Genomic DNA, 72,089 nt, shown 5'->3' with positions numbered 1-72,089 from the left:
CTCAAAAGGGGTTGACAAGTTCTTCCCATTCAGGTCTGGTTCTTCTTCTTCTGAGGAATCATCATCTTCTGAATCTTCAAGCTCATCAGGGACATATGCTGGTTCAGGTGATGCAGCACGTGGGGCAACACCTTCTTCCTGCTGAGAAGAGTCTTCAGAGGATTCACTGTCGGAATCAGAAGAGGACAAGTTTTTGCGAAAAGTAGCTAGTGGAACCTCCCAACTGTCTTCACTTTTCTCTGATTCTTCAGCCTGAGGAGGAATTGTATCTGCTTGAGCTGCTGCTTCTGCCAGGGTTTCCAGAGGATCTCCCTGAGGTGCTGATGGAGTTTCTTCTGTAGTGGTGAACTCCTGAGCATCGACAAATGGAATGTCTACATGCTCTGCTGATGACATTCCAGAGAAATCAGGCATTTCTTCATCCTGATAAGGGGCAGCATCCTCAGTAGCATTCTGAGGAACATTTGCTGAAACAGTAGGTGCAGCAGCATCTTCTGGAGCATGTGCAGCAACACCTTCAGAGACAGGTGCAGCAACACCTTCTGAACTAGGTGCAGCAACACTTTCAGGAACTGAATGTTGAGAGGCTGCTGTTGCCATGCTGGGCTGTGACGTCTCCCCCTGAGTTGATGCTGGGGAAGGTGAGTTGTTGGATGAAGACTCAGAGGAGCTGGAGGACAAGGCTTGAGCCTGTGGTGCAGCAAAGGTAGGATCCCCTGCTTCGTCATCAGTTTCTTCATCTACCAGATGAAGACCTCTTCGTGGGTTTGACTGGACTGGAGTACGGCCACCTCTGCTTCCTCTTCTTCCACCTCTGCTTCCTCTCCGGGGAGAGTTTTCTCCTCTTCGGCGTTGTGGCACCGCAGTGTTCAGATCTGGAAAAGGGTTCGTGCGCTTTGACCGGCGCGTTGGAAATCTTCCGGCGGTGGAAGAGGGACCCACAAAATCAAAGTTGTCTGGGTCAATCGGGTTCAGCTCGTCGCCGGGCTCAATGTAGCTGATAGGAACAGCTTCAAAGTTGATTGGATGAACGATGATGGCCAGATTTGGGTCTGCTGGTACAGGTGCTGCAGCATCGTTGTGGACATCACCATCGACGGCTGGAGGAGGATTTCTAGGTGGGGATGCCATGATACAGTAGATAAAGTAAAATTGCTTCTTTGTGCTTTTGATTTTTGAGTGTGAATTTTGTGAGAAGAAGCACGAAATTTATAAGCCCTAATTTTTGCTGAAGAAGAAAGAAAAAAATTGAAGTGGAGAAGGTGAAGAAGTGGTGTCCGTTTTTCTTGGGGAGAGTGTGATTAAGGAGAATAAAATTTCCTTGGCAGTTTAAAATAAAAACGTGACACATGGCACAATAAGGAGTGGACTTAGTGGAAAATAAGGAATTAACCCATGTACCCATGACCCATATAAATAGGGATAATTAAAATGAAAAGAGAAAAATCAATAAAACCGTAGCACTCAAGAAATATTCACAAATAATAGAAAAATACATTTATTAATGATTAATAGTGAGAAAAATTTGCTGACAGGCATAGATACTATTATATCTGTATATTTATATATTTATTATTATACATATATATATATATATATATATATATATATATATATATATATATATATATTTTATTTTTATTTTTATTTATTTTTATTTTTATTTATTTTTATTTATTTATTTATTTATTTATTTTTTTTTTTTATAATAATATATATATATATATAAACTCTTATTTTCAAGTCAAACAATTCACATGGAACATGATCAAGTGTTCAGTTTGAAGGTTCCTCAGTTACTAAGATATGACTATCAAAATAGAGGAGTTTGACTTATGTGAGTGTAATTATTTGTCTAAATGTTTACATGAAGCATGATCACGTTTCAAGGTGAAAGACTTCCAGTTACTGATTTAGAAAATAATACATCACAGTGAAGTCATTATTTAATGAAGCTAATGCTTCAGTAAATTGTGTTGCAGCTTAAGATATTTGATGAGGTGCTGCAACACGTTTCAGGACATGTTTATTGAGTACACATCCCGAGAGATTTTCTGAGTTTTGAAAACCTCTCATAATCTAATGCCTTTGTAAAGATGTCAGCCAGCTGATCTTCTGTAGGAATGTACTTTAAGCACACTATATTTTTCTCAACTATATCACGAATAAAATGATGTTTAATATCTATGTGTTTAGTTCGTGAGTGTTGAACGGGATTTTTTGAAATGTCAATAGCACTTGAATTATCACAATATATGGTCAGGGTATCACTGGTTAACCCATAATCTCCCAACATTTGTTTCATCCAAATTAGTTGACCACAACACCCTCCAGCAGCTACATATTCTGATTCAGCTGTTGAAAGAGATACACAGTTTTGCTTTCTACTAAACCAAGAAACTAGATTATTCCCCAAAAAGAAACATGCACCTGATGTGCTTTTTCTGTCACTAATATCCCCAGCCCAATCAGAATCACTAAAGCCTATCAAGTTTGTATTTGTGTCTTTGAAAAACTGAATCCCTAAGTCTACTGTACCTGCAACATACCTAATAATCCTCTTCACAGCTTTAAGATGGGTGACCTTGGGATTTGCTTGATATCTGGCACACACACAAACACTAAACATAATGTCAGGCCTGCTTGCTGTTAGATACAGAAGGCTTCCAATCATGCTTCTGTAGAGAGTGTTGTCGACATCTTCTGCAACATCATCCTTAGACAGTTTTTGGCTGGAACCCATTGGAGTTTTCATGTGCTTGGCTGATTCCAACTCAAACCTTTTGACCAGGTTGAGAGCATACTTCTTCTGATTCACAAACATTCCTTCACCTGTCTGTTTGATTTGGAGTCCTAAGAAGTAATTCAACTCCCCTACCATACTCATTTCAAAAGTGTGAGACATTGAATCTACAAAAGACTGTAAAAGGTTAGCACAAGTAGAGCCAAAAACAATGTCATCAACATATATCTGAACAATAATGATATGATTATTAGTTCTTCTAACAAATAGGGTTCTGTCTGCCTCCCCTCTATTGAACTGTATTTCAAGTAAGAAGTCAGTGAGTCTTTGATACCATGCTCTAGGAGCTTGTTTAAGACCATACAGTGCCTTCTTAAGCTTGAAAACATGATTAGGCTTGGCAGAATCTTCAAAACTCTTTGGCTGTTCAACATATGCTTCCTCATTTAAAACCCCATTCAGAAATGCACTTTTGATATCCATCTGATACAGTTTGATTTTAAGAAAGCAGGCTATAGCAAGAAGTAATCTAATAGATTCAATTCTAGCTACTGGAGCAAAAGTCTCATCAAAGTCTATACCCTCAATTTGAGTGTATCCTTGTGCTACTAACCTAGCCTTATTTCTAACAACTGTACCTTTTTCATCAGTTTTGTTTTTGAAGATCCACTTAGTCCCTATCACATTTACATGGCTTGGTCTGGGAACTAAGTACCACACATCATTTCTGATGAATTGATTCAACTCTTCATGCATTGCATTTACCCAGAATTCATCCTTTAGAGCTTCTGCAATATTCCTGGGTTCCACTGAAGACACAAAACAAGTGGTTCCAGTTAGTGCACATTCAGAAGATAAATTAGCAAATCTTACCATATCTCTGTAGTTCACTCTCTCTTTTCTTCTGGTTCTTATTCCACCAAAGATATCACCCACTACTTGAGTTGATGGGTGATTTTTCTGGATTCTGCTTGATGGTTCCTTTCTGCAGACATCTAGGGTTGGTTGCAACTCAGTCTCTGTAGGATGTGTTGAGTCAGATGTGGTGACACTTGGTTCAGCACCTTCTTCTCTTAAGACTGGACTGTTTGTGTCTGGGCTTTCTGTGGCAGAAGTGTCTTCTTCCGTTGTTTCCCTTTCAGCAATCAAGTCATCAACTTCATCTTCAGCTGTTTTACTGCGGAGATCAGCAAAGTCATCAAATACCACATTTACAGATTCAATAATGGTTCGAGTTCTTAGATTGTATACTCTATAAGCATGACTGTTATTAGAGTATCCCATAAACAAGCTCAAATCACTTTTTGAATCAAATTTAGCTAGATGATCTCTATCATTTAGAACATAGCAGACACACCCAAACACATGCATGTATTCTAGATTAGGTTTCTTACCATAAAGAATTTCATATGAAGTCATCATAGATCCTAATCTTAGATACACACGGTTTGAGATGTGACAGGCTGTGTTGACAGCCTCAGCCCAAAACCTTTTAGACAAATTTTTTGCACTCATCATCACCCTAGCCATTTCCTGAATAGTTCTGTTTTTCCTTTCAGCAATGCCATTTTGCTGAGGAGTTTTTGGAGCAGAAAATTCATGCTTTATTCCCTTTTTATTACAAAAAGCAAAAAATAAAGCATTCTCAAATTCTTTTCCATGATCAGATCTTATCCTACGAACAGAAACTTGAAATTGAGTTCTAACTAACCTGTACAAATTTTTGAAAACTTCAAAGGTGTCTGATTTTTCTCTCAAAAAATACACCCAAGTATATCTTGAAAAATCATCAACACATACAAAGACATATTTTTTACCACCTAGACTTTCTACCTCTATAGGACCCATAAGATCCATATGTACAAGTTCAAAACAAATAGTGGTACCAACGTGTTGCAACACTTTGTGTGGTACTCTGGTTTGCTTTCCCTTCTGGCACATTCCACATATAGGAATATCCTTGATCTTGAGATCTGGTACTCCTCTTATGGCATTGTACTTGTTGAGCAGCTTCAGATTCTTGAAGTTTGTATGTCCTAGTTTCTGGTGCCACAGCTCTACTTCACTTACTCTTGAACTCTTGCATGAGATGGTGTCACCTGTTTGATAGCAATTATCCATTGATCTGGAACCTGTAAGTACACAATGATTTTGATTATCAAACACAGAACAACAGTATTTATCAAATTCTACACGTAGATCATCATCACACAATTGACTGATACTAATGAGATTTGACCCCAATCCTTCAACATGTAAAACATTTGAGAGTTTTGGAAGCCCCTCAATACTGAGTGTTCCACGTCCAACCACTTTGCCTTTAGCTCCTCCTCCATAGGTTACACGTCCTCCATTAAGTGTGTGGTAGTTTGATAGAAATTCCTTTGTTCCAGTCATGTGCCTAGAGCATCCACTATCAAAGTACCATGAACCTGAAATGTTAGCATTTAAGGAGGTGTATACTGCTTTGCACAAAAATTTACCTTTGGGAGTCCATATTTTACACTCCTTTTTGGTAGATTCTACCTTTTTCTTTGAAGTGTTCCTTGAAGTGTTGTGGCTTATTTTATACAACATTTTGTCACTGCTGAGTTTTTCACAAAATGGACGAATGTGTCCTGGTGAGAAACAGTAATGACAAACATAACCTCTTATTCTGGAATCTGGAGTGGTGACTGTGGACTTCCTGCAATCCTTTCTGTTTGCACCCTTCTCTTTTACAAAGACAATTTCTTTCTTCTTAACTGGCTTCATTTGTTTTTTGAACCCTAGCCCTTCATGTTTGTAGTGCTTTTCCATTGACACAATCTCTTCGAGCTTAGTTGTGCCAGTGTTCATCCTCTTGATTGCTAGAGTTGCCTTTTTGAGTTCTTCTTTCACTTTTGCCAGTTCAAGATCCTTCTTGGTGATTCCAACCTCCAAATGTGTGATTGTTTCTTTGAGGGAGGAATTTTCCTTGTTGGCTGCATCTAGAGCTTGAGTCTTATTCTCCAAGTTTCTGATCAGCTTTTTATACATTTCTTCATCATCACTGACTGCTTCATTACTGGATTCTGCTGCATTCACAGAAATAGAGTTTAAACATGTATATTGATCAGTATTTAACTCACAAATTGAAAGTGTTTCAGAAAGTGTTGCAGCATCCAGGGAGACTCTTTGGGATTCTGTTTCAGTGGAACTTCCAGTAAGATATCTGACAGAAAGAGCTTGTTTAGAGGATTGCTGTTCCTCTGTCTGTTCAGGTTGTTCTTCCTCCTCATCACTGACAGCACAAATCAAACTCATTCCTCTCCTTCTCAAGGTATTTGCACATTCATTAGCATAATGTCCAAATCCTGAACAAGCCCTGCATTTAATATGATCCAAGTTAGGTGGTTCAGAATTTGAACGAATAAAAGAAGAATTTTTTAAATTGTTTTGAGAAGGTGTTTGAGGAAATGTTCTCTGTGGAATAGATCTGTTCCGGGGCTGAGTTTGTCGATTTTGTGGAGACCCTTCTGAGAATAACTGCCTGGGCTTGATTCCACTTCGTCTGAACGCCCTATTGAATTTCTGAATCTGAAATGCCACATTATTGAGGCATTCTTCTGCATCATCATCATATTCCGGAGCAACATCTTCCTTCTCTAATTCTGCCTGGAGTGCATTTGAGATAGCCTTTCCTTTCTCCTTTCTTTGATCTTCGAAGTTCATCTCTCTGGACTTGAGACTTCCTATTAATTCGTCCAGCCGTAGAGATGATGTATCTTTAGCCTCCTCAATAGCAGTAACCGTCATGCTGAACCTTTCTGGAAGAGTTCTCAATACCTTATTCACTAGTGTCTCGTTGCTCAAAGGACCACCTAAGGATTGAAATTCATTAGCCAAGTCAATCAGCTTCTCATTGTACTGAGAAATTGTTTCAGTTTCCTCCATTCTCAGTCTCTCAAATTTGGAAGAGAGTAATCTGAGCTTGGTTCTTTTGACACTATCTGATCCCTCACAATGTAGCTGAAGAATTTCCCAAGCATCCTTTGCAGAAGTGCATACAGAGATTAATTTAAACATTGTTAAATCTACTGAATTGAAAATTGCATTTAACGCCTTTGAGTTTTGATTAGCATTTGATAGATCGTCTGGTGTCCACCGTAATTCTGGAGTTGGAAAAACATCTCCGTCCACATCTGTGATAGTTGGTGGCTTCCATCCAGTGAGAATAGATCTCCATGCTCTCTCATCAATGGCTTTGATGTACGCCCTCATCTTGACTTTCCAGTAGGTGTAGTTCGTGCCATCAAGTACAGGAGGTCGCATAGAAGCAGTCATCTGAGTATCCATCACGAATTCGTTTCTGTAAAGAAAATAGGAACAAACACTTAGTATACGTCAAGTGTTGGCTCTTGATGCCAATTGAAAGAATTTATGGTCCCGAATTCGTATTATACAGAGATGTTATCTAAAATGTTATGACACTTGAGACAACATGCAGCGGAAATATAAAGATTAAAGGACAATACTCAGAGTTAAAAATGTTCACAAGTAAAGACTTGTGAACTTGTCCTTTACAGGACGGAAAAATATATTAAAATCAGTATTCCAAGAATACAAACAAAAGAGTGCGAAAACTTCTTCCTTATGAGTGAATCTTTTTCAAGATCACTCTTACAACCAAATCTAGATACTAAAAGAAAGATATCAAAAATTCTAGATTTCAAAGAATGTACTTATAAATAGTACGTACAACAGATCCTAGAAAACACACTAAAATTCTCGAGATTAAAACTTCAGCTCTATTTTTTGTTTTCCTCGAAATCTGTCATAATCTTGAGTCTTGAGTTTGGTATTTATAGACTTGCCAAGCTTCCACTCTTCAGCCCATGATCTGCAAGAAAACCAACCACAAGAGCACTCAAGATAATGGGTTAGTGGGTTAGTTAGGAAGTTAAGATAAATCCCATAATTAAATCCACTAAGCACTACTTAACCCTACTAAGCCCACTAACTAAGATTTAGTTTAGAAATTAAGAAAAGTTAAAAACACATTGTGAAATTAATTCACGTGTTTCAGGTGGTAAACATCCTCTAACTTGGTTTTGATATTTGAATTCAATGTTTGTATGTTTTTTGTTCTGACATGAATTTTAGTAATCGATTATTGTATGTAAAAATTTATTTAAGGGCGAATGGCAAAAATGTCCATCACATGGGACTTAAATGCATTTTGGTCAAAAAAAAAAAAAAAAAACAGTCTCTCAGTTAAACCCATCCCCATGTCTTTAGTCTAAAATACCCTCCATAATATAATTCTTATCAATTCCACCCATTATGCTCTAACTTCCTTAATATTACACCTTGACCCCGGATTTAAACAAATATATCACATTAACCCCCAATTTTTTTTTTCAGAAAATAATTTTTTTTCCCGGCCAGATTCCGGCGTTGACTTTTTTTTTTTTTTTGAATTTTTATTTTCTTAGAAAAAAATATTTTAATTAATATTACTATCTTGACTACTAAATTACTGTCTCAGACAGTAATATTACTGTTTGAGACAGTAATATTATGAATATTATTTTCCCGAACAGTAATATTATTAATATTATTGTTAAGACGGTTAAATTACTGTTGGAGACAGTAATTTAGCAGCCAATGCAGTAATATTAATTAAAATATTTTTTTTTAAGAAAAAAAAAAGTCAATTAACAGTTAAATAACTGATGGAGACAGTAATTTAACAACGAATACAGTAATATTAATTAAAAATATTTTTTTAAGAATAAAAAAAGTCAATTAACAGTTAAATTGCTGTATCCGACAGTTAAATAACTGCTGGAGACAGTAATTTAGCAACGAATATAGTAATATTAATTAAAATATTTAAAAACAAATCAATTAATAGTTAAATTACTGCCTCCAACAGTTAAATAACTGCTGGAGACAGTAATTTAGTAGCAAAGACAATAATATTAATTAAAATATTTTTGAAGAAAAAAAAAAGTCAATTTACAGTTAAATTACTGTCTCCGACAGTTAAATAACTGCCGGAGACAGTAATTTAACAGCCATGACAGTAATATTAATTAAAATATTTTTTTAAGAAAAAACAAAATTATTACAAAAAAAAAAACAAACAGCGCCGGAGACCGCGGTCAACGGCAATTGACCGGCCGAAAAAAAAAATTCTGGGGAAAAAAAAAAAGTCAATATCGGTCAACGGCGGCGACCGGCGGTCTCCGGTGGTGGCGGGTCAAAATTGGGGTCAAAACTGAAATTATGGTTAAAATTGGTTAATTGATGAAATTGGGCTAAATTGGGGTGTAAATCATGAAATTGGAGTTAAATTGGGTTTCAATGACTTGGGGGTAATTTTGGTATATATAAATGGATTTTCTTTATTTGCAAATAAGTTTGAATGGACTGGATTTATTTGAAAGACAAAAAAGTTGGATGTCCCTCTTTTAATTAAGTGTCCTTGTCATGGGCATATTTGCCATTTCTCCTTTATTTAATATATTTTAGTCGGTAAATATAATTTTGAATTGTAGGTGGTAAACTTTTGTCAATAATTGTTGGCATTGTTATATTTGCGGTTGGTGGTGGTGGACTTATGGAAGTACTTTTGATTATTTTTTGATGAATTTATGTAAAAAATTGTGTAGATCAACTACTGTTTTCGTATTTTTTTTGTTAAAATAATTGGTTTTGCTTTTTTTGTGATTTTTTGTTTGGTAATGAAAGAACCCGCAACCAACTAGTAATGTTTGCAAATGAGATTTTTTTTTTAGTTTTTTTTGTTACTTATGAGGTTGTTTGCCATTGTTTAGTTCTGGTACATGATCTTGCCGGATGTCTATGACGATCTTACAGTTATTTTTGTTACTTTTGAAATTGATTATATTATTCAACTACTATTTTCGTATTCGATTTCATTATTCTATTGCGATTTTAGTAGGCAAATTCCTCAATCGACTATGTTTCAGCTGATTAATATCATAGTCGATTCATATACCTGGTAGAGAAAAAAAAGTATAACAAAAACGAAAAAATAATAATAAAAAATAACAATAATAATAATAAAATAAATAAATAAATAAACCGAAAATAACGAACGATGAATCAGATTTAAGGATTTAGCACATTCTTGCATACTAGGTAAAGGGCCTCTTTGAAATCTTCTGAACAAATAATGGCACTCGGACAGAGTTGCCGGAGCTCCCCTCTCTTTAGGACAAGGTAGGGGTGGGCATTCGGATCGGGTTATTCGGGTTATGATTCGAACCGGTCGGGTTTTACCCAATCGGATCGGGTAATTTTTTAACTAATCGGGTTCGGGTACCCGGTGCTCACAAATCGAGTCGGGTCCGGGTATTAGAAATTCTATCCGGGTACCAAGTTAGAAAAAAATAAAATAAAAAAAAACCCACAAATTTAGCCCACTTACTGTTGGACCTAAGCCCAGTCAAAGCCCAATTTTATATTTGTCAACAAATATTATATTTATAATTTTATAAGAAAAAAAAGTAAAAAAAAAAAAAAAAAAAAAAAAAAAAAAGAAAGAACACAGAAAACATACGACGAGGAATGGGGCAAATTCTCAAGTGCTCTGAATCCGGTGCTTTGAAGGTCAATGGTGGTCCTCACTTCTCTTAATTTGGTGGGTTCTTATTCTTTAATTTTCCCCAATTTGAGTATTTTTTTTCTTTTTTCGAATTGGTTTTTCACCGTTTGAGTTGAGGTAAGGAAAAACAATATCCAATCCATTTTTTATATGAGATGAATGCCCATAATTTTACTAATCAGATTAGACCAAACTAATCAGATGAATCTCCAAATTAGTTCTTCCCCATTCGAGCGTACTTGTACTGCTGGAATGTTTTTCAAATTATTTTAATGGTTAAAAATGAAGTTTTCCTATTTATACTATTCCACATCCTCAATGGAAGGTTGCGATCATCTTATCTAATTATTAAGAATTGTTCTCTAGAATACTTCAAAAATCCAAATAATTACTACAAAATATCTAGGTTGGGATTATTTTCATTGGGCTAAGTCTTAAAATTTTGCTTGTCGGATCATATTTAATTTCTTGGACCCAAGGAAGGTATGATACCAATTGTTATAGTTTTATTAAATTATTATGCCTAAAGTAAATAACAAGATCTTGAAATCAAACTCATCTTATGACCATAAACACATAAATATGAATTCCTTCACTTGTTGGTGTTTCTCAATAAAAAAAACAAAATATGTTTTAATCGAGCAACTCGGGCATCTCCCACGTACACCTTCATGTCAGGTCGTTTGAGGCGCAAACGGATGTGCTCGAGGACCAATCACATGCCTAGAATGCGTCGGGCTTCGATAATTCCACGCTTTAAATTCCGGTGAAGGAATATTCTGTCTTTGTTCACCGTTTCAATTCACAACTGATATATATATGATTAACCTAAAATGAATGAATAATATGTAAATTGAAAGAATGTTAGTTCAGGATTTCTTGAGAGAAAAAGAATATCACAAACATAAACTGGTAGAAAACTAAAAGAGATTGCTAAAATTGTAAGATGATTTATTTAATAAATATTTTCTCTAAATACCTGTTGGTTTAATTGACACAAAAAATCAGGAGTTTTAGAAAAGGAGAAAAGTTCATTTTAGTTTATTACTTTATTTAAAGGACAAAATGCACTTCAGCCCCTACAAATTTCTCATTTTCGCACTTCCCGCCTCTAAAAATTCAAAAACTGGATAATCTTCATTCAAAATATTATTTTGATTACACTTTGTCCCATAAGCCAATTTTTGGTGTGCATTGTGCAAGAAAAATAAAATTTTAAAGGGACAACGTGCAAAAAGATAATGTTTTTTAAGGGGTAACTTGAGCAATTTGCCCTTATTTAAAATATTTAATCATATATATTCACTTATTTTTTTTATTTATAATTGCAAAAACCACCCTTGCGTCATCTTGAATTGCCGAAGAAGTCACCGTGTTAATTTTTTTTAGCAAAAACACCCCTATATTGTATTTGACAAAGCACACTACCCCTTATATGGTATTTGACAGTCGACTTAGAACGAATGACAAATTTACCCCTAATTAAAAGTAGGGTAAATTACACCTACACCTCTGAGGTATTCTAAGATAACTTTAAGGTCTTTATAGTACCGGTAATTACAATCACCCCCTGAAACATTGTCAGAAACCCTAACGGAATAATGCATTGGATAAGTTATTCCGTTAGGGTTTTAACATACTATTAGTTTCAGGCAATGGTGGAGAAAACATAGAGCTAAGAGGTGACATGACTCTCCTAACATTTCTTACATATTTTATATAAGATTTATAAATCTTCGTCTATGATAGCATTAATGGCCCCGCGAGAAACGTCAAATATAGTGCATATTGTAAAAATCAATACATTTAGTCATTTCCATGAATTTCACGTTAAAAACTAACGGAATCAAGCGTGTGCCCATCACTGCCTTAACTAACGGACTAACGATAGATTGACGGAAAAGACAAAAAATGTTAAATTATAGGAACATGAGGGACCGAATGTATTTTTTGTGAACATGGGGATCAAATGTGAAATCTGTGCAAACTTGAGGGGTCAAAACTATAATTTCCCCTTAAAATGGGCAAATGGCAAAGAGGCCCATGACAAGAGCACTTAATTAAAAAATGGACATCCAACTTTTTTGTCCTTCAAATATTTCCAGCTCATTCAAACTTATTTGCAAATAAGGAAAATCCTTTTATATATACCAAAATTACCCCCAATTTCATGATTTACATCCCAATTTAGCCCAATTTCACCAATTAACCAATTTTGACCCTCCACCACCGGATAATGCCGGTTAGCCGCCGTTGACCGCCGGTTTCCAGCGTTGACTTTTTTTTTTTCGGTAGGTCAACCGCCGTTGACCACCGGGTCTCCGGCGTTGACTTTGTTTTTTCTAATTTTTTTTCTTAAATTTTTTTTTAATTAATATTACTGTCTTGGCTGCTAAATTACTGTCTCCAGCAGTTATTTAACTGTCAGAGACAATAATTTAACTGTTAATTGTTTTTTTTTTTCTTAAAAAAAAATATTTTAATTAATATTATTGTATTGGCTGCAAAATTACTGTGTCGGAGACAATAATTTAACTGTTAATTGACTTTTCTTTTTCTTAATTTTTTTTATAATTAATATTATTGTCGTGGCTGCTAAATTACTGTCTCCGACAATAATTTAACTGTCGAAGACAGTAATTTAACTGTTAATTGAACTTTTTTTTTTAAATTTTGTTTTTGCTGTAAAATAAATTATTTTAATTAATGTGACTGTCTTGACTGCAAAAGTACTGTCTCCAACAGTAATTTAACTGTCTGAGATAGTAATTTTACTGTATTAATTAATTTTATCGTCTTGGCCTGCAATTTTGCTGTTTTCAACTGTAATATTACTGTCTCCGACCGTAATGTTACTGTCTCATGTAATAATATTACTGTTTGTGACAATAATATTAGTAATATTATGTTTGGGAAAATAATATTCATAATATTATTGTTCCAAACAGTAATATTACTGTCTGAGACAGTAATTTAACAGCCAATTCAGTAATATTAATTAAAATATTTTTTTCTAAGATAAAAAAAATTTTAAAAAAAAAATCAACACCGGTGAACGACGGTTAATCGGCCGGAAAAAAAATAAAAAAAAATAAAAAAAATACTTATTAAAATGGGGGTTAATGTGATATATTTGTTTAAATCCGAGGTCAATGTGTAATATTAAGGAAGTTAGAGTATAATTGATGGAATTGATAAAAAATAGGGGTCTTAGGATATAGGTCCCTCGTGACAAAACTTATTTGAACTAAATGACAAGTCTAACTAAACATTTGCTTCACATCCTTTATAAAATTCATTCCAAAAATGCCCTCCACTCACAAATTCGAAATATTCATTAAGTAAATTCCAAATTGCATTTATCATTTTATTTATCGTGCATTTAATATTTTCATATTTTCATCTAATATTTTTTTTCTTCAGAATATTCGTTTGTTTTCATTTTTCTCGTTATTCATTTTAGCATTTTATACACTATTATAAAAATTTCTTTATTTTTTCCTTCTTTTTTTCTACATAATATTCAGAATTACAAAAAAAAAAAAAAATACTATTTTTTTATTTTTTTTTAATTTCAATTTACGTATTTTTTAATTTTTCTGTAGTAGACTATGGTATACTACGACGTATTGTAGTATACTATAGTGTAGTTGTGTACTATGGTATACTACGGTGTAATAGTATACTACACTGTACTATGTTTTACTACCAAACCCTAGCCACGAAAAACTCCTAGCCGTCGCAAACCCTAGAAGCCGCCGCCAACCCTAACAACCCACGCTCGCAGCCGTCGCGGCTATAATCACCTACCAACTTGAGAAAACCTAGATCTGACATTTGAACAACCCAAATCAAGCAAAATCTTTCAAAACACGAGGAAATTAGATCCAATTAATTAGTCAAAAAATACTTTCCATAATATTTATCAGAGCCCTGCCCTCACAACCGCCACCACACCTTCCACCCGCCGACCCCCACCCACCGCCACCGCCTTCACCGGCGGCCACCGACGGGCGCCGCCTCAACTCGCCGATGTGCCTTCACCGGCCGCCGTTGTCTCCACCTGCCATTGCCGCCTCCACCAAACCCTCTCGATCCATCGTCGGAATTTGTAGATCTGTTGTTTTCCGCCACCATAGTCCACCGATCATAGCCGCCGTCACCAGCCCAACCATTATTGAGGAGCGAGATCGATGTTGGGAGATAGAGATTGAGAGAGGGAAAAAAAACGAAAGGGAGAGAACGAGATGGAGAGAACGAGAGAGAAGAGAGAAAAGAAAATAAGAGAAAATAAATCTGATAAGTTGGAGAAACGTGAATATAGATATTATATTTAGGGTATAAGGGCAAACTAGGAATTAAAAAAAATTAAAGGATGTGGCTCATATATTATTTGAAAATAGAGATTTAATTAAAAGATTAAATTTAAGGTTGTCATTTAGTTCAAATTAGGTTTGATTTGAGGGGCTCTTAGCATATTACCTCTAAAAAATATATTATGGAAGTTATTTTAGAGTAAAGACATGAAGATGGGTTTATTTGAAATACTATTTTTTTTCGGACCAGTGTGCATTTAAGTCCATTGTCATATCCTCTTTGCCATTTGCTCCAAAAAATACCCAACTCAGCAAATAATATAAGTGAAAACAAATACCAGAAAAAGATATAAGAAAAGAAAATATATAGAATACTAGAGTAGTACTATCTTCGTCTTCCCCGTCACACCCCTCTCCCCCACCACCCCCAACCCAAACTCCTCTGTCAGGGATTGGAAGGAGATGCTGGCGGCGGAGGAGGAGGAGGCAATGGAAATTGCGGGTCTGAATGTATTGCGAGTGGCGTTGGTCGTTGGGTAGGAGAGGTTGATGTTTTCCGACGAGGAAGAAGCCAGAGATGGTGTGTAGGAGAGTGTTGAAGATATTTGGGGTTTTTTTTGAAAATTTAAAAAATTGAATTGTGTTGTAAATAATATGGAAAAGTGGGTTTTCCTATCCTAACACATGAGAGGTTGTAACCTCCATATTCCACTATAGATTCTCAACTTCCCACTACCCCGTTATCCCCACACATTGTAGTGGTTGTAACTCCTATATAACTCCTTTGTAACTTTCGGTGGATTACACCTATATAAATGAGAATCTCCCCTCCCCTAAATACCCACAATTTTCTCTCTACGGATCTTGTTTACTTGCATGTATTCTCTCATTCTCTCTTCATTATTGTTATTTACATTCTTATGTATTTCCACAAACACAAACCAAAGAGCTAGATAAATAGGCCATTTTACAACACGTTATCAGCACGAAATGCTCGTCGTGATCGTGGAAAGAAAATCGTTCGTGGGACTAGGATACTTGAAGAATTTGTGATTCAGGTGCTCGTGAAAAATGAACCATTTTTGGCACGCGGATGCTTGAAGAACTTGTGATTCGAGTTCGTTCGTGAAATGGTAATCTTGTTCAAAGAATACAATAAATTCTTCAACATTTGGGTTTAAGCGTTTCAAGTATGCCGTAATCCCTTGCAATTTCGATTTCGTAAGAGATGCACTAGATCTATTTAATGGCATGAAATGCATGAAATACATATTTATCTTCAAGTTATTACTTCATTTATATCGTGGATAATTTCAAAATATGATGTAAATCGTAATTATTGGAAGCATGCTTAATATGTTATAGTATGGTATAAATATCACAATGATTGTTTTTTGGTATGTGGTGTAGCAAATTATTTTATGGTTAGCGACGATAAATGTGTGATTGTATATTGTCAAAGGATTATAATATCTTGCTGGTTTATTCCATGTTTCGAGGATTTGATATGAAATTGTATTATGAATGTTTTATCATAATATTTAGAATACAGTGGCACTAAGAAGTTTATGAATAAATATGCACTGTAGAATGAGGGGTGAATATATTTGATGATGAATGTGAAATTGTTTATGTTTCTTACTGAACGTGATTGTAACCATATTAATAGAATTTGTTTTTCTTGGTTGAATTTATATTGCATGAATTGTTAGAAAATTTTGCTACAATAACTTGGTCATTTGATTTTAAGATGATCTAATGCACTGCTGATACTTGATAGTATTATGGATCTATTTAGTTAATTCATGAGTATCTACCGGAATAATTTCAGAAGTAGTTCGTGGAATTTATATGAGATTGTACATGCTATATATATTGTTTATATTATTTAGCATGTTATATTTTATATATTTGACAATTTACAAAGTCTTAGTTGCATGAATATTTTGGTCCATCTCTAATGAGAATTCTATTTAATTGATCCATCTGCCATATGTAATTTTGTGATATGAAAATGGTAAAAAAATATTTCGTTCGTCGTTATGGTTTATCGTATGTAATCCATAAATGTGTATGAACATGTGGTATATGAATTATTAGACCAGAAGTTCTAATATGTGCAAAATATTCATGAAATTGTTTATGGAGGGTACATTCCCATAAAACAATAATACTCCTTATTGTATTTGATTTGAGATAAAACACATGAGCAAACTCAAGTTTACCCAACTTAATTTATTTGATGAAAGTTATATTAGTTGGAGAATGGATGTTAAGATCCATACGCTTAGTGAGCAATTGAGAATGGTTGTTTTCGAGGATAATTTATTAGGTAAAGCCTAGAAGGCTGAGATTATGTTTCTGATTACGAGATAATTAGATGAAGTCCTTCGTCTGGACTATTCATCAAACGAGGGTCCGCATAAAGAATGGGATACCCTGGCTAGTCGTTTTGATTACTAAAAGACAATACACTTGCCTGAAGCAAGGAACAAGTCAATTCATAAACGATTTGTATATGAATTTTAAAATCCCAATAGAGCTCAAAAATCAGAACATACACATATGTTTTATATATGGTGGATCTAAGCATTGGTCGCGCACCTGAAGTGCGAAGAACGTTGGGGCTGGAGATACAAATAATAATACACCAGCATATACTGAGTTGGTAGAGGTAAATGTTTTCAATGTATAGCGCATCACTCAGCTTCCATACTTGGGCACATCTGACCAAATAACCCATATTGGGATATGATTGAACTGTTGATTTCATGCATTATGTTTAGTTTATTACTCGGCTTTATTAGTTTATTGAATTTCAATCATCTTACTTCATATGCTCATGTTATGAACTATATTCATATTTTGATTATGTTTAGTTTATACTCTAGATCATATATTTATGTCACTGTATGTTCTAAGTTAATTATTATGTTATTCATTGGTGTTTGCTTGATGAATTTATCTAGTACCTGAAGTACTGAATATATGTGATTAAATTTATATAACTCTCTAGACATGACATGTGTGGGTAAATGTCTGGTAGATAGTGCGGCAACACATACTATCCTGAGAGATAAGTCGTACTTTATTAATTACATGTCTATTTGTTGCAAGACCTCTTTGATAACTAAATGAGGCACATGTAGTTTTGATAGATGGTTATGATAATGTCCAAATTATGTATCTCATGGCACAATTTTGCCCATTAAACTAGCTCATTTTTCTCCACGTTCCAGTAGAACGTTGTTAAAACTTTAAAGATATTTGAGCTAATGGTTATTATGTTGAAACCATTAAAGACAAGAAATCGAATATATGTGCATCATCTCTAACATGTACGGCCAAAAGCGTACATTGGGAAAATTAGAGGAATTGTCGACACGGTTATGCCAGAAGCATAAGTTGTCGATTGCTCGAAATTAAGTAATTTGATTATATGTCAGCATACGCACATACATATAATGATTCAATTCATTTCTTGGAGGTAATCCAAGGAGATATATGTGGACTATGTATCACCATCTTCAACTAAAATTTACAACCTTAGACATGTAATCTCTTACCCGCTCTAATTGCGGACTATCACTTTGATGAGACTGTCTTCCCGCCATTAGGGGGAGGAAAGAACGTTCACACTACCGTTCCTGAAGAACGGCGTGAAGTCGTGTGAGACGACCCCACAATGTCTCATCAAGATCCCCTACATCAGAGAATTGATACATAGATTAATAGATCATCCATACTAATGTTCCTGAAGAACGACGTGAAGTCGTGTGGGATGAAAATATAGATTTGCAAGTAATGTGCATCGTAACGTTCCCGAAGAACGGCGTCAAGTCGTATGGGACGACTTAGAAATCTGAAAAGAACGTCCATACTAATGTTCCTACAGAAAAATATGAAGTCGTGTAGAACGAATAATGCTAGACCCATTCTCTGATTTGAAAAAGTGACGAGATCTCAAATAAGCCTGCAATGATAGATGTTCTAGAAGGAAAATTACGGGTAGGCCATCAATCCATGCTAACTAGTCTTGCCTCCCTTCCTAGGAGAGGGGGAGCGCAATGTGACCAAAGGATTCTTACCCCCGGAAGTGGATGAATGCCCAACAATCGAATCCGGTTAGCACTAGTACAAATGTGATCCCACCTAATCCATCTCATAAAATAATCTCGGACTATGGATTCGTCCTGCAGACGAAGTCGGGGGACGCCTCGACATTAATATCCATTCCCGTGAATTGAAAAAACTCGGTTAGTTATTCATGCATGAATGAGATGTGGTATTGGGATGAAATGATCATCGATGATAAACTTCTCAACACAGTAGCTACTGAACTTTTTATCGAGTGATGATATAAAACCTCGATCAATTGACAAGCGTAAACAAATGGATGATGGCCGAAATGAAAACAAAAACAATCCAAGATGAATTTGATTCCTTGATAAAATTAAGAGTGTAGAGACCAGTAGTTCCTACACCTCCTTGAATTTCACCCATGGGAAATAAGTGAGTACTCACAAAGAAAAAAAATGAGATTGGGAACCAGAAGATTCATCTCATAGCTCAAACGAGATTGGGAGCCAGAAGACTCATCTCATAGCTCAAGGAATAAAATGAGATTGGGAACCAGAAGATTCATCTCGTAGCTCAAACGAGATTGGGAGCCAGAAGACTCATCTCATAGCTCAAACAAGATTTGGAGCCAGAAGACTCATCTCACACTAGGCCAAAACTGCACTCTGGCGACGATTTTATTTGCGACGATTCAAGTTTCGTCGCAGTATTGCGACGTTATTGTACCAAAAACGTCGCAATGAGTTTAAGATCCAATTTAACTTCAAACATATGCGACGATTCTCAGTAATCGTCGCAACTGAACGACGAAAATTAAAAATCGTCGCAACAGTTAATAATAAAAAAATTACATACATCAGTTGCGACGATAATAATCAAAACGACGCTATAAAAAATATTTCAACATTTATAAAATTAAATAATTGCGACGAAATTAGAAATACGCCGCAAGTTGCTCCGTAAAATTAAATTTTGACACGATTGCGACGAAACTAGATAATCGTCGCAGAGAGAAGATTAAAATTTTATTTTATTAAGCATAAGTTTGCGACGATTTCGACAGTAACGTCGCATATCTTCCAAATTCAGAAATTCTTGTGTCGAAAATGAATACGTCACATATTAAAATCAAAATTTTAGATAAATAAAAAATACAATTGCGACGAAACATAGAATCGTCGCACGAATATAATCTAAAAGTTGCAATTAAATTTGGAAAATTAAAATTTCGCGCTTTTTTTTGTAGGCAAAAATCAAATTTCTGAAAAAATTCCGCCTTTTTGTGCGACGATTGAGAAAACGTCGCAATAATTTATTGTTTTTCTAATTAAATGCGACGATGTTTAGGTTAACGTGGCAATTTTTTTAATTTTCAACCCTAAATTGCCGATTCTCCTCCAAATTCTTTTTCTTCGTCTTTGTCCTGTCTTTCCCTCTCAATTTATCTCCTTGACTGCTGCACAAATCCGGTGGCCCCTCCGGCGACCGCTACCCATTCTCCCGTCGAGCTTCAACGGCCCCTATCACGCAGCCGATTCCGGCAGCGTCACACTCTGCCTCCCTCTCCGTCGTCGAGCTTCAGTTGCAGCCCACTCAGGCAGCGTCACACTCCACAGCCCACACCACCGTCGAGTTTCATAAGCCCTTATCCCGCAGCCCACTCCGGCAGCGTGATACTCTGCCGCCCACTCCGCCGTCGAGCTCCAGCCGCAGCCCACTGAGGCGGCGTCACACTCCGCCGCCCACTCTGTCGTCTCACTTCAGCAGCCCCTACCCCGCAGCCCAATACGGCGGTGTCTCTTCGTCGCCACACTCCGATGCCCACTCCGATGCCCACTTCGTCGCCACACTCCGCCGCCCACATATATCTCTCCACAATATATACGTTAGTGCTTTTCTCCATTCTTTTTCCAATAAATATCTCCATTAAGTGAATTGGGTTTGTTGTTGTTTGATTGAAGATGATTGTATCAGTATATGGTTGTGAATGTGATGTGAGTCTAATATTAAAAAAAAAACAATATTTTGAACAATCTGGAAGGCATAATCGCTTATACCTTGGCATGTGTCTTTAATTTTCATTGATTTCAATCTCCAACAGTACATGGATTTTGACTTTCCTATTAGTTATCTAAGAAATTGCATCAATATTTTTGCCGAGTTATTAGCTTAATATAGAATTTTGTAAATATGTTAGTTGATTAGTTTTCATCAAGGATCAGTGGTGATATGTGGGCAGGAATTATGTGAGCAATTTCATTATATGTCTAATCTTGGAGGTAAATGGAAGGTAAATTGTACTTTTAATATTAACTGAGGATATTCGTATGTATTGTAGTCTATTAATGTGCTCTATGTTCAGAGTCCAGTTTAGTAAACGTAAGGATTCACGAAAGGCAGCTGCAACAGACCATCATTGGGGTCGAACTAGTATCAATATTTGGTCCTATAAACATGTAAGTGATTGTTACTATGAGTTTTATTTCTTTAAGATTTAAAATGTCTAATTACTTTGTAATTTATTATTACAATTTAACAAATTTAGTAAAATTCCTACAGTGGTTGATTATAAGAAAGCCTATATGGGCATTGATTCATTACAAGCAATGGGGTCATCCACTAGTGAAGAGATGATATGGAACAACCGTTTACAGGGACAGCTACTCCCGACCAACTTGCTATTTCTGTAAGCACAATATTTTTAATACTTCAATTTTAGTATCCCAATTATCCATGTTTGCTCTTTTTTGTTGAATGTTAAGTTGGGATTTATTTTAAAATTTATGTATATATGGCGTAGTTCCAATCTATTACTTGATTGTCCATTGATATGTTGATATGCAAGCACAGTGTTGATATGTTGAATTAGTAGTTGATATATATGGATTTATGTATTTTTTGGATATGTTGGTTATTGTATATTGATAAGGGTATTTTTTTTGTATGTTTGTATTTTAGTCGTTATGCCGCCGAAATTTGGGTTTAACTTGTGCACTTAAGTTGTTTAGGCTGAATTGAAGAAAGTTTAAGAAGAGTGTAGACTTGGTGGAAGTGACGAAAGTACGGCCAACTCATTAGTTTATGAAAGAGTGTTGAGGAAGTGCAAAGGAGTTGGGATTAAACGTGTGGGCGCAAAACAAGGATTAATTCTCGTTTATGTCTTACTTGGATTCATGTTTGTGTGCGACTTAATTTTTTTTCTTTTTCTTATGTACGACTTTATTTTGAGTTTATGTATTTTTTGAATTCATATTTGTGTGTTACTTTAATATTTACTTTTAATGTAAGACTTATATTTTAATGTGTTTTGGTATTTGATGTAATAGCTAATTTTATTTATTGCAATTGATGTACATATTTAATTTTTTATTAGAAAAAAAAAATCTGATTTAAGAAAAAAAAAAAAATAGCAGTAGCAGTTGCGACTAAAAATTGAAATCGTCGCAAAAGAAAAAATATTTATTTTGGGACCAAATATATTTCGACGCAATAGCTACAGATATGCGACGAATTATGGATCCACTATCGTCGCAAATTGACTTTAGTGTATCTACGAAATCAAATATTTTGTCGCAAAAAATCTAAATTATTTGCGACGATTATGACTTTAAAGTCGCAATATATTGCGACGAAAAGAGTATGTATCGTCGCAATAGAAAATAAAATGAATATTCTAGGAAAATCTAAATATTGCGACGATTTAACCGTTTCGTTGCATACGGAGCGACGAAAAACAATTTCGTCGCAGTATTTGCGACGAGACACAGAGCAACGATTTTGGACCATCATTGCGACGAATATTTTGCGTCGCAAACATGCAATTTTCGTCGCAAATGAGTCATTTTCGTCGCAAATTTCCGTCGCCAGTGTCGTGTTTTGGCCTAGTGTCATAGTACAATGATTTATCGGCAAATGAGATTGGGAGCTCGAAGACTCATCTCATAGTTCAAGGATTTCCTCAGCAACCTGAGATTGATTTTAAAGAGGTATACTCTTTCATAGTGAATGTTATTAAATTCGTGGTCACAAAGTATCTTACGGGGATCTAGATACAAATATTTATATGAAAGTCCCTAAAGGACTATGTTTCCCCGAAACAATTAGTTCCAGACCACGGAACATAAACTTAGTTGGGCTGAGACATTTACTTAAATTAAGGCTTGAAATATTCCGGAAGAATATGATAATATCCTAAGTGAGTAATTGCTCCGGAAGAGAATATGTGAAAAATAATTGATTTTGATTATTCCCATTACTACAATTTATGTTTAAGGACATGAACTTGATTTGAACTCCTGAAGAAATCAAGTAAGAGAAACTCAATTGTTGAAATTTGAGTTCAAGATCAAAGATCTACATGAGACTAATTTGTTGTCTCTGCCAACTTAAAATTATCATGTCAATTATATTTTTATGTCCATCAATCGAATTACATCGAGAAGATGTTATGGATAAAGAGAAATTATCGCGTAACACCTATGGGAGTTGGAAAGTGGAAAAAGGTCCAATGATTCATTCCGTCCCATGGAGCAGGACGAAGAAGTGTTAGCACCAGAAGTGCCATATGTAAATGCAATATATGCATTATTATACTTAACTCCATGTACTCGATATGATTTAGCTTTTTCGGTAAATTTATAAGATAGACTTATCTCACCTTACCGACACGCCCTATGCATCAATGAATGAGGCGAAACTTGTGGTTTATATTGGCATTGACTAGAAGTCATATCCACAAAAAGCTCGTTCCCAATCCATGGTTTAGTATTGGGAAAATAGCTATGTCTTGGGGTTCTATGAAATGTACCTCAGTTGTCACTAGATCAAATCATGCATGATGTTTGTTTCACGAGATAGTGAGTGAATGCACATGGCCTGAAGCCATGATTATGCATGTTCGAGATTCCTGTGAATTGACTAACACAGAAGATCCTACGAGATTGTATTTTGCTGTAATACAGTATGTATTGAGCAAATGAAGACGGGCTTCATTAAAGTGACAACTCAATGTACATAGCTTTGAAGTTTTCTTCAATCAGCAACGACAATAGCCTAAACAAATAATGATCCCGCAGATCAAAATTTGAGATAACTGCTCCAACTTTAAGAATAAGTTTTGCCTAAAGTCAACTTTTGAAAACATGTTAAGGCTATTGACTTGAGTAGATTATCCGAGTTCACTCCCTTGTACATATTAGGGGGAGTTAACTTGAGGGGGAGTACCATGTAGGTACTCAGTATCCAGAAGATACCCGGGTGCCCTGTTGTACTCTTTTTCCTGTGTGCGAGGTTTATTTTTCCTACGCGGTTTTCGTTACTCGCCAAGGTTTTAACGAGGCAACACATGCTGATTGGAAAGATTGTGCGTTGTACTCTTTTTCCTAACCGAGATTGTTTTTTTTCCCACTGGGTTTTTATTACTCGGAAGGTTTTAACGAGGCAACATGAAAAGCACAGTAGTGTTTTGATAGGAATCCCCAAGGGGGAGTGTTGTAAATAATATGGAAAAGTGGGTTTTCCTATCCTAACACATGAGAGGTTGTAACCTCCATATTCCACTATAGATTCTCAACTTCCCACTACCCCGTTATCCCCACACATTGTAGTGGTTGTAACTCCTATATAACTCCTTTGTAACTTTCGGTGGATTACACCTATATAAATGAGAATCTCCCCTCCCCTAAATACCCACAATTTTCTCTCTACGGATCTTGTTTACTTGCATGTATTCTCTCATTCTCTCTTCATTATTGTTATTTACATTCTTATGTATTTCCACAAACACAAACCAAAGAGCTAGATAAATAGGCCATTTTACAACAAATTGAACATTCTGAAAATTTCATTTTAGGCCTATATAAGTTCGAGGTTAGTATGTAATTTTTGAAATCTATAATTTAAGGGTATTTTGTGTCAAAAATACACTCCGAGTTGCACAATTGGCGAGTGTAGCACACGATAAGCTCTCAGAGACCTTACCGGTGGCTTTAACTAAATTTCGTAGGGGGTATTTGCTATCTTTTTTAATAGGAGGATTTTTTCGACAATTCAAGATTACACAAGGGTAATTTTTGCAACAAAAAAAAAAAAACCTTAATTTTATGGACAAAACCCGAAAGCGGAAGCCGGAAAGTAAAGGATCCTGTAGACTGTTATTTCGTCGACTGTATATTAAACATGGATTGACGTATTCATTAGAATTAGCTAAAAAAATTACATGCTCATAAATATGAATTACTTGGTCTAATTCTTGCATATTATGAAATTAATTAATCTCTTATCTTAGAGAATCCAATTTTAGTTCACGAACTACTTTAACATATCCTTCCATCTTTTAGCAAATTTTTTTACCATCTCTTTACATTATAAATTTCATGACACACATTAACACAAAGACACAAACGAGAAATGGCCGTAACTCGTATTCATCAATTTTTGCTAGTAATTTTTATGATAATTGGGCTTACAACAATGAAGATCGACACGACATTGGGCCAGCATCCTAATTCCTCTAGAATTTTGTCACATTGTTGGAGCATAACCAATTTCATCGTATATTGTTCATTTTACATATCTAATAGGCATCCTATGTTCGATGCACCAAATGAAAGATGTTGTAAGTATGCCCGAAAGACGAACATAAAACTCTTTTGCGAAAAACTTGTGACTGACAAGGATATAATATATAGTTCCTATAAAGTGGTAGATCTTGCCAGATACTGCGATAATCCACTTCCCGTTGGTACTAAATGCGGAAGTAAGTCTCAATTTCTAAACTTTTATGTTCACGTTGAAATCATTCACATAACTACAATAAATTTTATACAATGTAAATGTTAAATTTTAGTTAAATAAGTTGAAAAAATATTATAGTGTAAAAAAGTCAATCAATTTTAGCATATTTTAGAATGCATTTAAAATCTACCAAGATAACTTGATCTCATTTCTGCATATTATGAAATTAACGTGCTTCTTATCTTACAAAATTCAATTTTATTTCGAGAAAACCTCTTCTAATAAATCCTTCAAATTTATCAAAATCTTTAGCATTGCGTTTACAACAATAAAGACCGACATGGCCTTGGCCAACCAGTTTCATCGTAAAATTTTCATTTTACATATCTACTATGATTCTTTATCCTATATTTATGCCCGAAAAGACAGACATAAAATTCCTTTGTAAATGTTTTGTGAGCGGCAACGATATAATACTATAAAGTGATACTTTTTGCAAGACATTGTGGTAATCGACTTTCAGTCGGTACAAAATGTGGAAGTAAGTCTCAATTTCTTAACTTTACAGTTCGTATTGAAAACACTTTCGTGTCGCTACAATAATATTTATATAATTTTTTTTTGTTAAATAAGATGGAAAACTACTATAATGCAGAAAGAAGTTTTAAAAATGTTTCGGTTGCATTTGAAAATCTACTAAAATAACATAAAATATGTCAAAATAGAGTTAATAATTTAAAATCCATCATAAAATAGATTCATCAAATGGTTTTAATTTGATGAATTCATTGGTATGGATTTTAATCCTCCCTTTAATTCATAGGCTACAAAGAGATAATGACATATTTATTAGCATGGATTTGAAATCCTTTCTTCAAATCATCGGATGCAAATATTATTATTAATTTAATTTTTTTTCTCTTTAAATCATTCAATACAAATGAAATAAAGTAAAATTTACTACAATAAATCTCTTACAATTGCCTTGACATTAATTTTGTATAATGCAGATTATGAAGCTCCCCATGAAGTGAATGAAACCTAGCAAGCAGCATACTGCTCAGATACTAATAAATTACATGTAGCTAAATCATGGTCCTTGTAATAATTTTACAAATAATTTTAAAATTTTGAGATCCTTTCTTCAAATTATTTGGATGCAATGTTTTGATAGATACATTATTACGGATTTAAAATCCTCGATTCAAATTATTCAATGCAGATGTTATATGTTCGTGAGATTAATGGGAGTACTATTTTTCAAATACTGTAATTTATTACGAAAATCTTATCACTACAAGAACCAAGTTTGAACACGAAAAAAAAAGTAATAGTGTAAAAAAGATTACATGCTCATCAATGTAGATCACTTGATCTCATTGATGCATATTCTGTAATTAACGAGCCTCTTATCTTACAAAATTCGATTTTATTTCAAGAAAATCTCCATTAATATATCTTTCCAATTTAGCAAAATTTTTAGCATTGCTTTACATTATAAAATTGCATGACACATCATAGGCATAGAGACACATACGAGAAATGGTTGCGCCTCGTATTAATAATGTTTCGCTAGTAATTTTTTTGATAATTGGGTTTACAACAATGAAGATCGACATGGCCTTTGGCCAACCTCCTAAATCCTCCGGAACCTCGTCACGTTGTGCGGGCATTACCAATTTCATTGTGTATTGTTCATTTTACATATCTACAATAATTCCTTATCCTATGTTCTACAAACCAAATGAAAGATGTTGCAATTATGCCCGAAAGACAGACATAAAACTCTTTTGCAAAAAAATCGTTAGTGGCAGGGATATAATATACAGTTCTTATAAAGTGGTAGTTCTCGCAAGATATTGTGGTAATCCTATTCCTGTTGGTACAAAATGTGGAAGTAAGTCTCAATTTCTTAATTAATCTTCTTATTGAAAGCACTTTTGTGTAGCTACATTAAATTTTATGTAGTTTTAATGTTTAATTGTTAGCTAAATAAGTTGGAAAACTACTATAATTTAGAAATAAGTTTTAAGATATTTTATATCCTCCCTTCAAATCATCTACAAAAAGAAAATGCCGGATATATTAGCATGGATTTGAAATCCTCTATCTAAATCATTGAATGCAAATATTTGATGAATTATGAATATTTTCTCTTTTAAATCATTCAATACAAATGATGGTTAGAAGTTTTAATAGGAGATTATTATAAATATGTTACAATTGTTTTGACATTAATTTTCTATGATGCAGATTATGTAGCTCCCCCGTGAAGTGAATAAAACCTAGCAAGCGGCGTAGTACTCATAGATTAATAAATTACATGTAGCTAAATCATGGTCCAAATAATTTAAATAACAATTAGATAGTCGTTTGATGCTCAGTTAAGCACTTTCGTGCGTGTCTCTCTCTCTCTCTCTCTATATATATATAAAATTTTTTCTCAATTTTTTTTTTCGGCCAGATTCTGGCGTCTGGCGTTGTCTTTTTTTTTTTCTAATTTTTTTTCTTAAAAAAAATATTTTAATTAATATTACTGTCTTGGCTACTAAATTATAGTGTCTCAGACAGTTTGGGACAGTAATATTATGAATATTATTTTCTCGAACAATAATATTAGGCAATAATATTAATTAAAATAATTTTTTTTAAGAAAAAAAATTAAAAAAAATTAATTAATTAATTAACAGTTAAATAACTGCTGGAGATAGTAATTTAGCAGCGAAGACAGTAATATTAATTAAAATATTTTTGAAGAAAAAAAAAAGTCAATTAACATTTAAATTACTATCTCCGACAGTTAAATAACTGCCGGAGACAGTAATTTAGCAGCCAATACAGTATTATTAATTAAATATTTTTTTAAGAGTAAACAAAATTATAAAAAAAAATAGTCAACGGCAGTTGACCTACCGAAAAAAAAAAGTCAACGGCGGAGACCGGCGGTCAACAACGGCGACCAACGGTCTCTGGTGGTGACGGGTCAAAATTGGGGTCAAAATTGAAATTAAGGTTAAAATTGGTTAATTGATGAAATTGGGCTGAATTGGGGTGTAAATCATGAAATTGGAGTTGAATTGAGTTCAATGAATTAGGGGTAATTATGGTATATATAAAAGGATTTTTCTTATTTGCAAATAAGTTTGAATGAGTTGGATTTATTTGAAAGACAAAAAAATTGGATGTCCCTCTTTTAATTAAATGCCCTTGTCACTTGTCATGGGCCTATTTACCATTTGCCCTATATATATATATATATATATATATATATATATATATATATATATATATATATATATATATATATATATATATATATATATATATATATATATATATATATATACCTTTTCTAATTCTAGATATTGCTTTTGAGAGAAATGTTACAAACATATCATTTTTTTCCAGTTCCCCTTGAGGTTATATATTTTGTGATCTGGATATATAATATTGGACAAAAGATACATGATCATAAAAATACATTGGATTAAGAGTAATTAATTAACAAATTAATTAACTTTTTGGCTGATAAACTTCATTCAATATATAATCGAGAATTGTTTAAATATGGATGACATGAAACCTAGAGTAGTTTACGTAGTGATTAGATCAGGTAGACATGTCGGATTCCCTAGCACTAGACCACCAACATCTGGAAATAATTTTTGTCCAGGCAAATGGTTTACTTTTCCATCAACTTCAACTTTCACCGGATATTTGAGAATGTGCCCTTGTAACGAACTGTACTCCTCAGCTATGTATCTCTTCCAGTTATTATCGGCAATACTATTTGTATACTTAACACACTCCAAATTCTCAGGATTTTTGAAGCAATTCTCAATGCATCCAAGGTGTTCTGCCCAAAGTGACATTCTATATCCATATATCTGCAAGTATACACACCCCTAATTTTAAAACATCAAATTTTCTACAATTGTCAATATTGATTTCAAAATTTTGGATCTTCATTTATATTTGATATAAAAGCAAAAAAATAAGAAGAAAGACAAGACTAACCTGACCAAGTGGGTGTTCTTTCTTCTTGGCCCATGTATAATGGGGCTGGTAAGCTCCCATCGCAATTTCTGTATCCCTATAACCCGCCATGGACCGTTGATTGATGTTGGCCGAACCAATAATCACGTACTCGTCATCTACTATCATTCCTTTGGAATGCACATATATCATAAATCGCCTAAATGCTTCTGAAGCTGAATCCTGCTATTATTAGTTGTGCTTAAATATATATTATTGAAAATAATAGATTGAAACTTTAAATGCCTAAACTTCGAAATAGATAAAAAAATGTTTGAACAAAAAACAAACGAAGACATGTATATTAGTTCCATGACATAAACATGTCTGACGATTTCTCTTCGAATCAATGGTAACGGATATGATTTTTCTAATAAAAATATATATTGATAAACAGATCGATCACTAAGGTAATATAAGGGTTCTGTGTAAAATAGTTGCATAATGTAAATAATAATTAGTAGAGATGTAACATATAATTATTTCTCACATGGTCACTTTGTGTGTATGTGTAAGTGCTTAGTGTCACTGCAATTGAGGCAACTTCATACATAATACGTACAAAATACTTATGCAAACATATCAAATTGAAGGACAATTACACGATTTATACTTACGCTAGACGATTCTTCTTTATGGTTTTCCTCTCGATTACCAAGACAGTAGAAATTCAAATAGTCGGTTGGATGTGCATTCTTGAGATTGACAGATTTCAGCTCATGGGCAATAATTTTATACATCATTTGCATTGTTTGACTCTGCAGTAGTGAATAACCACATAAAATAATGTACACATGAAACATTGACAATAAAAGATTCAAAAGTAACGAATCAATTAATTCTTCAAACATGCTTTATAATTAAAAAAATTGATGACCACACAATTGATGCCCTTAAACAGAAGTATTACCTGCCAATAAAGAATTCCTTGTACAGTGGGAGAAGAAGGTTCACCCTCCGGCCACATGGGGATGATAACATAAACAACGAATCTCTCATTTGCCCTTATTTTGCTGGCAATCTTTAACGCCAGTTCCATTGGGATTAAATTATTAGGACCTGGCACCAACAATTGTGGTACATTTATGTAACACAAATACAATAGAAAGAGCTCCAAAAATTGTTAATTAAACGAAAGATATTAGGCTAAATGGTTAACAAATATTTTGGTCGAGTTCATATTGCACCCCCAAAGTTAGGTCCAAATGGAAATTATGCCAAATACTATTGAAACATCTCTTGCTAATAACCTTGATTAACAACCTGCCTTAAACCAACTTACATATTTAAAATTTTATGGCAACTACTATTGTTGTTAAAAGTGAGCATTCTATATCTTTCAGATTATCTAAAGCATACATCTTAATGGAATTCAAATCTCAATTATTGTTGTAGAACACAAGGTATATCATTTGTATAATGAAGATAAATATTTTACAGGCACTCTACCTGCTTTATTATGAGATGGCCAAGCGAAAGATGTCCAATAAAATATTGATTCTCAATAAATATGAAGCGTTGAGCAGATCTTATTGCCTGGATATATGCCATTTGAATGCTCCTATCTATTGCCCATTTATTTACAAGCACAAGGTTCTGCAATAAATAAAATATTTATGAACTTATTTCCTAGAAGACTAGAAGGAAGTTAAACAAGTCAAACCAGTCATAAAAGTGAAGACTCGTATTTACTTGCTCCTTTGCTGCAAGAACATTTTTGGGAAACCCGTCCACCGATTCTAAATCCACAGATCGAAAAATCTGTTCAAATTAAAGTAACACACAAGATCAAGTTTTAATCACCTAGTTTTGAATAGAGATTTTTTTTATACAATAGTAACACTTGCATTACTTGAATATGCCAGTTTTCAGGATCACCTTCCTTGGAGACCCACAATGATTGGTGGTCATTCGGAATAGTTCCGGAAGGACTAGCTATTTGCGAAATATGTTCGATATTAACTAAATTGTAATCATGCTGACCTAGTATCTTTTTGCAAAATCTTGTAAGATCAGAGCATTCAGTGGCTTTTTTCCACCGTTGCTCAAAATTCTTAAGCATATCGTAAGCAGCCGGACCTTCAATTTTGCAATGTAAGTCATGCCACGGTTGTCTTGGTCCCTTCTGTCCTTTCGATTGAAAAATATAAATACAAATCATTATATGAAAAACCTACACTACATGTAATATTATGATATAACTTAATGGAGTTACCGGTGTGTCTATTATGAATTCTAATGTAAATCCACACACTAGTACTGACAATAAAATTAACATTCATGCCAAATTTTCTTTTCCAACAAAATGGAAAATACTATAAAATATCATTGTTAATATGTTTAAGAAAAAAAAAAAAAAAAAAGGAAAAGAAAAAAGGAAAAAGGGAAAAGAAAAGGATGAATGATGGCTCTTAGCCGAGAACACCTGATTGTTATTATTTATTATATACCACTTGTTATTTCTTTATCACAAATCATGTTTCTTGAACTATTGGAAGTGTGCTACTAAAAGTATGACGAATTGAAACTAGAGATATACTAAATGAAGTGCTTACACTGAATGTTGGATTATGATAGTCATCCTTAAAGACAGTGTCGAGGTCATTATATAATCGATGATCCGGTGTATCATATCGTCCATCACAGAGGTCCAAACCACCAAGGAATACAGTTATTTTTCGATTATTTTCATGCCCCTTAGTGTCTGTTATCACACATTTCTGATGTTGACTGGAGAAAATTCGACAAACCTGAATACATTAAGAAAACGTACAAATGATCATTGTCTAAGGTTTGTATGAAAATCAACCAAAATTCGAGATTACTAAGGCATTAGTATTACTAGAGTTGATTTGTATAAAGTAAAGTGTAAAACATGCCTGTGGTATAAAATTACCAACACGCAAGTGACGTAAGAGTGCTTGAAAAATTTTCGAGTTTCTTTGTCATGAGTTTGCATCAGTCCTCCCTGTATCAGAATTGGTCAATCATATATTATAAGATAATCTACAACAGTAATTTCTACATAATCTCTACAACAAAATGTAACTATGCAAACGAATTTCTTACACTTTTAAAAAAACACTTGTTTTGTGAAGTTTTATCATCCCAAAGGAGTAGCACTACTCTGACTCCTTGTTGAGACTTGTACTTGAGCAGCTCCCCCAAACTCAAGTCCCCACCATTCGGCAACTGTTCACTTGACTCTCTCACCAACATTACCTTATGATAAATCGACCACCCTGCAATATATACCAAATTTTGTGCCTCCAATATTGCACGACATATATCCTCCCAACATTTTTGGTGCTCAAAGTTTCTCCCATCATCCAACCTGATATCGGGTAGCCTCCCATGAATGATGTACAACAACAACAACAACAACAACAACAACAACAACAACAACAACAACAACAACAACAACAATAATAATAATAATAATAATAATAATAATAATAATAATAATAATAATAATAATAATAATAATAATAATAAAACAACTTAAACTATATAAAATTATTATTATATTACCTGATCAACTGGGTGAGCTAATGGGAGTTCGAAATGCTCGTTCCACACGGGATTTTGTGTGTCATGTGCTCGTACACGGGCGGTCCTAGCAACTCTAGCTTCTCCGAGGTATACCTTAACATAAGGGTGTTTTAGGAACCGACGGAAATGCTCAGAGACGAACTCCATGCTTGTTATGCGTCGAGCTTCGATAATTACAAGGTCCAAATCTCCGTGGAGATATATCATTTCGTTGTTTTCCATTTCACTATACGTAAAATGAACTAAGCAGCAAAAGCAACAATGTAAGTTATATAAGTAACCAAAGAAAGTTGTTGTAGGATTTCTTGATAGAAATGTGATATAATATATACTAGTGAGGTGGAATAGTTTATATTAGGGGTGGTAAACGAGCCGAGCCGGTTCGCGAACTCGACGAGCCGGCTCGAAAAAAGCTCGAACTCGAGCTCGGGATTTTCGAGCTCGAGCTCGAGCTCGCGAGCTCGAGCTTCGGACGAGCTCGAGCTCGAGCCCAAAATTAGTTGTTCGACAGCTCGCGAGCCGGCTCGCGAGCTGCCTTCTATTTTTTTTTTTTTTTTTTTTTTTTTTCTTTCTTTTTTCTTTTTATATATATATATATATATATATATATATCTATATGTATATATATATATGTGTATATATATATATATATATATATATATATATATATATATATATATATATATATATATATGTATATATATATATATGTATATATATATATATATATATATATATATATATATATATATATATTATTCTTATTCTTATTATTATTATTATTATTATTATTATTATTAACTAAATAGTAAATAGTCTATAATAATAAATATATCTAGTATTTAAATAGAAACAAATCTATATTACTTAAATAATTCAGAATTATATAAAATATTATAATAATAATAATAATAATAATAATAATAGAAAAAATAAAAAATATATATAACTAGAGTTCATTATTTATTTTATAATTTTTTTTATTTTCCTATGAATAATTTCTAATAAAAAAAAATAATTTTAATAAAAAAATTAAATAATAATAATAATAAAAAAAAAAAAAATTAATAAGCCCGAGCTCGCCAAAATTGGCTCGAGCTCGAGCTCGAGCCAAAAAAAATTGGCTCGATGAGCTCGAGCTCGAGCTCGAGCTCGGGAACATGGACTCGAGCTCGAGCTCGAGCTGGCCAAAAGAGCCGAGCTCGGCTCGAGCTCGGGTCGTTCCCACCCCTAGTTATATGATACATGAAGTTAATTTATAAAAGAAGGATTTTAATTAAAGTTCCGGTCTAAAGAATCTTTACTTGTTTAAGATATTAAAGGATATATCATACCATAATTAGTCACACATAAGGGAAATGTTGGAATTTGTGGTGCATCACTTTAATACTATATATGTTTTATTAATTAACTTGTTATTGGTAAACTAGTCATTTTCTATTAATTTAAGTTATATTACTATAGGTATAATTCATAAATTAACAAATCATATAAAGTAATTTAAGTTAAAATAAAAGAAAAACGGATTTTTGCCACTGAAGTTTGACCCGCCTTCAAGGTTTGATCGCCTCAAACCACATCGGACCGCCTCGAACCGCCTCAACCCGCCTCAGGCCGCCTAAAACCGGCTCACAGGCAAAAATCTGATTTTTCATACTTTTACACTAAAATCGTAAAGGTTTGGGACCGCCTCCGCTTCGGAGATCGATTAATCAGCCGCCTCGTCCGATTTTATAACACTACTCAAAATTACTATTCTTGTTTTAATCTTGAGAGTCCACAACCCCCTTCCCCCTCTTATGTTCCGCCACTTGTAATATATATATATATATACATATATATATATATATATATATATATATATATATATATATATATATATATATATATATATATATATATATATATATATATATAAAAGAGAATTTGGAATCGTTGATTAGATATTACATGAATTTGGGAATTAGGTAAAATTAAAGAAAAAGTGTGAATATCTCTATGGAGCTCTACTTTTCTTCCATATATGTTACAAACATATAAAAGCGGTAACAAGATGAAAGTGATAATATGAAATCATTTCCGTTAGAATTGTGGCTCGGATCCCTTATTGTCTTAAAGTACTCTCGAGCAAGGTGTTCACATTTTTTTTTTTCAATTCAATCTACTTTACCATCTTGAAGAGGCAATTGCTCTTCCAATCGATCCACTTTTTTATCTTTAATTTGCAATTTCACTTGCGATAAATTTATTTGGGCCTCCACTTCTTGTGTAGCTGAAGAAAGTCTCGACTTCACAACCCTTGTGTTTGTGCTTTTAATCCGAAGTCATTTTACTCTTTCGCAACACTAATTTAATCGCAATTGTTGTGTTTTCGTCACTTCCATCAATCATGAACTCTTTAGAAATTGTCTCCAAATCAGCCTGAAAATGATCAATTACACAAGCATGTATTGGCTAACCACACAAGCAGTTAGTAAACATAAAGATAACATATGTACAATATACATGTATTTGCATTGTAAGTTATTATATATAACTTCAATGATCAACTTCTTATATTTTTATTTTTAATTTTGTAATGAAGGAACTCGCAGTGAACCGTATAGGTGCACTGAGTAATCATATACATTCTCATGAAATAGCTCGCAAATAGAAGGAGAGATGTAAATCATACTAGGTAACCATGTATAAGGAACTCAACCAAAAAAACGCTGACGAGGATATTCAGACATGGAGTCAGTGGAATTGTGAGGCAAAAGCAATCAATTTTTATTTTTCGCCAATGGAGTATATATAAGGATATATAACTCTATATATTCCGGGAATAGAGGAAAGATCATTAGCACGGGTGAGTAATTTAAAGATAACGTGGCATTAAATATATTTTTGAAAAATAATATTATTGGAGAGAGGGCTTAATTGAAAGTATTAGGGACTGAATTGTAAATTTTGGAAACTTCATTTGGGGTGAATGTATAATTTTTGAAATTTATGTACGACGATGACGTACTTTCCGGCAAAGGTAAACCCATTCCTATGTCTTTACTAAAAAATATCCTCCATAATATATTTTTTGTCAATTCCACCCATTATGCTCTAACTTCCTTAATATTACACATTGACTCCGGATTTAAACAAATATTACACATTGACTCCGGATTTCAGAAAATAATTTGTTTTCTGATTTTTTTTTCGACCGGATTCCGGCGTTGACTTTTTTTATCTTTAGAAATTTTTTTCCTGGCCGGTCTCCGGCGTTGACTTTTTTTATCGATTTTTTTTCTTAGAAAAAATTATTTTAATTAATATTACTGTCTTGGCTGCTAAATTACTGTCTCAAACAGTAATATTACTGTTTGGGACAATAATATTATGAATATTATTTTCCGAACAGTAGTATTACTAATGTTACTGTCCCAACCAGTAATATTATTGCATAAGACAGTAATATTACGATCAAAGACAGTAATATTACAGTCAAAGAAAGCAAAAATGCAAGCCAAGATGATAAAATTAATTAATACAGTAATATTACTGTCGCAGACAGTTAAATTACTGTTGGAGACAATAATTTAGCAGCTAAGACAGTAATATTAATTAAAAAAAAATTAGAAAAAAAAAGTCAATTATCATTTAAATTACTATCACCGACAGTTAAATAACTGATGGAGACAGTAATTTAGCAGCCAAGACAGTAATATTAATTAAAATATTTTTTATGAAAAAAAAGCCAATTAACAGTTAAATTACTATCTCCACAGTTAAATAACTGCTGGAGACAGTAATTTAGCAGCCAAGGCAGTAATATTAATTAAAATATTTTTTTAAGAAAAAAAAAAAAGTCAATTAACAGGTAATTACTGTCTCCGTCAGTTAAATAACTGCTGGAGACAGTAATTTAGCAGCCAAGACAGTAATATTAATTAAAATATTTTTTTAATAAAAAACAAAATAAAATAAAAAGTCAACGCCGGAGACCTGGCGGTCAACGGCTGTTGACCTACCGAAAAAAAATTCAGAAAAAACAAGTTTAAAAAAAAAAAAAAAGTCAACGCCGGAGACCGGCGGTCAACGACGACTGACCGGCGATCTGCGGTGGTGGTGGGTCAAAATTGGGGTCAAAATTAAAATTATGGTCAAAATTGGTTAATTGGTGAAATTGGGGTGTAAATTGCGAAATTGGAGTTGAATTGAGTTTCAATAAATTGGAGGTAATTTTGGTATAAATAAAACGGTTTTCCTTATTTCCAAATAAGTTTGAATGAGCAGGAAATATTTGCAAGACAAAAAAATTGGATGTCCCTTTTTGAATTAAATGTCCTTGTCATGGGTCTATTTGCCATTTTTCCTAAATATAATTCTGAAAAATAATATTATTGGAGAGGGGGCTTAATTGAAAGTATCAGGAACTGAGTTGTAAATTTGGAAACTTTATTTGAGGTGAATCTATAATTTTTGAAATTTATGTAAAGAATATTTAGGTCTATTCATGCAAAAAGATTATACCTCCACTCGCATAAGGAAACAAGTATCTCTCTAGAAAACTTTTGGGAAGAGTTCAACAAGAACAACAAGTCCTATCTATATATATATATATATATATTATATATATAGAGAGAGAGAGGGGCATAGAATTATTTGTGTGATCCCTACTCTCTCTCTCTCGGTTTCTCTCTCTATCAACTGATAAAAAAGAGAATCGATGGGAAATAATAAACAGATAAAACTAGGTAATGAATCGACGGTGTACTTTTCGGAAGAAATTGTTGAAGAAATACTATCACGACTCCCCGTGCATTCTCTGTTCCGATTCAAGGCCGTATCCAAATCATGGAACACTTTAATCTCTTCCCCGAGTTTCGCCGAATCACACCTCAACAACTACGGCAATAGCAACAACTTCGTTCTACTCGCCTTCGACCAAACCACCCGAAAGTGGAAACTATCGTTCACCACGTTCGGCACATCGTCGTCGTCGGAATTGACAACCGTAGTCGTTGGTGGCGGCGGTGGCGGCCGTGCGGACGAAAAATTTATCGAATTACCAACGATGTTGGAGAAGACGACGAGGATCAAAGACAAAATCATCGGCCCGTTTAACGGTCTCATCTGCTTCTACGGGATTGCCGGGATGGCCGGGATGGGGGGAATCGCCCTCTGCGACCCTAATCTCCGTACAACCGAGACTCTCCCGATCTGCCCCATTACCGAGAAAGAACTCCGTTTCAGCACATACGTCACACGAAGCATGGGGTTCGGTCTAGATTCCGTCACCAAAGAAATAAAACTAGTACAAACTTTGTCTTATTTGTTTTGGTACAAGGATACGCATATCGAGAAAGGAATCCGTGTGGATATCTACTCCCCAACCAACAAGACATGGAGACATGTACTCGACCACGACGATGCTGCTACATCGGACACTTTTATCTGGGACGCAATTGGGTCGTACGAGGATGGTTCGTTTTCTCATTGGATCGATAACAATCAAAGTGTCGTACTATCTTTCGACATGCAGAAAGAGGTCTTTGTGAGGACCCCGATCCCAATCGAGTACGATCACTTTAAACATAAGGTGAAGATTTTTGCAAAGGGCAGTACCTCGCTTGTCCTATTCGCGTACCCACGAAAACGGGTTACGGGAGAAAATTATTTGTTCGATAGATGGGAGTTGAATGGTTTAAAGCACTGGTCTCGGTTGACGCGTGTCGGACCCTTTTTAGGTGTGACGAAGCCGGTCGGGGCTTTGTGGAGAAGCCGTGTAATTGTTGTGAGGGGGGAAACTAAGCTCGTTTTCTACGATTATTCGACTCAACATGTAATGAGAATTTACGACATGGAGGGAAACGATTACCACCTCAACTGTCGCGATCTCGTCAAAGTTCTTGAGTATAAGGGGAGTCTACTTTAAACATCTAAACTAATACAGTTTGGATTAGCAACATTATATTAATTTAGCGGTACTATTGATTTTAGGGTTAATCTCTAAAAGGCCATGACAAGGGCACTTAATTAAAAAAGGGACATCCGATTTTTTTGTCTTTCAAATATTTCTAGCTCATTCAAACTTATTTGCAAATAAGGAAAAAACTTTTATATATACCAAAATTACCCCCAATACCTTGAAACTCAATTAACTCCAATTTCATGATTTATACCCCAATTTAGCCCAATTTAACCAACAAACCAATTTTGACATAATTTCAATTTTACCCGCCACCACCGGAGACCGCCGGTCAGCCGGGCACCGGCCTCCGGCGTTGACCTTTTCTTTTTTCTTTTTTGAAAACGTTGTTTTAATGGATTTTTTTTCCGGTAGGTCAATCGCCGTGACTGCCGGGTCGCTGGCTTTGATTTTTTTTTTTTTTTCTTAAAAGTAATATTTTAATTAATATTACTGTCTTGGCTGCTAAATTAGTGTCTCCAGCAGTTATTTAACTGTCGGAAACAGTAATTTAACTGTTTGTTAACTTTTTTTTTTCTTAAAAAAATATTTTAATTAATATTACTGTCTTGGCTGCTAAATTATTGTCTCCAGCAGTTATTTAGCTGTCGGAGATAGTAATTTAACTGTTAATTGACTTACTTTTTTCTTAAAAAATATTTTAATTAATATTCCTATATTGCCTGCTATATTACTGTCTCCAATAGTCATTTAACTGTTTGAGACAGTAATTTAAATGTTAATTGACTTTCTTTTTAATTTTTTTTCTTAAAAAAAATATTTTTAATTAATATTACTGTCTTGGCTGCTAAATTACTGTCTCCAACAGTAATTTAATTGTCCGAGACAGTAATATTACTGTATTAATTAATTTTATCGTCTTGGCCTGCATTTTTACTGTCTTCCACCGTAATATTACTGCCTTATGCAATAATATTACTGTTTGGGACAATAATATTAGTAATATTACTGTTCGGGAAATTAATATTCATAATATTACTGTCCCAAACAGTAATATTACTGTCCCAAACAGTAATATTACTGTCAGAGACTGTAATTTAGCAGCCAAGAGAGTAATATTAATATAAATATTTTTTTCTCAGAAAAAAAAAATTTCAAAAAAAATGAAAAAGAGTCACCTTCGGAGACCCGCGGTCAACGGCGGTTGACCGGCCGGAAAAAAATCAGAGAAAAAAAATTCAAAAATAAAAAAAAAGTCAACGCCGGAATTTGGCCGAAAAAAAAAAGTTCAGAAAAAAAAAAAAATTCTGAAAAAAAAAAAAAATTCAAATAATTATTAAAATGGGGGTTAATGTGATATATTTGTTTAAATCCGGGGTCATGTGTAATATTAAGGAACTTAGAGTATAATGGATGAAACTGATAAAAAATATATTATGAGGATGAGTTTGTTTGAAAGACTGTTTTTTTTCTTTTTGACCAATGTGCATTTAAATCCCTTGTTATGTCTTTTTTTGCCATTTATCCTTGATTTTAACCGAGTTGGGACCGAAGAAATTATTAATTTATCGAATATTAATTTATCAAGTTTTTACCGTAGTTTCTCCGATGAACAAGTTTAATTTTGCTTGTCTCAAAGTCTTGAGGGAGAGAATAATCACAAACATAAACAGGTAAAAAAATTTGATAGGGAGTAGTTGGAATTATTCATTAGATATATTATTGAATTGTTTTATATTAGAACATTAATTTATGGATAACTAAAAAAAAAAAGAGTAACATAAATCGATTTATGGAAAATGAGTTACTTGGCAAAGAAACAAAAAGAGATTGCTAAAGATTTTAGATGATTTATTTTATAAATATTTTTCTCAAAATACTTTATAAGTTTATTTAAATTCGATTTGGTATTCGGTTTATTTAAATTAGATAATTTAAATTACTTTATAAGTTTATTTAAATTAAGATTTTTATTTTTTAATTTAGAATACGGCCCTTCGCACTTAATTACAAAAATGACATTTAACTTCTTTTGCATTCTAAATAATTTCAACACATTCAAACTTATTTGTAAATCACGTAAACCCTTTTATACATACTAAAATTACATCCAATTCAACTTCAATTTCATGATTTGCACCATAATTTAGCCCAAGTTCACTAATTAACCAATTTTAACCATTATTCCAATTTTGACCGCTGGTTAGCCGTCGTTGACCGCGGACTCCGGCGTTAACTTTTTTTTTTTTTTTTGAAAACCTTATTTATTTTTTTACGGCAGGTCAACCGCCATTGACCACTGGTCTCCGGCGTTGGCTTTTTTTTTTATTTTTGAAATTTATTTTTTTCTTAAAAAAAATAGTTTTAATTAATATTATTGTCTTTGCTGCTAAATTACTACCGGAGACAGTAATTTAAATATCTGAGACGGTAATATTACTGTCTACGGCATTGATTTTTTTTTTTTGATTTTTTTTTCTTTAAAATATTATTTTAATTAATATTACTGTCTTGACTGCTAAATTACTATCTCCAACAATTATTTAAATGTCGGAAACAGTGATTTTAGCTGTCTGAGACAATAATTTTACTTTATTAATTAATTTTATCGTCCTGGCCTGCAATTTTGCTGTCTTCGACCGGAATATTATTGCTGCAATTAGTTTTTCACCGGTGCGATGCACGGGATTCTTTAAGATTAAATTGTTGTAAAGTGTTATAAATAAACCATCATAACTTGCTATGACATCTAAATAATTCATTTTTATTTTCAAGTTTGCTACTTTGAATTGGCAAATTTTGCACTCTAACTGAGTCGTGAAGTGAACAGTATGTTTTGGAATAATACAATAGTTAAGTCCTAAAATCAAGATGCCTTAAACTTTAAGAACAATTATCAAGAATTCCCACTAAAATAAGGTGAAATTGATAACACAACCACAATAATATTGACGTAATGGCGTACAATATGAGAACTTTTATTTCTAAAAATTGCCGTAGGGCTAAAATCAATTCGGAAAATTAACGTAATGGCACGACCACATCAATCCAAACAACACCACCGCCTTCATTGAACCCCCCGAAAACGTATCTTTTTTTCTTCAATATCCCACATTCAAAAATTTCCCAATTTGATTTCAGAAGCGAAGCAATTGAAAGTAAAATTGGAAGCGAAAAAACAAATCAAACGGTTGCAGAAGGAAGAATTGAACTGTCTTTTGCGAGAGAAGAAGAGTTACGCAAGAAATAAGCAGTTCCGTAAAAGTTTTGAAAAGAAGCGACGATTCGCCTCACATCCGAAAATACGTATAAGCTTTTGGACTATCAAAATATTACAAAAATTGCCCTAGGGTTGGAAACCCCATGGATTGTCTTTCTATATATATACTGGTTGAGATTTTGTGGGTATGTGCTTAAATGAAAATTAGTTATTTTTTTTATAAATTTTATTTTAGTTTCTTTATTTTCAAGGAATTTAATTAAAGTCTTCCGGTTGATATTTAATGATGAGTATAAAGTACAATTATTTTAAAATTATATAATAATTAAAGATAAAAAATAAAAATTCAAAAACACGGTTGAACCGAGGTTGAATCGGTCCAACCGTGACCTAGTTATTTGTCCGGTTTGATCTCTGATCTGGTTTTCAAAACATTGGTCTGGACCAATGTACATTTAACTCCCTTGTCATGTCCCTCTTTGCCATTTGCCATAAATTATAAAACAATTAGAGATAAATTGCATAGATTAATAACCAGATCATAACTCCTATGAGACCATTTAAATTATAATTAAGCATGTACATAAGAGAAAAATTAATATAATCTAAATTTAAAATCATTTTTAGCATAGATTAATTATTCATTTAAAACACATAATTCATTTAATCACATAAATAAAATTACTTAATCATTCAATCAAATCGAGTCGATCACATTTAACCAAATATTATAGATCACATAAATAGTTAGGATGCAATAAACAGTTAGTAGTTAATTCATGAAATGGAAATTATCGATTTACTCAATATAAGTTCATATGATATGCTTATGAAATTGCGGTGCGTTACACGGTTCATGTTCGATTTTAGCCATAAACCGAACCGAACCGAACCGAACCGAACCAAGCCATGCACACCCTTATTAATAACCATGCTCTAGAGTAACTAAATTTGCAAGATCTAAATCTGAACAAAATCTACTATCCTCGTGTTTCAATTTTTTGTTGTTTCCCTCTTCTCTCTCAGCTCAAAGAATAGACCGAAGCTCAGCTGTAATCTTCAAAACGAAAGATAAATATTTGTATAATCCGCAAAAGATAAATATTTTTAGAGGCACTCTACCTGCTTTATTATGAGATGTACAAAAGATGATTGAATAAAATACTGATTCTCAATAAATATGAAGCGTTGATCGTATCTTATTGCCTGGATGTACGCTATTTTAATGCTCCTATCTGTTGCCTATTTTTTTCAAACAAAAGGTTCTACGATAAATAAAATATTTATAAATTTATTTGTAAAAGACTACAGAGAAGTTAAACAAGTGTAGAAATTGATAAATTTGAAGACTCATATTTACCTGTTCCTTTGCTGCAAGGACATTTTTTGGGAACCCTTCCATCGATTTTGAATCCGCAGATCGAAAAATCTGTTCAAATCAATGTAAGACACAAGATCATATTTAAATCACCTAGTTTTGAATAGAGAATTTTTATACGGTAGTAAACCGTGCATTACCTGAATATGCCAGTTTTTAGGATCATCTTCCTTAGAGATCCACGATAATTGGTGGTCATTCGAAATAGTACCGGAATAACTAGCTATTTGTGAAATGTGTTCGACATCAACTAAATTATAATCATGCCAACTTAGTATTTATTTGCAAAGTCTTGTAAGCTCAGTCAGTGACTTTCTTCCACCATTGCCCAAAATTCCTGAGCACATCGTAAGCAGCCGAACCTTCAATTCGGCAATGTAAGTCGTGGCACGGTTGTCTTTGTCTTGTGTGACACATACAAGGACCAACTTGTGACCCTTATCCTAAGTATAGATTATATTCTACACTTTTTTTGTTTAATAAGGTTTTATAGATGCTGTAGACGCATAAAATTAATTAATTGGTTAATTAAATTAGCCAATTAAATTGTGTCTAAATTAAATTATAATTTATCTTACAAAATAAGTTATGGAGATAATTATCAATTAATTATTGGCCAATAGGATTATTTCTTCTCTCCAAGTTATAAGAGATAAATATCAATTTAAAGAGAGCCAATCAAATCGCGCCACGTCATCAAGTAGACTTTAAGTAGGACTCTTATTCTACCACTATAAATAGGGACCTTCTCTACACAATTCAGAAGACAACTCAAGAAGAAGAAAAACCGTAGGAGAAAATTCTCTCTACAATATTCAAGTAGTTCTTCATCAAATTCAAGGCGTTCTTCATCAAATCGAGGGCGTTCTTCAACAAATCAAGATCGAAGGAAGATTGAAGGGTCAAATCCACCAAGAACTTCAAGATCTTCAAGTCAAAACCCATCAAAGTTCAGCGTTTCGATCCGAGATTCAAGTCGCAAGACCCTCGGAAGACGTTATTCAAATCCAAATCAAATCCGGAGAAGATCAAGTCAACGACCCGTCTCCGAAATTCAAAGTCAAACACATATTGTTCTTGAGAGAAGAATCAGAGGATTAAATTAGAGTTTGTAACCCGCAATATTTTATTTTAATTCAATAAATTATCTTTGTGCAAGTTTTTCTTGTTTGTCTAAATCGCAGATAAGAATTTGTTGTTACAGATGCTATCTATTGTTTGTCTTTAATTAATTTGGCATCGTAAGTAGCCGAACTTTCGTGTCTCCATTGTTATATATATATATATATATATATATATATATATATATATATACATATATATATATATATATATATATATATATATATATATATATATATATGGGGTTATTTTTGAACCCAAACCCGCTTGTCGTTCAAAAGGTCTTCAATTGTCCCAACCAAATTCACGTGCAAATCTAGTGCAAATCGCGTATAAATCTTGTGTATGTTATGTGATTATATGTGCAAATTCGTTCTTATTTTTCTAAGGGAACATTTTCAGCAAGAAATAATGATTCATTAATTCGTTTATATTATGTAGAGAGACATTTGAAATATTTAGTATGATAATGTGATGCGATGTGATGTGCAAAAATATTGTGTAAAGTAATAAATATGTTGGAATAGAGTATTATATATAATTGCTCGTAATTTTTTTTAAATAGAGTGGAATTTAATACATATTTTTTGATGCCATGAGTCACTTTAAATATTTACATCCGAACATCTTGTTATGTATGTGTGTGTGTGTGTGAATTTTAGTACTTAGAAATATTTCAGCCAAAATAAAAAATACAAATTCACTATCTCCTTCCATTTTTTCAAGCATAACTCATCTTGCAAACAATCCTTGGATGACTATTTATGCAATTGTTTAATTTATTTTAATATTTTATTACCTTGAGCATTTTTTTTTGTAGGTTATAATGACAGATCATTTTTTTATAATTAAAATCCATCATGGTGTGAAGTCTTATCATCCCAAATGAGTAGCACTATTGTGACCCCTTGTTGAGACTTGTACTTTTGAACAGCTCCCGCAAACTCAAGTCCCTACCATTCGGCAACCGTTTACTTGGCTCTCTCACATACATTATCTTATGATAAATCGATCGCCCTGCAATATATACCAAATTTTGTGCCTCTGATATTGCATGGCATATATCCTCCCAACATTTTTGGTGCTCAAAGTTTCTCCCATCATCCAACCTGATATCAGGTAGCTTCCCATGAATCACGTGTGCGTCCTGATATAGAGTTAATTTCCCTCCATGCCGCAATGAAAAATAACTACGCTTTACTGCATAATTTTCCACGATACCACTCGCATAGCTTGGATTTACGACAAATGGAATGAATGTGATATGCAATCTTATTGCAGTATAAATCTCATTTGTTTCTACCACGGGAAACCATTCATCTATTAGCTCGTCCGTAGTAATTCTCTTTGCCGAAACAAAGGCACCAAATTCACTTTTGGATATATGAGTCTCTATAAGAACGAATCTAAGCTGTATAATCAATCAAATATCATAACCTTTTACCGGGTTCAAAATAATAATAATAATAATAATAATAATGATAATAATGATAATGATAATAATAATAATGATAATAATAATGATAATGATGATAATGATAATGATGATAATGATGATGATGATGATGATGATGATGATGATGATGATGATGATGATGATGATGATGATGATGATGATGATGATGATGATGATGATAATAATAATAATAATAATAATAATAATAATAATAATAATAATAATAATGATAATAATAATAATAATAATAATAATAATAATAATAATAATAATAATAATAATAATAATAATAATAATAATAATAATAATAATAATAATAATAATAATCATAATAATAATAATAATAATAATAATAATAATAATAATAATAATAATAATAATAATAATAATGTAGCACCCCCTCTATTATAGGCGACAAATCGAACCGGTTTATCGGAATTAAGTTATTTAGCGGAAGCAACTTATAGGATCACTTTTAAAATACGAAGAATCAACACTTGCGATTTCAAAACCATACTTGAATATTTAGAATTCTAGTAATTTTCGCAACATTGTTTTGAAAAGCTTGAGTCGATTATATTTATATTTTTTTTTTGAAGGAGTTTAATCGAGTGCTACACTATCATGAAACATAGGTTCGAAATTACAATCAGAGTTCAGAAATATTTTGGCGATAAACGATTAAAGCACGAAATATACGAACTATTCATAAACATAAACGGATCAATATATTATAGAGTTCAAAATAGGATCCGTTACCGATTAAAGTCCCGTACTTTAAAAACGAGTACGATAGTAAACGAAACGGAAGTTACTTTATATTACATCACCAAAATAGTATTTAGCCACACTTATAGAACCCTCGTTCGAACTTCCAAAAAACTCCGGGCAAGACTTCGATCCACTACTCGGTCCATTCCGGGGGAGGTTTACCACTAGCACTACCTGCAATTAGAAAATATCTATATGAGCTATTAAGCTCAATAAGAAACTCGAGGAAATACCGAGGGTTGAAAATAGGTTATACATATATATAGTATATATAACATTCCGATCACCTTCACCGAGTCATACAAACATCAAACATGAATCGAGTCAAAAAGTACTAAAGCATATAAGTCACAAACATGCTCATGAATGCAATCCGTGTAAAAATCATTTTTTTTTATCGGATCCGTGAAAGATTAATTTCTATATTCGGATAATAAACCGTTTCGAGCCCGTCTATGGATCCCACTCATATCACTCGTATCACTCCTCTCAACCCTAGTTGGATACCGGCCCACCGTATCCGATTCGTTTATTACCCAAACATTCCATTAATCTTTCAATTTTGTCAAAAGCAAATGCATGTCATGGAATGACTACAATTTATGTAAAAGTCATTTAAACATCACAAATATCAATCAAGTATCACAAAACCACACAAATATCACAATTACCACATAATTGTACTTTTGGGCAAAATTCCCCAAATCCACACACAAACACACACCCACGGTCACACACACACACACACACACACACACACACACACACACACACACACACACACTCTGAGCACACACACATGCAGCCACACATTAAAACATCACCATTTAATATGAAACCATGCTTGTAAAGCAAGCACCCCTTTTTTCACCTTTCATTTAATGAATTAATTACCACTTCTACGTAATAATCTATTCCAATAAATTCCAGCAGTAATAAACTCATCCATGCAGCCATTTTAAGGTACAAAATCCCAAATCTCATCACTCATACTTATTACTCCCTCCTTCCCTCAATAGTTGTCACTTTTGTTAGTTGCACACATATTAAGAAACTTAATAAATATGTATAGATAGTAACAAAAAGTATAGTAAATCACTAAAATACCCATGCCATTAATTGATTTTTAAATAACTATTTCAATTAATTATGAGTGAGAAAAGGGCAAAATTGAAAAAAATGTAATTAATTATTCATTGGAATAGTAAAATGACAAATAATTTGAAATATGAAAAAATTGAAAAAGTGTCAAATATTAAGGGAAGGAGGGAGTAAATCAAAGGCATGACAATAAAAGCACAACACATAATAAATGACATGTAATTTGTCCAAATTTCGAAATAATAGCAAACCAATTCCAAAAATTCCCAAATTAAATACTAGAACTCCTAACTGATCCAAATTTCAGATTCTGAAATTATTTTAAATTTTCACAAAGTTTCGAATTTTCTTGAAATTAAAAACTAGAAAACCCCTTTTTTCTTTTAAAAATCAAAACCTCTAATATAACCTTAATTACTTTGAAAACCTTTGTAAAGACAACTTTTTCTTCATTAAATACTTGCTGGAAAACAGATCCAAACTTTAAAAATGAGAGATTTTTCGGAAATTGCAGTTTTGACCCAAAAGTTTCAAGATTTACACATGCAATCACACTAGAAGTTCAAAATCTACCTTTTCATGAAAAACCCCTAACAATCTGAATTTTTACTTTAATAAATGCAGAAAACTAAGTTAAAAATTTACTGTATGCATAAATTTCGAAAATTACATATTTTACCCCAAAATCTCTATATCTACACATGCAAGACTACTAGAAGTTCAAAAAACACTTTTTCTTACAAAACTTCTTTAAATCAGAAATTTTTGTTCAATAAATGCTGGAAACCTGTTTTGAAAACACATTTAGGACTGACTTCTCAAAAGTTACAGATTTGACCCAAAAATCTTTCAATTTACACATGCAACGAAATCTTCTTCCAAGATTACTAGGAGTTCATGAGGTCGAGAAGGGCATCTCATCTCCACATTTACAATAAAACAATTGACTTCTAACAGCAGATCTTGAATTATAGCTAGAAACAACAAATTCTTAATTTTTTATTCCAAATTAAAAATATAGCATAAATAAAGAGAGAATGAAATGTACTTCGAATCCGCGACTGCAAGTGCTGAAATTAGCTACCTACGCTGAAGAAGCTTCAAAATATGAATTGCCAACTTTCTAATTGTGCTTTCAATGATGAATTCATGAGGAATTAAGAGATTTCGAAAATTTGGGCTTAGGATTTTGCCGAGAATTTGGATATTTATGAAATATTCTAAAAATCTGAACATTATGAGGGGGAGGGGGGTGCTTTTGTGTGTCACGTGCGGCGCACGTGCGATTTTCCGTCCATACTAACTGGACAAATGGACGGAGGGACAAAAACATCGTAAAAGTGACATGTTTAGGGACGAAAATTGTAACTTCATCTTGTTTAGGGACGAAAATCGTGTAAGTGGCAAAGTATAGGGACGAAAAGTGTAATTATCCCTCAACAAATCAAACAAAATCAAAAAAATCCAAAAAATTAATAATATTGTTGTGGTTCACAGTAATTGTACTGACATTAACGGTACGAAAGAGATATAACCCTTGAACTAGAATAATAAAAATGGTTAGTCATAAACTTATTCATAAAAATCCATTAACATACTAAATCATATCACTAATTTATTAAATATTTATTTTAAATATAGCTTAATTTTAACAAAATAAATTTTTAATAAATATATAAATAATTAACAAAAATTATAAACCACGTGCAATGCACGTGTCACTTATTGGTATAGTTAAGCATGTACATGAGAGACAAATCAATATAATCTAAATTTAATATCATTATTAGCATATATTAATTATTTATTTAAAGCACATATTTCATTTAATCATATAAATAAAATTACTAAATCATTCAATCAAATCGAGTTAATCACATTTAATCAAATATTATAGATCACATAAACAGTTAGGATGCAATAAATATTTACTAGTTAATTCATGAAATGAAAATTATCGATTTACTCAATATAATTTCATATAATATGCTTATTAAATTGCGGGGCCTTACACGGTTCATGTTCGATTTTAGCCAAAAATCGAACTGAATCGAGCCGTGCACACCCCTATTAATAACCATGCTAAAGAGTAACTAAATTTGCAAGATCTAAATCTAAACAAGATCTACTATCCTCGTGTTTCATTTTTTGTTGTTCCCTCTTCTCTCTCAGCTCAAAGAATACACTAAAACTCAGCTCTAATTTTTAGAATGTGCTCGTCGAAATATGGACTATCCTCAATAAAGTATTAAATATGCAAACAATATTGCACAGAGTGCCACACCATGTGCGAGAAAACAAGATGCATATCTATGATCCCATGGTTCTTTTCATCGGCCCATATCACCACGGCCGGTCGTCAGGGTTCCAAGAGACCGAATAACTCAAGAAGAAGATCGTTAATTTGACGTTGAACTCAAATGACAAAGATTTGTTCCGTCGCAAAATCCTCAAGCGGATTGATGAGGTCAGATACTTCTACGGTGGAATTTCGACACATGAGTTTGATGATGATGATGATGCATTGGCTCAAATGATGCTTCTCGACGCTTGCTGCGTCTTGCACATAATCAAGTTCGATGTAAAAGAGGTCGACTTATTAGTTCTTCGGCTGGGACGCACAACAGTTGTGTCCATGCTTCGTGATTTCTTAATGTTGGAGAATCATATCCCGTTTTGGATAATCAAGCTCATAATCAACTTAACAGTTGAGGATGGGGACGAACTGCTATGCACATTCTCGAGTGATAGCAATTTTGCGGACTATAGACTCACAGTAGTTCAATGGAAAGAAGGATAAGAACCTTTGTACCTTATTGAAGCCCATCGCATTACTCTTTTCAAAGAGATCGGTGCTGATAGTAGATCCCAAAATATCGACCGACAAAATAACTATAGTCGAAGAGTTGCTTTTAAAATTCAAAGTAGCCCACGCATTCAGTGACTGAACTTAAAGCAAAGGGCATCCACTTCAGCTCGAGCTCTAATTGCTTAAAATACATGAGGTTTAATTCTAACTTCTTATATGGGGAGCTTTGTCTTCCTATTCTACATGTCACTAGCAATTCAAAAGTGTTCTTCTCCAACACTATAGCCTTCAAAATGTCCTCGGAATCCAATACCGACTATGCCGTGGCATCGTATATTACTTTCATGAAAACATTAATTGAGAATACAGAGGATGTTAACGAGCTAAAAAAGAAGGGCATATTGTTCAGTACTTTGGCGAACGATAATGAACAGGTTCAAATGTTCAAAGAGATTGACGGTCTAGATGATTATGGGTCGACAGCTCTTCTCGACGTGCAAATGAAAATTAACGAACATTGTTCTATCAAGGCTAACATGTGGATGACGGAACTAATTTACAAATACTTATTTAGAATGTGCTCGTCGAAATATGAACTATCCTCAATAAACTGCTCCTAGGCTCTGTGGAAGTAATCTCGTAAATGAAGGGGTTTTCTTCCCCTACCAAAGATATATTCCACCCTAGAACTGGATTGTTAGAGTCCGATGTTGCACATGAGATTTCAAAATTGTCAATATTATTTTTAAAAGAATAAATTTCGTACAATTGTCAATATTGTTTTTCAAAATTTTGGATCTTCGTTTATATTTGATATAAAAGCAATAAATATAAAAAGAAAGAAAAGACTAACTTGACCAAGTGGGTGTTTTTTCGCGTTGGTCCATGTATAATGGGGCTGATAAGCTCCCATAACAACCTATGTATCCTTATATCTCGCCACGGACCGTTGATTGATGTTGGCCGAACCAATAATCACATACTCATCATCTACTATCATTCTTTTGGAATGCATATATAACATAAATCGTCTAATTGATCGTGAAGTCGAATCTTGCTATTTTATAATTGTGCTTAAATATATATTATTGAAAATTTAAATTCCTGAACTTGAAAGCAGATAAAAATGTTTGAACCAAAAAAAAAAAATTGGAGACATGTATATTAGTTCCATAGTATAAACATGTTTGACGATTTCTCGTTGAATGAATGGTAACACCTTTGATTTTTCAATAAAAAAAATTATATCGATAAACATATCACTATGTAACATAAGGGATCTGTGTTTGTGTAAGTATTTGGTGTCACTTCAGTTGAAGCAGAACATACAAAATACTTATGCAAACATAATACATCAAATTGAAGAACAATTACATTATTTACACTTACGCTAGACGTTTCTTCTTTATGGCTTTCCTCTCGATTATCAAGACAATAGAAATTCAGATAGTCGGCTGGATGTGAATTCTTGAGATTGATAGATTTGAGCTCGTGAGTAATAATATTATACATCATTTGCATTGTTTGACTTTGCAACAATGAACAATTACATAAAATAATGTACACGTAGAACATTGACAATAAAAGATTCAACATAATGCAAAAAAGTAACGAATCAATTAGTTCTCCAAGCATGTTTTATATTTAAAATATTGATGAGCAGACACTAGATGCACTTCTTTGTCTAAACTGAAATACCTGTCAATAAAGAAATCGTTGTACAGTGGGAATAAGGTTTACCCTCCGGCCACATGTGGATGATAATATAAACAACGAATCTCTCAGTTGCCCTTATTTTGCTGGCAACTTTCAAGCTAGTTATATTGGGATTAAATTATTAGCACATGACAACAACAGTTGTGGTACATTTATGTAACATTGATGCAATAGAAAGAGCTCAAAAAGTTGTTAGTTAAAAGAAATTTATTAGGCAAAAAAGTTAACAAATATTTTCGTCGAGTTCATATTACAGCACCAAAGTTAGGTTCAAATGGAAATTTAGGCCAAATACTATTGAAATGTCTTGCTAATAACCTATATTAGCAACTTACCTTAAGTCCACTATTGTTGTTAAAAGAGAGCAATCTAATTGTTTCTTCGTGTGATTATCTAAAACATACATGTTGTTAAGTGTATATTTTTACACTTAATTGCACCTTTTAATTGGAGCTTTTGGTGTGTTTTAACGATAATTGGTGCTTAAAATGGTTATTATTTGTATTTTAGGTACAAATCGAAGAATTGGCAACTTATGGGGTAAAAACTGCAAATTCGGAGAAAAAGTGGGCCAAAAGTAAAAAAATCAAAACGCTGAAGAATTAAAGACCGGACGGCCGTCTGGATTTCAAGGCTATTTCTCGCACGGGCGTCCGGGTTCACGAGGTGGCGCAGTGAAGGAAGTTTAAATACACAAGGAAACCGCCCTCTTATATTTTTGCACCATATTTAAAGGCCAAAAAGCACACAATAAGAAATCTATCTTTTTACACACATTCTAGGAGCAAGAGAACGGAGCAACGAAGACGAAGACTTGACGATTCTTCATCATAGTTCTCCCTTTACTTTTGTTCATAACTTTTATGAATTTTCGTATTTTTATCATGCTTTTCGTAGAGAACATGAGTAGCTAAGTTTTTATTCTAGGATTTTGTTGGAACCCTATGTGGTGATTCGAACCTATTTTTCTAATATTATGCAAGTTTAAATTCTTTGATATTTCTTCTATTTGATCTTATTTAGCGCATGAATGTAGCTAATTTATGTTGTTATATGTTATTGTTAGAATTGATTGACAGATCGTTTCAATAATTAGAACAAGGATAGGAGAGCCTTCGAGTAGTTTTCACCGGATGAGTGTGTTAGTTGCATGTGTTATCGTAGACATACAGATAATACCTTAGGTAGCCGTTTTCGAGACTTGTTATTTAATGTTTTATTCATAATAGGTTTGCATAGACATATAGTGAATCGTTTATGAATAATAGACCCATAATACAAGCGACAACGGGTTATGAGTAATTGAGTGTCTCGGGTTAATAATCGGGAATCGTAACTTGCATGATAGAAGTTAATTGGGTGATGAATTATCGCATAGGGGGGAGATAAAATCCTAGATCCGTTTTTATATTGATATTTTCTCGTGATTATTTGCTTTCTTAATTAGTTTAATTGTTTAATTGATTTAAATTGACAAACTTGCGTAGGCTGGATAAAAATCATAATTGTTAGAATTTGGTACTTAGGATTAGGTAATTTGAGTATTCCCTGTGGGATCGACATCCGACTCTCACGAGTCCACTTTTACTACTTGTTTGTGATACGTGCACTTGCGTGTTAGGTATTTCACACCAACAAGTTTTTGGCGCCGTTGCCGGGGAATACGGCTAAATTATTTATTTATCCTAATATTAAATTTGAGCAATTTTTCTTACTTCATCCGTTTTATTTATTTTATTTAATTATTTTATTTTATTTTTATTTTGTTTTAGGTACTTTTTATGCGAAGAGGACACGGCACGAACCTACTACCTCTTGATCCCGAAATTGAGCGAACGTTTAGGCAAGCCAGGAGAAATAAACGGATAGCTCAAAACGCTCCCGCAACGATTGAAGAAGAGATTAATCGTGGGGGAGGTACATCCTGAATAAGGTAATTCCTCTTAGTGATAGTGGAGGCGCTGGAGCGCGAGGGGGTGAGAACCGTGTTCGCATATCCAGGAGCCTCATCAATGGAGATACACCAATCAATTTCGCGGTCGGGTCTGATCACCAACGTGCTACCGCGTCATGAGCAGGGCGGCATCTTTGCTGCCGAGGGCTACGCGCGCGTTTCGGGTTCCCCCGGTGTGTGCATTTCCAGCTCCGGCCCCGGAGCGACAAACTTTATGTCCGGCCTGGCGGACGCTCTCTCGGACAGCATCCCGCTAGTGGTGATAACCGGACAAGTCCCCAGATGTGTCATGGGGACTGGCGCTTTCCAGGAGACACCTGTCGTCGGCATCACTAAATTGGTCACTAAGAGGAATTACCTTATTCCCGGATAGCATTCAGTCACTTTTTCCCACCGTTGCTCAAAGTTCTTGAGCACATCATAAGCAGCCGAGCCTTCAATTTGACCATGTAAATCATGGAACGATTATCTTTGTCCCTATTATTTGTCTTTAATATGGCATCATAAGCAGCCGAGCCTTCGTGTCTCCATTGTTTATGTGTGTGTGTGTGTGTGTGTGTGTCTATATATATATATATATATATATATATATATATATATATATATATATATATATATATATATATATATATATATATATATATATATATATATATGGTTAGTTTTCGTCGTTCAAAATGTCTTCAATTGTCCCAACGGAATTCAAGTGCAAATCGCGTACAAATCTCGTGCATGTTATGTGATTATACGTGCAAATTCATTCTTATTTTTCTAAGCGAACATTTTCAGCAAGAAATGATGATTCAAAATAAAAGGAATGTGATATTCTTTAATATTAATTCGTTGATATTATGTAGAGAGACATTTGAAATATTTAGTATGATAATGTGATGTGATGTGATGTGCAAAAATATGTTGGAATATAGTATTTGATATCATTACTCTTAATTTCTTTAAATACAGGGGGATTCAATTCATATTATTTTAAGACATGAGTCACTTTAAATATTTACATCCGAAAATCTTATTAGCCGATACTACTTGGTCGATTAGCTTTACTCGTTGTTGTATATTTTTGCAGTCCCCACCCTATATTATATATATATATATATATATATATATATATATATATATATATATATATATATATATATATATATATATATATATATATATATATATATATATTTGTGTGTGTGTGTGTGTGAAGTTTTAGTGCTTAGAAATATTTCAGCCAAAATAAAAAATACAAATTTACTATCTCCTTCATTTTTTTCAAACATAACTCATCTTGCATATAATCCTTGGATGACTATTTATGCAGTTAGCTTATTTTAATATTTTACTAACTTGAGCATAATTTGTTTGTAGGTTATAATGGCAAATCATTTTTTTATAATTAAAATCCATTATGGAGGCATATTTACGGAGTTTGAATATGTTGCGGGTTTGGCTTACATTGAAAGAGATGTTTAACCTGATTAATGTCGTATTTTGAGATAATTGGTTTAACTAAAGAACCTAGATATTCGGTAACTTAGATTGAGAGAGATGTTTACGCTGATGTGATGCCCTATTTTGAGGTATTTGGTTTAACTAAAGAAATTAGACATTCAGTTACTAATGTGGTTTGCTTAGGATTGTCATTTGAAATTGGGCTCATGATGACACCTAGAGTTCAACATTATAGAGAAATTAAGAAGAAAAATAAGAAAAAGAATACAACCGAATGAAAAAATGAGGCACATATAAGCTTTAAATCCTTACACAGTATATATAATCAACATAGGGGTAAAAATGTCAAAAAAAAAAGGACAAGGCTATTATAACTGTTGTTGACAAGAAAGTCAACATGTGAAGTCGACATATTCAAACATAAAATTAAATCAATTAAATCGTCAGGTAGATAATACTTTGATCACGAAATTCTTGGCAGATCATCCGAGTTTGCAAGATATCCGTACGCACATCAATACGGAGTGAAATTTGTGTTCGAAGCCTGCAATAGGCTTCTTGGATCCCAAACACACACATAATTACACATACATCCATGTCTATACATACTTAGTGGGTAGTTATACATTTAATCAAATATGTTATTTTATTCACCTAATATAAATAACTAGGTGTAGTATCTAACTCCCCCAAATTGTTAAGGCAAAAGTTGGTATGGCTTGATAATTGATATTGGAACATGAAATTATAATCTCATTTCACTTAATAATATTCTCAACACACAGTTTGAACATTACATTTTTAAGCAATTGGAAAGCCCTTCAATAACAACTTTAATTTGATACAATATTACATTTTACTAATACAAAAGGTAGATCAGTTACCCAAACATAATTGATTATATCTAAATTATATCTAAATTTCCAACAGTTTGAAATGAGTACTTCAACAACTTTATTATAAACAAGCCCCACTATATATATATATAAGGTACGTTCCAACTATATTTCTCTTGCATTACATTTAGCGACAACAATATATCGTCTCTTAAACAAATTATTTATATATAGTGTCCTTGCATAATTTATTTAGACTATATATCTTATATATAAAAGAAAGAAACGTTGGACAACCCTAGAAAAACCCTAATGGCATATTTGTAATTAATTAAATCTTCTAATTATTAAATCTCTTTTTCGTTTTTTGTAACTTTCGCTCCTAATTTTCAGCCCTAAAATCTCTAATGCACAACTAATTAAATCTTCTAAATATTAAAATCTCTTTTTTTTTTTGTTTTTTTGTAATTTTTTTGTTTTATTTCCAGCATTATTTTTTGTATTATTTTATCTCCAGCATATTTTTTTTTATTTTTATTTGTTTTCGAATTTTATCACATTTTTAATATTATTTTATCTCCAGCATAGTTTTTGTATTTATTTATTTATTTTCCATCTCAATCTTTTTTGTTGGATTCCCAAAAACTTCCAACACTTTCAACTTCTCTCTCCCACTTCAACACGTTTACATTTTCTCTTCATATTTATATCCGACCTCTCAACTTCTCAACCCATTCATATTTAGCTATTTTGCAAAGTGAAACCAGAAGATACGGTAAGGATTCTCCCTTTCAACTTTTTTTCACTCTCTCTATACATTTTATTTGCATATGTGTTTTTCTCATTTTCAGCACAGACTTTCCTTTTCATAATGCTTCAATCGGTGGATTCATAAATAATAAATGAAACAGGGTGAGAAGCATCGTAAAATTAAGAATTTTAAGCTGCATGATAGATAAAGATTGTGGCAATAATGCAATTTTCGGAAGTTTCTCAGTCAGGTAGGAGTTTTTTCTCAATGATTACAGATTGACCCCGTTGTGGCTATGATGCAATTTCCGGAAGTTTCGTAAACTGGCAGGAGTTTCTTCAATAATTAATATAAAAAACATATGAATAATGTATTGCTTTCTATTTACAGTGGCAAATAATAGGAAATCAGTTGTTGACGACCCTATCATGGAAATCCACTGCTATTATCAAGCAAGGTATAATAGTTTTTAACTTTATTGTTGTTAATCTTCAGTTTCCTTGCAGTTAGATATAAAACTTGCTATCTTGGCTTTATCTGAGGTGAACATAATGGATGTGCTTTAGTATTTCAAATCATAAGTTTGGTAAGAACTATAATGTCTCTTGATTGTGGTTATTAAGTATCTAAGTGTATTACTATGTATATCATGTATGCAGTTGTATGAACACTCAATGCAATACATTGAGATGATAGTCAATTGGTGTAAGTGATGCAATACTGACTTCAAAACTTTTTTGTGTTTCATAATAGTTTCTATCGTTGGACTTGCAATCATGGCATTTTTGTTCCTGCAGTCATTGGTTTTATGTGCTTCCGTGAAACTCTTATCTTCTTAGTGTAGTCACATTTTCCACGTCTTATTTTACTATGTGTAAATCATTTCAGTTCTAAGCGTCGATGCAATCGATATGTCGGGGAAGCATGAAGTTGATCTTGACACAAATATATGGAAGGTTAGGAGAATGGCTTAGTTACGATGCAAGATGCAGAGATAGCCTTTTCCGATGATATGTTGTCGATAAAATTTGCTTATATATATTTTATTTTTTGTTTTGTGTAGTAAGTACTTAGTTTACTATGTTCCACTGATGAATTATTAATGAATGATTGTAATAAAAATTTTCATCATACGAATACATCAAATGTTTGTGTATATACTTACAACATCAAAACATGCAATTTGTTGTCCCGTGCATCGCACGGGTACAATTACTAGTATATATATATATATATATATATATATATATATATATATATATATATATATATATATATATATATATATATATATATATATATATATATATGAACTATAGTAGTAGTTATTGATCATGGGCAGAAGACAAACGTGTAGTTGGTACCACCCGGGCAAGTGAAAGTGCTCGTCGGGCCATTCTGGGTGTAGCTATAAGCATCGGGGCACATCTTCTTAAAATACCTTGAATATCCCGTGGGCCCACAACTTCTTTGGCCGTTAGTGCAGCAATACTCATTAGTGCGAAAGACGGTGCACGAGTTGTTGCATTCCCGGGGCCTGCCGCTCATTCGGACACTGTTCGTTCATGAGGATCGTGCACCTCATGCTACGACAACCATTGCTCGTGGGACTGAACTCCATCGGGATATAGAACCTGTCCAGTAAAGAAATGTCGAGCAAGTCCAAGTTGCTGAACTGATTCATAGCGTACTCCGTCAGGGTACTGGGGGCTGGCCGTATGCCTGGCACTCCAGGCGACCGTTGGACATGTGGTATTTGCTATTTCTTTTATTAAGGAGAATCGCGCAGTTAGTGGACATGTGGCATTTGCTATTTCTTTTATGAAGAGGGAATCACGCAATTGCAATTTTCACAGGGATAGTAAATGCATAAGCTCATTATTATACTGTTGATTTTTCAAGTTTTCGTCAATTTTAACAATACCTTTTGCATTTATTTAGGGTTTTTGCTTCAAAGATCTATCGACGAAGAAAAACACCCAGTTATTATATTGCTGAATTTTCAAGTCTTCGTCAATTTCAACCATCCCTTTTGCACTTATTTTCTTTGCCTCAAACTTAATTTATGAAGAAAAAATAGCTAATATTAGAATTAAAATAAGGAAAATGATACAATAATATTTAATATTTGAGTAATTTGTTAAATTTTTTATTCGCTAAATGTCCTTTAATTACTCTCCAAACATGCAAAAATGAAATAAAATTTAAATTAATAATTATCCAATTAATAATTATCGAATGTGCAATATAATGCATAGTTGTGAAATTTTAGCTGAGAAATTGTTACTAGATATACAATTCTTGTAAAAATGGAAAAAATAGGAATTAATAGAACATGTATAACTAGAGTCGGGGCCACAAAGAAACTAACATAATCTATGACCTTTAGATCTAGAAGATTTATATGGTATGTTTGTATATTAACTAAATTAATTAATTAAACAAAAAGGTTTTTTGTTTTTTTTAGAAACAAAATCAATTTTCATTCTCAAACACATTTCAAGAGAGATTACAAAATGTATTAGTGGAGGAAGATCGAATAAAAGACACTGGCCCTGTTTTGACAGAGATGCTACTTCATGAGCCACCTAGTTCCCTTCTCGGAGTATATGTTGGACTCTAAATTCTTCAAAATCTTCGCTAATGCGTTTAATATCCATTATGATAATTCCATATGCCGCTCGAGAATCAGAAGGTCCCTTTATGGCAGAGATAACCACAGAAGAATCGCCCTCTATGATGATCTTCAACAAATTCCTTTCGCGAGCTAAATGGACCGCCAAAAAAACAGTTTTGGCTTCCGCCGAAGTAGGATCTAGAGGTTGTGTCACACACAGGGTTAACCACCCTAAGTATACACCCGAACTCGATCTACCGATAGCTCCTAATCCACAAACTCCATCCACACAATTAACTGTTGCATCGAAGTTGATTTTCACCACATCATTTTCCTGGGGTTCCCAACGCACCGAGTTTCTATCACTTTGAACATAGGTCTGCAACACTACGGATGTGGCAGCATGAAGTTCTTTCCAGTACTTCTCCGCGAACGCTACAATTTTTACTGCTTCAGTTTGCTTCCTTTTAAAGATTCATTTATTTCGAGCATATCAAATAACCCAGCATAATAGGACAATTTTTTCAAACATTTTGGAATCAACTTTCTTTCTAACGCCTTACAACCACTTATATACTTCTATTTCCAATGTATGATAGATCGCCCGAGGGAGGTCACTTAGTGCCCAAACTTGACGTGTGAAAGAGCAATAGAACAAATTGTGTAAAACACTTCCTTCCCTCTCACCACATGTTACGCAACAGCAGTCCTCCAGTATCCTTCGGTTCTTCAAATTTTTAGCCGTAAGCTTATTCCCATATTCAAAGGGGAATGCTACGAGTTTTGGAGTATCCGTTTGAAGACTCTACTTAAATCTCAAGATCTTTGGGACTTGGTGGAAAAAGGGTTTACCGACCCTGACGACCAGATTGAGGGAAAACAAGAAGAAAGATTCAAAAGCATTGGTGATAATCCAACAAGCAGTCCATGATAGCGTCTTCTAGCGAATTGCAGCGGCAACCACGTCAATGCATGCCTGGTCTATTCTGCAAAAAGAGTTCCAAGGTGACTCAAAGGTGATCGTTGTGAGATTGCAATCACTTCGTCGCGACTTTGAAACATTGGTCATGAAAAGTGGAGAATCGGTTGCTGATTTTTTGTCTAGAGCAACGACAATAGTCAGCCAAATGCGATCCTACGGAGAGAAAATTGTCGATCAAACGATCGTTGAAAAGGTATTGAGAAGCTTGACTCCAAAATTCGACCACGTAGTCACTGCGATTGAAGAATCGAAAGATTTATCAATTTATTCATTTGATGAACTAACGGGTTCATTGCAAGCACATGAGGCTAGAATCAACCGTTCACATGAAAAAAATGAAGAAAAGGCATTTCAAGTGAAAGGTCCAGCCGCAAGAAATGGCTGGAGTGAAAACTCGACATACAAGGGTCGTGGAAGAGGAGGTTTCCGTGGTCGTGGTCGAGGTAATGGAAGAGGCATAGGTCGTTTTGATGGGCAACGACAATCCAATGAACTAAGGAACAACAAGAGCAACGTCCAATGTCATTATTGCCAAAAGTTTGGGCATGTACAAGCTGATTGTTGGTACAAAGACCAACAAATCAACTTTGCGGCAGAAAATGGAGACAAAGGCAAGCTTTTTATGGCTCATTGCACGGCTGATACTCAGTCGCGCAATATATGGTTCGTAGACAGCGGTTGTTCGAATCATATGACCGGCACCAAATCAATGTTTACGGAGCTTGACGTGACGCAAAGAATGAAGGTTGAACTTGGCAACGGCCAAGAAGTGCAAGTTGAAGGAAAAGGAACGGTGGGCATCGAAACCTCCAATGGTAACGTAAAGCTCGTCCATGATGTTCAATTTATTCCTGATTTAGGATACAATTTGCTTAGTGTTGGGCAATTATTGGTTAGTGGATATTCATTATTATTTGATGACTATACATGTGTCATTAAACACAAGCAATCGGGGCAAATATTGATTAATATCATGATGACTCCGAACAAAATGTTTCCACTTGAAGTTTCAAGCATGGGAAATTTTGCTCTTGCTGCTGGCGGAAAAGATGACTCACGGTTATGGCATTTACGCTATGGGCATCTCAATATCAAGGGTCTAAAATTACTAAGTGATAAAGGTATGGTTTTCGGTCTACCAAAAATCGGCTCGATCGAACTTTGTGAAGCATGTGTTTATGGGAAACAAACTAGAAAACCGTTTCCTGTTGGAAAGGCTTGGAGAGCTTCAAAGAGTCTCGAATTAATCCATGCTGACTTATGCGGTCCTATGCGTACTATTTCTTTTGGTGGGATTCGTTATTTCTTTCTCCTTACCGATGATTATAGTCGTATGAGTTGGATTTATTTTTTGCAAAATAAGTCGGAAGCATTTCAAAAATTCAAACACTTTAAAGCTATGGTGGAGAAGCAAAGTGGATCTTTCATTAAAGCACTTCGCACTGATAGAGGTGGTGAGTTTTTATCTTCCGAATTTAATTATTTTTGTGAAGTAAATGGCATTCACAGGGAATTAACAACTCCTTACACTCCGGAACAAAACGGAGTTGCCGAGCGGAAGAATAGAACGGTGGTTGAGATGGCAAGAAGCATGTCACAAGCAAAGGGGCTTTCGAATGAATTTTGGGCTGAAGCCGTAGCAACTTCGGTATACATATTGAACATTTCTCCCACGAAGGCTGTTATGAACAAAACTCCTTTCGAAGCTTGGCATGGTAGAAAACCATCTGTAAGTCATTTACGGATTTTTGGTTGTATAGCTTATGCTTTGGTAAATTCTCAGTTCCGTCATAAACTAGATGAAAAATCCGAAAAATGTATTTTCATTGGTTATTGCATGGATTCCAAAGCATATAGATTATATAATCCTCTCAGTTGTAAGATTTTGATTCGAAGAGATGTGGTATTTGCTGAAAATGCAAAGTGGGATTGGCATAAAGGTGATGACAATCAACAACAAAATATTCCTCTGCCCATGGAAAATTTTCCAAATGGAAGTGAAGGGCAAATTCTTGAAAATTCTGCACCTGGTTCTTCAGTGGCATCACCCAGCTCGTCCACTCCATCATCACCGAGCCAAAACTCTTCGTCAACTCTTGAAGATTCTTCGGATGAGTCAACACCAATAAGGTATAGATCATTGCAAGATATATATGCATCTTGTCAATTTGCTCTTATTGTTTCAGACCCTCTTACATATGAAGAAGCGGCTGCAAAAGAAGAATGGCAAAAGGCTATGAAGGAGGAATTGACGGCAATAGAAAAGAACGGAACATGGGAGATGATGCACTTGCCAGAAGGCAAAAATGCAATTGGCTTGAAATGGGTATTCAAAACGAAGTTTGCTGCGGATGGAAGCATACAAAAACACAAAGCTCGACTTGTGGCAAAAGGGTATGCACAACAATATGGTATTGATTTTGAAGAAACGTTCTCTTCGGTAGCTCGTTTCGAAACCGTGAGAATTGTCTTGGCGTTGGCTGCACAACTACAATGGCCTGTGTATCAATTCGACGTTAAGTCGGCATTTTTAAATGGTGATTTGCAAGAGGAAGTTTACGTTGCTCAACCGGAAGGTTTCGTCATTGCCGGCAACGAAACAAAGGTGTATAAATTGAGAAAAGCCCTGTACGGTTTGAAGCAGGCCCCCCGGGCGTGGTACAGCAAAATTGACTGCTACTTTAAGAAAAATGGTTTTCCAAAGAGCGAAAATGAGCCTGCTGTTTATGTGAAGAAGGAGGGTAAAAATGATTTCATCATTATTTGTCTTTATGTTGATGATATCATTTATACAAGTTCTTCTAAGTCTATTCTCGCTGAATTTAAATCAAGTATGATGCATGAATTTGAAATGTCAGACATGGGTTATTTGCATTACTTTCTTGGTCTTGAAGTTGTACAAACAGAAGATGGCATTTTTGTTTGTCAAAACAAATATGCCAATGATCTTCTCAAGAAGTTTGGCATGCACAATTGTAAGTCGGCAGCTACTCCTGTGAACATGAATGAAAAATTACAGCGAGATGATGGGGCAGAGAGGGTTGATGCTATAAGGTTCAGAAGCTTGGTTGGAGGGTTAATTTATTTAACTCACACTCGACCCGATATTGCCTTTTTTGTTGGTGTAATTTCCAGGTTTATGCACAATCCTTCTAGGATTCATCTCGGAGCAGCGAAGCGGATCATGCGCTACATTGCCGGAACTACTGATTATGGGATTTGGTACTCCAAAGTTTCCAATTTTCGATTATGCGGCTTTTCCGATAGTGACTGGGCTAGTTCATTGGATGATCGGCGAAGCATTTCGGCGAATGTTTTCACTCTTGGCTCCGGAGTAATAACTTGGAGCTCAAAGAAGCAAGCAACGGTAGCACTATCCTCTTCGGAAGCTGAATGTATGGCCGTGGCTTCGACAGCATGTCAGGCTGTTTAGTTAAGGAGAATATTAGCCGAACTTCAACAGGAGCAAAAAGGAGCAACGGAGCTACTTTGTGACAACAAATCTACAATCTCCATGACAAAGAATCCAAATTCCCACAGTAGAACGAAGCATATCGATCTTCGATTCCACTTTGTTCGAAAGTTGGTTGCAAAAGAAAAAGGTAAGTTTGAAGTATTGTAACACCAACGATCAATTGACTGATGTGCTCACCAAATCCTTAGCCAAGGAGAAGTTCATCTATTTCAGAAATTTGCTTGGTGTCTGCAACTTTGAATCAAGGGGGAGTGTTGAAGACTAATTCAAAGTCTGACTAAGTATTTAGATTAGTTAGAAGTGGCCTAATATTATGTTTTGAGTTAGTCAAATAAATTCCTAATTTTTAGCTAATTAGTAGTGGTTAGTTAATAGTGGGAAAGCTCGGTTCTATTTTCTCTATAAATAAAGAAGCCTTTGTACATCTTAATTCATCAAATAATATACAGAGTGATTGCTTCTACAATTCTTTTCCTTTACAAAATATTGCTTTTTATAGCTTTTTAGGATTCCCTAAACGGTGTTACAACTCATAATGATTATATCGTATTTGAGAGGTAAATAAAATTAATGTTTGTATATATCATGTGATATGTGGGAGATAATCCTGCACCTCTCATTCAATGCCCAATAAAGATCTTAAGGTAAAGAAGAATGCAAAAGGTTCCTTATGTTGTCAGCTTTGGGAAATTATATGCATATTTCGATATGTACGCATTCAGCTAAATCGTACATAAAGTTAGGCAGATATTTAAATAACCCTTTAAAGTGGATCTTTGAAAAGAAACAAAAGGGTTATGCAGTAATTATAGAGAATATAAGGCCATATATGCTCATTTATCGAAATGAGTTCATTTGGGAGATCATTTGGTTTTTTTTTTTTTTTTTCCGAGTTTGTATGATGCTTGAACATTATAGATCGATTTAATGTATACCTAATTAAAAGAGAATTTAAGTACGAGTGTTTAGCCAACACCCAAAACTCTTTTAACTATGGTAACCAGTTTATAAAAGCAACTACTTTTGTAATATACAGAGTGGATAGGTGTCTATAAAATACGTCGATATAAACTCCATTATGTGTGCACACTAAGGATGTCACCCAAAAGGTCTCATGAGCATATTGCTCGTATGGGTGTCATATTATTTAAGGATATTCGGTTTTAGTGGGAGTTTATAATAAATGTGTTCTTTTGGCGTAGACACATTTTTTGGGTTATTTCGGATTAACGATACTCTTAGGATAATTTATGCATAAATAAGGTTTGATTTATTCACACTCTCATTTGTTAAGGTTTGATCTCATTAAGGAGGATCAATTGGAAATAGGTATGTTAAGGTCACATTGCATGACATTTCCATGTTACACATCCACATCATAATCTATGTCATTCAATTGTGTTGATATTGTGACCATTGTTGGGTCCCGTTACGACAAATGTGAATGAAGGCCCCTTTGATTCAGTGTTAGCATGATTGATGGACGAGATTGGTTATAGACACACTTCAGTAATGACAGCAAAGTTGAGCTCAAAGGTAATTTATGCAAACTATAATTATAAAGTTACACATATAGTCCAAGTGGGAGATTGTTGGATCATTAATCCAACGTTGGACTTATATGTGAAATATTATGTGTTGCAAGACCGTCACGTAAGGTTAAGCCCGTTAAAGTGATCGACTAAGGTTTATCTGGATTGGGCTTTAATGTGTCTAATAGGGTGTGGGCCTTTAATGTGTAGAGACATTAAGGTAATTTTATTATAGTGATGGGCTAAAATAAAATTACACAAGATAACCCATTAGGTTATATATATATATATTGGTCATGGTCCCCGGATCAGATGTACGGATTTCATTCTCTATGTATTCCATCGACATAAAGAAAACGAAGAGAAGTCTAAAGGATTCTCGGGTTTGGATGTACATGATGATCTGGAAGATCTATGATCGTTTCATATCAATTCTACGAATGAATTACGAAATAAGGTACGCTTCCGATTTACGTTTATGCACAATATTCTTGATGATTCGGCATGACGGTTCCATGGGATTTATTCAAGTTTATTCCATCAATTGAATTTTTCAAACCTTTACATCAAAATCGTATAGGTTTTGGACCGCCTCCGCCTCGGAGACCGATTAATCGGCCGCCTCACCAATGTTTAGAACACTGATATATATATATATATATATATATATATATATATATATATATATATATATATATATATATATATATATATATATATATATATATATATATATATATATATATATAGATATAGATATAGATATTATTATTATTATTATTATTATTATTATTTTCTTTTTCCCCATTCCATGTAGGTTGTTGTATCACCTTTTTATCATAGAAGGAAGTAGATGAAAATAAATTAATTTACCCCGGGTAGTTTGGGGGAGGAGCCGCCCCGATTTGGGTAACCCCGCCCACCACGGAGAAGGATACTTCAACATCCCTTCGGTTCGCAGTGGAGGGAGTGGCGGCGGAAAAGGTGGAGGTAGCAGTTGGTTGAATCGCGGCGGCTCAAATAATAAAGGCAGCGGTGGAGGACATGGAGGAGATGATGGTGGCAATGATCGATGGTCGCAACCGCACTGGCGGCCGGAAAGGTGGTAAGAAAGGCGGAGGTTCTAATATAGTCCGTCGCACTACCTAACTAACGGGGGACCACTCATAGAAACGGCAACCCGTTAACAGCTTTACGATGGCGCTTATACAATATACATGATTTGTAAATCATTATATAACATATATGATCAACTTCTTCTATTTTTATTTTTATTTTTGTAACGAAGGAGCTCGCAAACTGTATATGTGCACTGAGTAAATATATACATTCTCGTACAATAGCTGGCAAATAGATGGACAGATGTAAATCATACTAGGTAACCAACCATGTATAACGAGCTCAACCAAATAAACGTTGTCGAGGAGATTCAGACTTGGGTCAGTAGTATTGTGAGGCAAAAGCAACCCATTTTTATTTTTTTGCCAATGGAGTACAAGGATATAAAATAACTCTATATATTGTGGGAATAGAGGAAAGATCATTAGCCCGGATGAGTAAATTAAAGATAACATGACATCTGTGTAGCACAGACACAAAAACGGCGATAGGAGGAAATGGTATATTCGAAAAATGGGGATACGGGAGCTAGAGGAAACGTGTAAATATTAAAATTAAAGTATAGGGGCATATTTATAAATATATATAAATTTTTGATTATATATAAGTTATTTTTCTATATTTTCATGCAAACATATTCAAAATAAATTTTAATATCAGCCATCAATTTGCAACTGGTCACTAAATTATGAAAATAAGGGAAGCAACAAAAATATTTGAAAATTTGTTATTCAAACATGTTTCTAACCTTTTAGAAATTGTAAAATAGCCCGTAAGGTGTCCGGCAAATGTCTTCGAGTTTCGGACATGAAACCTTTCTGAAACGCGGAAACATTAAGAAGTTGAAGATTCCGTGCTACATAGTATGACATTAAATATATTTCTGAAAATTTATATTATTTTAACTTGATTATATTGCCGGAAAACAACTAAGGGATGAAATTGAAGCCGATCGAATTTATTGCCAAATTATTTTATAGTCGACTATTTATTATTTAAATAGATCTATTGTTTGAATTCACCTGAAATATTTCACCAGGTGTAGCATCTCATAGACCAGTATCGAATGACAAAGTAATCGAGCAATTGGTCGACTTAAAATTATCTGCTTATGTAGATACTCCAAATTCTTAAGACAAAAGAGTTATGGTCTGACTTGATAATTGATATTGGAACAAAAAATTCCAATCTCATTTCATCTATAATATTCTCAAGAGTTGATTGCACAGAGCCCCTTTGTAATGTTCAATTTCGAATAAGTCCCCGTGTTAAAAATACTATCAACTCACGGTTTCAACATTATATTACTTTCTTTAAGTAATTGGAAAGCCCTTCAATAATTACTTTATTACTTTAATACAATATTACATTTTACCAATACAAAAGGTAGATCAGTTACTCGAACATAATTGATTATATTTAAATGAGATTAAATTATAAACGGACTCTCCGTTAATAAGTGATAAACGGAGTCCACTAATTGAATGACACTTGTACAAAATAATTAAGAATTGCACTATCATTCTCTCGTTACATTTCAACCCATATTTTAAAATAGAAATACTTATCCTATTCGTATTTTTATTTTTCTTATCTTTTTGTTAATTAAAATTTGTTGACCTTTGTCATGCTTCACATCTTAGTTTACATTATTTATTTTAATTAGCATAATTCTTAATAAAATATTTTTGTTGTGTACAATCATGGTTCTTTCGACCCCACACCCGGTGATAAATGTCGGGTGAGTCTTTTGCTGCCACGTGTAATATTTAATTACTTATTATATATTACCCGACTTGGGTTAACCTTTAGGGGTTTTAGAAAAATACAAAAAAAAGACACGTGGCAGCAGAAGACTCACACTTGAATATTCCAATTTAAATAAAAAAAATATATTTTCAAAAAAATTAAATAAAAGAATATTTGAATTTTTTGGTAATTGATAATCTAAGGAAATTAATTTTTTTCTCAAGAAAAAAAAAGACAGAAACAAAGAGAAAATATACAATTCGCTTGTTTCGTCCATAGAATTTTAATTTTAAATTGGGTTCCATCAAGATTATTAACTAATATTTAATTTAATTTTCCACGTGTCATTAAATAAGTGGAATCCGTTTTTCCATTAATTTCTATTAATGGTGAGTTCGTCCCAAATTCGCACCCTATTTAAATTTCCAACAATTCGAAGAGAGTTCAACAACTTTTATTACAAACAAGTCCAACTATATATATAAGGTACATTATTCCAACGATACTTCTCTTCCATTATATTTAGCGACAACAAAATATCAGTCTCTAAACCGAATTATTTATATATAGTGTACTTGCATAATTTATTTAGACATTATATATATGAAACATAGTAGTAGTTGTTGATCATGGGCAGAAGACAACCCTGTAGTTAGTACCACCTGGGCAAGTGAAAGTGCTCGACGGGTCATCCTGCGGGTAGCTATAAGCATCGGGGCACCTGTCCTTAAAGAACCTCGAATATCCTGTGGGCCCACAGCTTCCTTGGCCGTTAGTGCAGCAGTACTCATTGGTGCGGAACACGGTGCACGGGTTATTGCATCCGCCCGGGGCCCGCAGCTCGTTCGGGCACTGTTCGTTGATGGGGGCCGTGCACCTCATGCTACGACAAGCATTGCTGGTCGGGCTGAACTCCATCGGGATATTGAAACCGTCCACTAGTGAGATGTCGAGGAAGTCCAAGTTGTTGAACTGATTCAGTGCGTACTCGGCTAGGGTGTTGGGGGGCTGGCCGTACCCCTGGCACTCCAGACGGCCGTTGCAGTCGCCCGTCTGGCACCGGCCATTGCCGTTGCCGTCGAAGTTGCAGTTGGTCCTGCCCCAGATTCGTGCCCCGGCCGTCCCAGCGCCCACGTTGATCTGCCAGGACTCGCCGAGGCCGAGCCTGCGTCCGCCCCCTGGGACGGCGGCAGCCCAGACTGTGTAGCCGCATCGATTTGTGATGTCGAAAGTGGCGGCATGGGAGAAAGTAGCGATGATCGAGAATAACGAGAGAAGAATAATGTAGGATGGAAATGGGAGGGTTTTGGGGAATCCCATGTTGTTTGCCCAAAGGTTTAGATAATTAGTTGTGGTGTGTGTGTGTGTGCGCGCGTGGTTTCAAGAAGGAAATCGGGTGTCGGTTTAAATAGAAGATTGGCGGGCCAACAAAAATTGGATCTACTTGCAATTTTTCCACATGCAGTTGTATACTTGCATTATTCTATGGGTCGAAGGACAATTATTTACGAGAGTCATGTCATTAACAATAAAGTATAGTACTATACTTTTTAAATTATATTTTTCAAGGGGTTTAAATTATATTTAAAGGTATTGGAAAGAAACGTATATTTTAGAAAATGGATTTTAAAAATGAAGTGATTTTTGTATTTGTAGTGAAAACAATTTTTTTTTATATCGACAACAGAAACCTCAATCACTCGAAGTGCTGCACTAAAATCCACTATCGTGCAATAACTTGCTTGCGTACGAACCGGCCCACCAAGAATTCTTATCCATATACTTTGGTCGTAAGTGTCTTGTGGAAAATTTCTCTAATTAATCTTCAAGTCTTCTTCAATTTCAACAGTACCCTTTGCATTATTTAATTAGGGTTTTTGTCTCAAATATATACAAAGAAGAAAAACACCCAACTCCTAATTATTATATTGCTGAATTTTCAAGTCTTCGTCAATTTTAAAACCTGCCCCTTTGCAATTATTTTCTTTGTCTCAAACTTAATATATAAAGAAAAAATTAGCTCGTAGTCGAACTAAAATAAGGAAAATGATACGATAATATTTATTTGAGTAACTTGTTCAATATTTTATTTGTTAAATGTCCTTTAATTGCTCTCCAAATTAAACATGCTTATCATTGATTACTTTATCCTTCATTTCATCGTTATAACTTAATTTGTGATTCGACATTGATTAGGCCTCCAAAATGTGTATTCTATTTCTGAAAATATTTTAAATTCCTAATTATTATATTTGAAAATATTTTTGGGGCAAAGTGACAAATGGTTGCTGAGAATAATTAGGAGTTTATGGGGTTTTGGCGACAATTCGAGATAGACGACATATTTTTTTGAGAAATTTTATTTTTTAGAAGAGGCAGATTGAATAGGAAATAAGAGATTTTACGGAAAAACGAACAAAGAAAACAAAAAGTTATTTTAATTTATTTTACTTTTATTAATTAGAATATATTTTTATTTTAGAAAAAGTTGACTTTTTATTCTAATGGACAAAGGCCGTTAGCATAAATATTAAACTACTTAGAAACTTCAAAAAAATAACATATAATTAATTCTAACACATTAGCTATGATACGAATATAATCCGTTCAAAAAATTCTAACAGCCATTAGCCATTAGAAATTGAAAATTATGGCTGTTACAAAATCCCTTTTTTGGTGTAGTGTACACTGGGTAAACCTACACTCTCGCATAATAACTTGCAAACTATATGAGAGACGTAAGCCACACTAGGCTAACCACGTGTGACAAATTCGACCTAGCTAGTGACAGTTGGCAAGAGGATTCGAATAACCACACAACAATACAATTTAATTTTATTGAAGTTTGTAGGTGTTTTTATGTAGCTATTATCTCAGTGTTATTAATTCTTGTAATTGTTATTGATATATCTCAAGCTAGGATTGAGAAAAAAAATCTAAAATTGAAACAAACACCGATGCGAATCGTTCCGAATTAAAAACCTGTGATATGATTTTATCTATCCAAAACCAAACACATTGGTTCATGTGATCGGGTTGCAAGTAGAAAAGCGAGACAAAATCGAACTGAACCACAATTCTCA

At 33.9% G+C, this 72,089-nt stretch overlaps 4 protein-coding genes across 4 annotated transcripts; 1 reads left to right on the top strand and 3 right to left on the bottom strand.

Annotated features, from left to right (window-relative positions):
- Positions 1-28,995: 28,995 nt before the first annotated feature.
- Positions 28,996-33,280, bottom strand: LOC105956885 (phospholipase D delta). The gene is given in 12 exon segments (XM_088818039.1): positions 28,996-29,358; positions 29,489-29,689; positions 30,109-30,264; positions 30,417-30,565; positions 30,956-30,988; positions 30,991-31,102; positions 31,199-31,267; positions 31,359-31,636; positions 32,064-32,256; positions 32,349-32,474; positions 32,576-32,866; positions 33,038-33,280. Coding segments are annotated over 12 exon segments (2,145 nt in total). The 3' UTR covers positions 28,996-29,064.
- Positions 33,281-37,760: 4,480 nt separating this feature from the next.
- LOC105956886 (F-box/kelch-repeat protein At3g06240) lies at positions 37,761-38,969 on the top strand. The gene has a single exon (XM_012980795.2). The coding sequence runs from the start codon at positions 37,761-37,763 to the stop codon at positions 38,967-38,969; it is 1,209 nt and encodes a 402-aa protein (XP_012836249.2).
- Positions 38,970-60,120: 21,151 nt separating this feature from the next.
- On the bottom strand, positions 60,121-60,841 carry LOC148770750 (uncharacterized). Its single transcript, XM_088818038.1, has 2 exons — positions 60,837-60,841; positions 60,121-60,613 (listed from the first exon to the last, which is right to left on the bottom strand). Exons 1-2 carry the CDS (start codon positions 60,839-60,841, stop codon positions 60,121-60,123), a joined length of 498 nt encoding a protein of 165 aa, XP_088674164.1.
- An 8,597-nt stretch (positions 60,842-69,438) lies between these two features.
- On the bottom strand, positions 69,439-70,411 carry LOC105956932 (thaumatin-like protein). The gene has a single exon (XM_012980845.2). The coding sequence runs from the start codon at positions 70,324-70,326 to the stop codon at positions 69,634-69,636; it is 693 nt and encodes a 230-aa protein (XP_012836299.2). The 5' UTR covers positions 70,327-70,411; the 3' UTR covers positions 69,439-69,633.
- Between the last annotated feature and the right edge of the window lie 1,678 nt (positions 70,412-72,089).

This window comes from Erythranthe guttata, chromosome 5 (genome assembly GCF_056151865.1).
Source record: "Erythranthe guttata isolate IM_541 chromosome 5, IM_541, whole genome shotgun sequence".
NCBI lineage: Eukaryota > Viridiplantae > Streptophyta > Magnoliopsida > Lamiales > Phrymaceae > Erythranthe > Erythranthe guttata.
This window is presented reverse-complemented; position numbering and strand designations above follow the sequence as displayed.

Excerpts from the sequence above, each read along its gene's own strand:
- LOC105956886 (XM_012980795.2), top strand. The coding sequence starts at position 37,761 with ATGGGAAATAATAAACAGATAAAACTAGGTAATGAATCGACGGTGTAC.
- LOC105956932 (XM_012980845.2), bottom strand. The coding sequence starts at position 70,326 with ATGGGATTCCCCAAAACCCTCCCATTTCCATCCTACATTATTCTTCTC.